The 72,089-nt window shown below is 42.9% G+C and overlaps 2 protein-coding genes across 2 annotated transcripts in view; both read right to left on the reverse strand.

The window, feature by feature from the left end:
- Nucleotides 1-786: 786 nt before the first annotated feature.
- EDNRB (endothelin receptor type B) lies at nt 787-28,459 on the reverse strand. Its single transcript, XM_073347298.1, has 8 exons — nt 28,268-28,459; nt 27,021-27,517; nt 12,087-12,199; nt 11,693-11,897; nt 11,175-11,324; nt 9,146-9,279; nt 6,376-6,484; nt 787-4,740 (listed from the first exon to the last, which is right to left on the reverse strand). Exons 2-8 carry the CDS (start codon nt 27,471-27,473, stop codon nt 4,609-4,611), a joined length of 1,296 nt encoding a protein of 431 aa, XP_073203399.1. The 5' UTR covers nt 27,474-27,517; nt 28,268-28,459; the 3' UTR covers nt 787-4,608.
- Nucleotides 28,460-67,942: 39,483 nt separating this feature from the next.
- The window catches only part of LOC140907190 (zinc finger and SCAN domain-containing protein 32-like), a 9,032-nt gene continuing 4,885 nt past the window's right edge, over nt 67,943-72,089 (reverse strand). The window contains exon 3 of the mRNA XM_073332546.1: nt 67,943-68,010. Within this exon, the coding sequence (XP_073188647.1) occupies nt 67,943-68,010 (68 nt within the window). The remainder of the gene's footprint in view (nt 68,011-72,089) is intronic.

Consider the following 72,089-nt stretch of genomic DNA (forward strand, 5'->3'; position numbering starts at 1 on the left):
CATAGTACTACAGTAAATGAAACAACAAATTCACACGACTATGGCTCTTTTGGGTAATGTTGATCTCTAATTTGGATCCCGAACCACTGCCATCTGATGATCACTGCCGTGGACAGTTTAAGTTCAAGGAGTCTCTAAAATAGCCTCTGGAAGTGCTCTCTGTTCCATGCATAGGGGAAATGAAAGTCCTGGGAACGTGGAGAAGGGAGGACCTATATTAATGGAATAGGCAGCCCTTTAAACACAGGGGAACCAAACTGTTTGCATAAAAATAAAAAAAGAATAGATTTGGGGAGTATAGGAGTGGTGAGCATAGGAATTTATAAACATGAGTAAACCCGTGGAACATCTAAAACTATGAAAAATATTATACCACCATCGTATAAATGCATGCTATGTTTCCACCTTGAATGCTGCACCATTGAGGATAACGAAGTAAAACTTTCCTTCTTTTATAGTTTCAACCTATGTTCCTAACACAGGACAAGTTTATTACTATGTATGGGTGTGTGGGAAGAGATTGCAATTGACATTTTTGAGCAAAAACCACTTGTTGCCTCCAAAGCCTGGGGTCCTCTGGCCGCCATGAGTGAATTTTTTCTGGCGAACCCCTGGTAACAGGGGTTCATGAACCCCAGTTTGGGAACCACTGATTTAGTGGAATAACCTCACCCTTCCTTAGAGATCACTGATTTTTAACTCTGAAATGCTTGATTCTTTTGACATCAATTTCATTGTAAGCCAGCTTGATAAATGAGTGTTTGTAGAGAAAGAAAGATCAAAGAATGTCAGTGAAGCAATTAAAATATTTTTATTGGTAATTCAGATTGTTTACACTGTAGCAACCACAAAAGTTGCTATTTTAGTGACCATAAAAAGCAAAATATATAATTATTTTACATGGTTAAACATGACAATAAAGAAAAAAAAATGATTTTACATTTTCATGCAGGTACACACAACATTCCACTGCGAACCATCTGTGTCTTGGTATAGCCAGTACATGTCTATTAAAAGCTGTTTGGGATAGTGAAATACCAACAACATACAATGGAGACTATGTACTAACACTGTATTTGCATTTGATTTTTCCTGAATGCAGTACCAGTGTATCAGTGCAATTGACCCAGCATGAAACCCACTTCACTCACATAAGGCACTATGTGGATGGAGCGCAGAGAAGATGAGGAGGTGAAATCCAACCGCTAACTCATGGCCAAAGCACAAAGCTCCTGCGTAGCTCCCATGGGTGGTTGGTATCAAAGGCCAGGGCAGGCTAAGCTTCCCCATCCCCAGGCCATGGCCCTACCCATGTTCTGCCATGAGGCCCTGCCTTTCTCCCCCTCTCCCCTGAAGCCGGTGACAGTTCAGCTCTAGCTGGCGGCCTGGAGCTTGGGCCTGCCAGTGGCCGGTGCTCAGGCCACTGGCTTGGCCCAGCGCTGGGGCTGGCCAGTGGCCTGGGGTGGCTGGGGTAGGGCTCCTCCAGTCACTTGGGGTGGGAGGGCTTCGGGTCTCTAGCTGTAGGGAGGGGGTGCTGCAGGCAGAAGGGGTAGGGCTGGTGGCTTAGCCTCCCTGAAGCGGGGTTCACCTGCCACCCATGAGGCTGTTAATCTAGCCTAGGGATTGAAATAGAGTTTTAAGTCCCTCTGTGGACATTGCACAGGATACCAGGGCTGAGGGATCTGGGATCCTTTCTCTGGCTCCCCATCATGTTGGCCTGCTATGCCAGGCTGTGCCAGGATAGTGCACAGACCTTTTCCATGGTACCTAATGGTGTACAGGTGCCCATATGGCTGATAGAGGATACATGAGATTTCTGCCAGCCTAGAGGTTTACACCAGAGCTAATTTCACTTCCTTTCACCTCATCACTAATATAGATAACTCTTCATGCTTGAAAACAAAATTTACATTTACTATTTATTCAAGGATGATAGGACAGGTAGCAAATTGCTGTTGGATACTTTAAAAGCTCCAAGTGGTGGCCTAACTGCTCTTACCGAAGCCAATAGTTAAACTTCCATTAACTTGCCAACACTGAGCACTAGTGAAAATCCCATCCTTTGTATTTTGGTTTCTAGCTAGAACAGATTCTCTTGTGTTTTCCCTTGTATTTTTTTTAACCCATGTAAGCAGCAGGTTTTGTTATTACAGGGAAAATATAGTTGCTGGAAAAAATACTGCTTTGTAAATACTGGAAGTTACAAAAAGTTTTCTATTAAGTATATATTATTTTCTGAAAAGTAGGCAGTGCACATGCCCTTTGTCTACAATACCTAAACGTCTGGGCCTATGAGGATTCAATTTAACTAGGAACTAGTCCAGGAAAAACAAAAAAAAACCATGTTACACAGTTGTAGAATACAACAGCTACATTTCACACAGAAATAAAAATAATATACATGTACAATATTGTAATGATATAACTTTATGAAAATAACACTGACCAGTATCAAATTTAGGATTTAGTTGGTTACCCATTTTTAATATATGAAATGCATTTCACAGAAATAATTGTTTTTCATTTGCATTAATTCACGTCTCAATGTGAAAACTGATAAAATAAACAGTGTGTTGAACATTCATAATATTTACATGGTATACTAGTCAAATTATTGACTTCTTGTGCACAAGAAAAGGAATTATTTTTACTTTAAAAAACCTATTTTTCTACTTTAGGAATTGGCAGAACACATCTTGAATGACTTCTGTTTCTGTTTAAAGAAATAACCCCCCATGTAGTTCATTCCATTAAGTTTATGGTAGTTGGGTTTATGGGCAAAGGGTGATGAAAACAGCTACCTAATGATGGAAAACACACCCCACCCACTCACCCCCCAGATCCTCAGCTGGTGTAAATAGGCATAACTCCAGTAGTTTCCAGTGGAGCAACACCAGCTTACACAGGTTGAAGATCTGATCCAAACTGTTTTTATCTTGAGAAGATTTAAGGCACTTTGTGGACAAGGTGTACAAGGAATTCTTACACTTGAAGGTAGGAAAATTCCTGAGTTTGACAAATACTCTATTATAATAAAGTATGGTGTGTGCTGAAAACATTTCTCACTTTCAAAATGCTTTCTATTGATATTTGTAGGAAACGCTCATGATTTGCTGCTTGAAATGTGTTAATAAGTTTTTTTGGGGAATCTGTGACAAATCAATTGGAGATGCAAAGCCAAAGAGTAATGCTTTTACTAAGCCTAATATTGGTAACTTGTACTAGCAAAAGATTTAACGCATGAGTTGCTTGGATTAAAATATTTTAAAAGACAAGCATTAGTCTGCTATGCATACACAAAATGTGAACTGCTCCTGGCAATACACATCTTGTTTACCACAGGCATCTTTCTCTCTATATTCTTGTAGGGTCCTGCCCATATTTTAATATTTTACATTTAATTATACTTCACTAAAATATATTTACAGATGTAGAAACTAATCACACATGTTATTAACACATGGAAAGAAAAATCATTTCATAACAATGTCAAGAATTACTGTATGATGTAGTACTAGCCTTTTAAGTACAGTTTGTGACTATTTTCTTAAAGACCTAGCAGAACTAAGTACAATTAGAACCCAAAATGCTCTGTCTACCTCTGCTACATTTTGTACTATCTGCTATATTAAGGGTTCTTTTTCCCAACCATCATTTAGATAGCTTCTGATTTTTCCCATGACAAATGAATTTCATTTGTAATCTCTAGAAAAGTAAACTTGGCTAAACTACAGTCAGTTACTCAAAGGCCCATTATTTAAAAGGGGTGCTGTAAACTTGAGATCTAATCAATTTAAAAAATCATTAATTTCAGCTACTATGCAGAATTTCTGTGGTTCTGCAATCTTATTTTCCTCCATTTAAAGATGTTTTTCTCCTCTAGTATGTGAAACACTATATCAGATAACTGGGCAAACAGTGAAATGGACTATTAAAAGTGCTGCCACAAATTCAAGATATAAGCAAACTGATAAGGGAGAACAAGATTTGTCGTAACCTTAAATGTTACTTGTGACAGTAGTAGGTAAAAATATTTAGACATAAGTGCGATTTTTAACTTGACTGTATCCCATTAGTATTGTTCTCAGCTAGTAGCATAACATTCCTGATAAAAGTACTTTTTTCTTTTTTGTTTGAACTGTGCTATGAAGTAGTTTGGATTTGAATTTTTTAAAAAACAATTTAGACACTCAATCTGCTTTACACAGATAATACACTGAGTTATATACAATATTGGCTTTGATCCAACAAAAGATATGGTTTGCTATTTACTAAGAATTGTGACTCCAGTTCCTAAGGAGTTTATAATGAACACAAATGACTGATATACTGGAATTGAGGATAGTCTCGAATTGCTGACTCCACAGAATTTAAGTGCTTTAAGACTTAGTTGTTGTTTCTGCTGCTGTTCTTCGTGTTTTGCAAGTGGCTAATGATACCATGCATAATTATGAATGTTATGTAACTGTGGGGAATCAATTTTTTATTTACTTTTTGTGCAAACAGAAAACTAGATTTTTCAAAAGTTCTACTATCTTAATCTATAACAGCAATTGTCACTCAGAGTCAAATAAAGGCACTGAAATTAATTTCACAGGATACACTTTTTTATGATGAACTGTACTTATTACTGGAGCGGAAATGATCATATCCATGATCATCAGCTTTGAACTTAAAGCAGGATTGTTTTTCCTCCAGGGACAGCATGTCTTTGGATTGGCACCAGCAACACAAACATGACTGTTTTAAACAAAAAGAATCATCATTTTACATCTTTCTGTTATGCACATTTTTGCACAATGCATTAAATATTGCTATTACCCAGCCTCGACTGAGAATTTAGGGGCCATTATAACTGTTGTACAGTAGAAAGAACAATATGCAGCACCCTAAAAGCCTGGGTTGAATGTGGCCGGCAATTTTTAATGTATCTGGAAATGGAATGAGAGATTTTGTATTTTCATTCTTCCTGTAATCCTTCTTTTAGTTTTATACCTACGGGTGTTATAAGACCTGAGTGCACCTCTCACACTTGATTGTGATTTTTACCAAAAATTGTGTGCTTTCCCCCTTTCTATTTCAATCTAAAGCTAGGAAAGAGAAATTATTCCATTCAATCCTTCTGCCAATGCAGGATTGGTCTGTGGGAGTTGGGGACAACTTGTAAACCGTGAAGAATTCCCTACCTCATGGAATTTTTCTCTCCCACTGTCCAGCAGTTTCCAAACCTAGGACCTGATCCTACAAGTCTGTTCTGATGCTGCATGCTCCTAATTTCAATGGGTGGTCCATTTGTGGGGAGAGCTTTCAGAACTGGGCCATCATTACAGATAGGACCACAAGACAGTTGGAGTCAGTCACTAAAATCTCATTAAGACGTAATGACAGTTAATCATAGAATATCAGGGTTGGAAGGGACCTCAGGAGGTCATCTAGTCCAACCCCCTGCTCAAAGCAGGACCAAATCTCCAATTTTTGCTCCAGATCCCTAAATGGCCCCCTCAAGGCTTGAACTCACAACCCTGGATTTAGCAGGCCAATGCTCAAACCACTGAGTATCTGACATTATATTCTCTTGAATCAGAGGAGGTAAATGAGACAAGAGTGGGTTGCAATTTGTTTGACCAAATGAAATTTCATCAAACTAAAATGTTATGAACAAGGTTTTTTGGTCTGAGAGGGGCAAGGGGAAGAAAACAGGGAAAGAACTAGAGACCATGTAAGAATAGCCAGGTGACGAGGGCACTCACATGGGATGTGGGAAACCCAGTAGCTTGGTAATTAGAGTGCTCACTTGCAGAACAGGGATTGAACCGAGGTTGCCCACATTCCAGGTGAGATGCCCTAACCATGTGGCTATTCTGAGGTGGGTTGATCTCTTTCACACACAGTTTTTGAAAGGCTCTGTTTTGTTCCCCAAATGACTAAAAACCTTGACATTTTTCGAAACCTTGAAACTTTTCATGTAACAGAATTGTTTTCTGACCAGCCCTAATAATTTGTCTTTGGACTCGTGAAGTTTTAAGGCTCATTCTGTATGACAGGAATAATGACCAAAACATACACTCCTGAACTGCCCTAACCATGCATGAAACCCACATCAAACTATTGAGTGAGTTCTTGTTCCAGTTCAAAAAGGGCAAATAGACCATAATTTATAGTTCACAAAGGGTGAAATGCAGCACGTGAACCAGGTGCATCTTGCAGGATCAGGTCCTATGCAGAACGCCTGTACTAGGCCTGTGCAACTTTTAAAGTTCTGTTTGAATCTGAAGGGGTAAGTCCTGGCACATGTCCCTCTGCATGGAATGAATTTCATGCAGAAAGAACATGTTTTTCTAATGTGATGAAAAGCAGCCTTAGATGGCCTCTTACCTTAAAGCAGTTTTTGAATCTTTTGCTCACCAAATACAGGGCTATTGGGTTAATGCAGGAATTCAGCGAAGCCATGTTAATACCAATGTAGTCCAATACAAGAAAAAAGCTGTGTGAAAATTAAAGTAAATGTGATTCATACACTACTTCCTGATCATGCTTATTGAAGGGTCACAGTTGTAAACATCATGCTCAACCCTGGCATGATTTACTACTAAGTATGGTAACAGTAATGCTGGCTAACTATGTGAATGAGTTATTCAGAGGAAAATACTGTGCCTCATAGTTTTGGATAGGAGGACTCAGTCTTTGTTATGGTTTGATTACATGTATGATTACAAAGGGCCTGATCACCTCAACCCGTCAGAGGGAGATGTGGAGGAGAAAATCTTCATGAGGTTTTCTTCATGGAGATTTATTCCCAGTTGTTCTAATGGGAAGAGAAGGGGAGGCAGGGATTTTGCCTTGCAGAATCAGTAATAAGGCCCACAAATCCTACAGTATAGATTCCACTGGTTAGGGCCATCTGTGTAGAGGCCCTGTGTCCTTGGCGTACCTCACCACGACCTTAATACACAACTGTAGTGAAGCTGTCCTGTGGGAACTTCTGCAAAAAGTGGACTCCTCTTTGAGGACTCCCCTTAAAGGGGGAATTGCACTGCTTTCTGCCTTGGACTGCACTAGTTCACCCTCCAGTAGCTCAGGGCAGCAATGAGGGGATGATATGCGTCTCCCTGATCCCAAACCCAGCCTACCCTGTCCCTCTGCATGGATCTCTGGACTGACAGAATGCCCGTTGCAGGTTCCTGGGGAAGCAGGCTGGGGAGTGCTGCCACTGAGGCAGACAGACCCCTTCACATATGGATCCTGAGAATGACAGGGTCAATCTCTAACTATGAAGTAAAGGATTATATTTATCATCAGATCACTGGAGCATTTCTTCTCCTCCCTCCCCCAGAGCCTGCCTGTCTAATGCCGCTGGCCAGGCTGCTTAGTAACAGTACACTGCACAGTCACGGACAGTGTTCCCTCTAATTTTGCAGAATGAATTTTGTTATGTGCACCAATATGGAGGTGATATGTCACACATCATCTCCATATTGGTGCACATAACAAAATTAATGTGGCAGGGGTGGGGCTGATGGGTTCGGAGTGTAGAAGGGTTAGGTCTCCAGCTGGGGGTGCGGGCTCCGGGGTGGGGCCGGGGATGAGGGGCTCAGGGCTGGGGCAGAGGGTTGGGGTGCAGGGGGGAGGGGTGAAGGCTCCAGTTGGGGATGTGGGCTCTGGGGTGGGGCCAGGGATGAAGGGTTTGGGGTGCAGGCTGCCCCGGGGCTACAGCGGGGAGAGGATTCCCCCCAGCTCTCTGTCCCTGCAGCATCACTTGGGCTCAGGGGGAGAGGCACCTCTCCCTCAGCCACAGTAGCTCCGAGGCTGAAGGAGCGTGTCTCTCCCCGCTGTGGCAGCTCCAGGGTTGGGGCCACGGGAGAGGTGCCTCCCCCTGGCAGGTCTGGGCCAGGGCTGGTTTAGGGATGCATGAGAGGCACCTCTCCCCTGCCTACAGCAGGTCTGGGGCTAGACTGGGGCCGGCGGGGCGTGGCAGGTCTGGCCTGGCCTGGGTTGGGGCTGGGGGAAGGTGCCTCGTCCCCGGCAGGCCCAGGGCTGGGCTGGGGCTGGTGGGGAGAGATGCCTCTCCCGCTGCAGCAGGTCCAGGGCTGGGGGAGAGGCATCTCTTCCCGCCGCAGCCCTGAGCACCTGCACAGCGCTTAATAGGCTGCTCCACGGCCACACAGCTTAGAGGGAACTTAGGTCATGGGAAAGACCTAGGCTATGTCTACACAAGCACTTTTGCTGTTAAAACGTTTGTTGGTCAGGGATGTGAAAAAAACACGGCTCTGACTGACATAAGGTACACCAAGAGAAGCGTTGGTGTGGACAGCGCTATGTCAGTGGGAGATGCTCTCCTGCCAACAGAGCTACTGCCATTTGTTGGGGTGGTTTAATTATGCCGGCAGGAGAGCTGTCTCCCATCAGCATAGAGCAGCTGTAGGGGAGATCTTGCAGCTGCAGCAGTACAGCTATGCTGCTGTAAGGTCTCTAGTGTAGCCATAGCCCTAGGTTCAAATCCTGGGCCTAGTCTTTTGTTACCCTGAGGGAGGAGGGATTGCTTCATGTTGCTCATGAGTGACTCCTCTGGCTTTATTAGAGAAATGAGTAAGGCCTCTCAAGGAAGCTCACTGTTGACAACTCATGATTTTATTGTGAGTCTGATGATATTTGGCTCTTGTCTTAGAACCCTGGCTTCAGGAGTCATGTGAATATATAAGAATCTTGGCTTTCATTTTTTTTTTTTTTGAAGGGAAGTTTCTAGTCTTCAGGGTTGTGGAGAAAAGCTTGAATAAGTGAGTCAAGCGTGCCTCAAAGGTTCAAAAACCAGAACACAAATCAACAGAACTGGAAATGTCATGTGTTTATAAAATCCCCTTATTTCTAAAACAGTCATGACTTTGAAGGGCCTGGCTCATGATATGTGAACCCTTGGGGGTCAGCAATACTAAAGCTCCCTCCAGTCTTTATAAGCCAGGAAAAAATAGTAATGTCAAAATGTCCAGCGCGTAGGGTGTAAAGCAGAGGGATCTTCAGCCACTGAGAGAAAATCCTTTCATCAGGAAAACCAAATACAAAAGCATGCTTAGGGAGAATATATAAAGTTAATACTGGGTGGGTATTTTCCTTACAAGCCTGTTATCTTATTCAGCCATAACAGTCTTACCTCAAAAGTTCACATCTATTGGGGTCTCTTTGATCATATATAGTGAGCTTCAAAATCCTACTTAGGTGAAGGGGGAGCCAACACAGGGCAAAGACAACCACCAGACAGAACACATTTTTGGCCACCTCGCGTCTCTGGAAACAAAATTGAAAGGAACTGGGTTAAAGTGTCTCTCTTGATCTTTTATTATTCGCTTCTAAAACCAAAATATATGATACCATAGAAGTGCAAAAATAAATATCAATGTGGTACATAGGTGAAGTTCAGTGTTCCCTCTAATTTTGTACATCCATGGGCGGAATGAATTTTGTTATGTGCACCAATATGGAGGTGATGTGTGACACATCACCTTCATATTGGTGCACATAACAAAATTCATGTGGTGGGGGTGGGGCCGAGTGGTTCGGAGTGTGGGAGGGGGCTCAGGGCTGGAGCAGAGGGTTGGGGGTGTGGAGGGATAAGGGCTCTGGGTGCAGGCTCTGGTGTGGGGCTGGGGATGAGGAGTTTGGGGTGTAGGATGGGGCTCAGGACTGGGGCAGAGGGTTGGGGGTGCAGGGGGTGTGGGCTCTGGGGTGCGGACAGGGATGAGGGATTTGGGGTGCAGGCTGCTCCGGGGTTGCGGTGTGGAGAGAGGAGCCCTTCCCCCCCAGTCATCTCACCGCAGGAGCTCGAGGCTGGGGGAAAGGACCCTCTCCCCAGCCACAGCAGCTCTGGTGGGGCTGGCCTAGGCTGCGGGAGAAGCTCCTCTCCCCAACAGCTCTGGCGGGACTGGAAGGGGGCTCCTTTCTCTGGCACCTTTGGTGGGCCTGGGCTAGGTGAGGGGCTCCTCTCCTCTGCCTGTGGCAAGTCCGGGGCAGGTCCGTGCTGGGGCAGGTGGAGTGGGGCGCCTCTCCCTGCTGCTGCAGGTCTGCGCTGGGGCAGGTGGGGAGGGGTGCCTCTCTGTGTCGCTGCAGGTACGTCCTGGGGGAGCCACACCCCTCCCCACTGGGGTAGGTCCGTGCTGGGGGAGAGGCACCTCTCCCCACCACAGCCCTAAGCCCCTCTGGGGGGGCTTAATAGGCAGCTGCGAGGCTGCACAGCTTAGAGGGAATTTAGTGACATTTAGAACATTGTAATTTTTTAAAATTTTAATTAATTTTGAGATCTTTAACCATTGTAGCTGCTGTTCACAAATTAATCATACCTATAACATATCTGATCATGTTCATGGATCAACTGTGAAAATTCAAGGGGTCAATACATACACTCACTTAAGTTACAGGTGGAAAAGAGGTTAGTTATCCAGTCCATCCCCCTTCAAAGTACAGATTTTTTTCACTTGTATATTATCTAGTGCTTTTCTCTCTGGTCTGTTTTTAAAGATCTCAAGAGACATAAATTACAAATATATTCATATAGGTGAACCTTTCTTATTTACACTAATGACATTGCAAATTAGTGTACAAGCTAACAAACAATGAAGAAAGCAAAAATTTCAAATATATTTTATTTTAAAAATGTAGTTTAGGTTTAGTTACTTATAATTCTTCATAGTATGCTAGTAAACATTCTGTAATGTATTTTGGAATGGAGGTTTTTGCTAATATGATACCTGACTACAGCACTGCAATGTTGCCAACTCACAGTTTTATCATGAGTCCCACAATACTTGGTTGTCTTTCTTAAATCCCAAGTTCTGGAGTCATGTGAACGCATCGCAATCTCAGCTTTCATATAAAAAGGGTTTTAGCCCTCACGGTTGCAGAAAAAAGCTTAAAAATGTGAACCCTACAGACCCTAACTACAAAAGACAAAAACAACTCAAAAGTGAGTAAAGTCTCAGGATTTTTAAGACAATCTCATAATTTTTGAGGCCTGATTTACAATTTTTGAACAGTTGGGGTTGGCAATATTACTCATAAACATCTCTTAAGAAGCAAGGTGAAGCCTGCAATTTCAGTGTGCACTAATTATGTGGTGCTTGAATTAGTGAAGCTTCTACTGTAATCTCATATAAAACTCAGCAGTGTTTTCATGTGCATATTTTTACCTGTTTTAAGTGGTCATTTAAAGCAATCTGCATTCCACTTTTCTTTCTTAACATCTCACAGGTCATCAGAGTATAAAAAAGTGCTGTGATGGCCAACGGCAAACAGAAATAAAAGCTAAACAGCCACCAATCTTTAGCTGTCTTGTAAAACTAGGGGGGAAACAATCAGAAGTGTTAGGCGTTCAGTTTGGGGTGTAGTAAAGAGAACATTTATACATAAACAATGTGCAGCATTTTGCAAGGCTGAATTAACCATCTGTTAATCCTTCTAACAGCACGAATGAGATATAAGTATTATTGTCTCTTTTTACAGATGAGGAAACAGAGAGATTAAGGAATTTGCCAAAAGCCACACAATAAGTCAGTGACAGAGTTTCTGTACACCCTGCTTCTAAACACTGAATTTAAAAATTAATAGAAGTAAAACTTAGTAAGTTTTGTACTTTTAGACCGTTGACCAAACTAGATACAGATATTGTTTAAGAGAAAGGACTTGTTTAAAAGAGAAAATATCTTACCTGCATAAAGGATGTTTTTTGTGTGGGATGAAGCATACAGATTCTAAGATGCTTTCCTTTATAGTCCATAACAATCATATCAAAACCTATAGCTTCAGGAACAGCTAAGACTACTGATATAACCCAGATCAATACAATTTCTACAGCAGTCCACTTTGGCACTCCAATTCCTTTGATGCGGCTCCAGGAAGCAACTGCTCGATACCTAAATATCAACAGTGGACACTTATTACATTAAGGGCTAAATTATGCCCTCTATTCAACTGATATAAACATGTCAATGCTGTCGTATCAGCTGAACAGAGAGCAGAAGTTGGTTGTATGGGTGTATTTCGTATTATCTAAATGCCTTTAAAAGAAAATATAGAGTTGGTAACAATGAAACAGGTCTCACCTATCAATACTGAGGGCACACAAACTTAACACAGTGATGCCCACTGATGCCTTTTGAATGAAGGGTACCAATTTGCACATTTCAACTCCAAAGGGCCAGTCCTTTGCAAGGAGCTGCGAAAAGAAAATACCAGGTATGATTAATGTAATTATAAACACTGAAATTGCTAATATAACATGAACATTTCTCTGGGATGATTTTCTCTTAGCCCTGGTCTACACTAGGACTTTAGGTCGAATTTAGCAGCATTAAATCGATGTAAACCTGCACCCGTCCACACGACGAAGCCCTTTATTTCAACTTAAAGGGCTCTTAAAATCGATTTCCTTACTCCACCCCGACAAGTGGATTAGTGCTTAAATCGGCCTTGCCGGGTCGAATTTGGGGTACTGTGGACACAATTCGATGGTATTGGCCTCCGGGAGCTATCCCAGAGTGCTCCATTGTGACCGCTCTGGACAGCACTCTCAACTCAGATGCACTGGCCAGGTAGACAGGAAAAGAACCGCGAACTTTTAAATCTCATTTCCTGTTTGGCCAGCGTGGCAAGCTGCAGGTGACCATGCAGAGCTCATCAGCAGAGGTGACCATGCAGAGCTCATCAGCAGAGGTGACAATGATGGAGTCCCAGAATGGCAAAAGAGCTCCAGCATGGACTGAACGGGAGGTACGGGATCTGATCGCTGTATGGGGAGAGGAATCCGTGCTATCAGAACTCCGTTCCAGTTTTCGAAATGCCAAAACCTTTCTCAAAATCTCCCAGGACATGAAGGACAGAGGCCATAACAGGGACCCGAAGCAGTGCCGCGTGAAACTGAAGGAGCTGAGGCAAGCCTACCAGAAAACCAGACAGGCGAACGGCCGCTCCAGGTCAGAGCCCCAAACATGCCGCTTCTATGATGAGCTGCATGCCATTTTAGGGGGTTCAGCCACCACTACCCCAGCCATGTTGTTTGACTCCTTCAGTGGAGATGGAGGCAACAAGGAAGCGGGTTTTGGGGACGAAGAAGATGATGATGATGATGAGGTTGTAGATAGCTCACAGCAAGCAAGCGGAGAAACCAGTTTTCCCGACAGCCAGGAACTGTTTCTCACCCTGGACCTGGAGCCAGTACCCCCCCGAACCAACCCAAGGCTGCCTCCTGAACCCGGCAGGCGGAGAAGGGACCTCCGGTGAGTGTACCTTTTAAAATACTATACATGGTTTAAAAGCAAGCATGTGAAAAGATTAATTTGCCCTGGCATTCGTGGCTCTCCTGGATGTACTCCCAAAGCCTTTGCAAAAGGTTTCTGGGGAGGGCAGCCTTATTGCGTCCTCCATGGTAGGACACTTTACCACTCCAGGCCAGTAAAACGTACTCAGGAACCATTGTACCACAAAGCATTGCAGTGTATGTTTGCTGGCGTTCAAACAACATCCGTTCTTTATCTCTCTGTGTTATCCTCAGGAGAGTGAGATATCATTCATGGTCACCTGGTTGAAATAGGGTGCTTTTCTTCAGGGGACACTCAGAGGTGCCCGTTCCTGCTGGGCTGTTTGCCTGTGGCTGAACAGAAATGTTCCCCGCTGTTAGCCATGGGGAGGGGGGAGGGCTGAGGGGGTAGCCACGCGGTGGCGGGAGGCAAAATGCAACCTTGTAATGAAAGCACAGGTGCTATGTATGTAATGTTAACAGCAAGGTTTACCCTGAAAGAGTGTAGCGACTGTTTTATAAAATGTGTCTTTTTAAATACCGCTGTCCCTTTTTTTTTTCTCCACCAGCTGCATGTGTTTCAATGATCACAGGATCTTCTCCTTCCCAGAGGCTAGTGAAGATTAGAAAGAAAAAAAAAACGCACTCGTAATGAAATGTTCTCTGAGCTCATGCTGTCCTCCCACACTGACAGAGCACAGACGAATGCGTGGAGGCAAATAATGTCAGAGTGCAGGAAAGCACAAAATGACCGGGAGGAGAGGTGGCGGGCTGAAGAGAATAAGTGGCGGGCTGAAGAGAGGGCTGAAGCTCAGATGTGGCGGCAGCGTGATGAGAGGAGGCAGGATTCAATGCTGAGGCTGCTGGAGGACCAAGCCAGTATGCTCCAGTGTATGGTTGAGCTGCAGCAAAGGCAGCTGGAGCACAGACTGCCACTACAGCCCCTGTGTAACCAACCGCCTTCCTCCCCAAGTTCCATAGCCTCCACACCCAGACGCCCAAGAACACGGTGGGGGGGCCTCCGGCCAACCAGCCACTCCACCACAGAGGATTGCCCAAAAAAAAGAAGGCTGGCATTCAATAAATTTTAAAGTTGTAAACTTTTAAAGTGCTGTGTGGCATTTTCCTTCCCTCCTCCGCCACCCCTCCTGGGCTACCTTGGTAGTCATCCCCCTATTTGTGTGATGAATGAATAAAGAATGCATGAATGTGAAGCAACAATGACTTTATTGCCTCTGCAAGCGGTGATCGAAGGGAAGAGGGGAGGGTGGTTAGCTTACAGGGAAGTAGAGTGAACCAAGGAGCGGGGGGTTTCATCAAGGAGAAACAAACAGAACTTTCACACCGTAGCCTGGCCAGTCATGAAACTGGTTTTCAAAGCTTCTCTGATGCGTACCGCGCCCTCCTGTGCTCTTCTAACTGCCCTGGTGTCTGGCTGCGCGTAACCGGCAGCCAGGCGATTTGCCTCAACCTCCCACCCCACCACAAACGTCTCCCCCCTTACTCTCACAGATATTGTGGAGCACACAGCAAGCAGTAATAACAGTGGGAATATTGGTTTTGCTGAGGTCTAAGCGAGTCAGTAAACTGCGCCAGCGCGCCTTTAAATGTCCAAATGCACATTCTACCGCTATTTTGCACTTGCTCAGCCTGTAGTTGAACAGCTCCTGACTACTGTCCAGGCTGCCTGTGTATGGCTTCATGAGCCATGGCATTAAGGGGTAGGGTGGGTCCCCAAGGATAACTATAGGCATTTCAACATCCCCAACAGTTATTTTCTGGTCTGGGAATAAAGTCCCTTCCTGCAGCTTTTGAAACAGACCAGAGTTCCTGAAGATGCAAGCGTCATGTACCTTTCCTGGCCATCCCACGTTGATGTTGGTGAAACGTCCCTTGTGATCCACCAGAGCTTGCAGCACTATTGAAAAGTACCCCTTGCGGTTTATGTACTCGCCGGCTTGGTCCTCCGGTGCCAAGATAGGGATATGGGTTCCGTCTATGGCCCCACAGTTAGGGAATCCCATTGCAGCAAAGCCATCCACTATGACCTGCACATTTCCCAGGGTCACTACCCTTGATATCAGCAGATCTTTGATTGCGTGGGCTACTTGCATCACAGCAGCCCCCACAGTAGATTTGCCCACTCCAAATTGATTCCCAACTGACCGGTAGCTGTCTGGCGTTGCAAGCTTCCACAGGGCTATCGCCACTCACTTCTCAACTGTGAGGGCTGCTCTCATCTTGGTATTCATGTGCTTCAGGGCAGGGGAAAGCAAGTCACAAAGTCCCATGAAAGTGCCCTTACGCATGCGAAAGTTTCGTAGCCACTGGGAATCGTCCCAGACCTGCAACACTATGAGGTCCCACCAGTCTGTGCTTGTTGCTTTCAGAGAAATCTGTGTCCATGTCCTGATCACTCACGTGACTGCGCTGACGTCGCCTCCTCGCCCGGTATCGCTCTGCCAGGTTCTGGTGCTGCATATACTGCTGGATAATGCGTGTGGTGTTTAATGTGCTCCTAATTGCCAAAGTGAGCTGAGTGGCCTCCATGCTTGCCTTGGTATGGCGTCTGCACAGAAAAAAGGCGCGGAACGATTGTCTGCCATTGCTCTGACGGAGGGAGGGGCGACTGACGACATGGCTTACAGGGTTGGCTTACAGGGAATTAAAATCAACAAAGGAGGTGGCTTTACATCAATGAGTATTTCAGGCAGGACTTCAAGGAGGGTTCCAATAAGAAATGGTGCACCTAAGTAATTGTTCTTATTGGAACAAGCAGGTTGGTCTGGCCTCTGATTGATACATGGCTAGATTTACCTCGCTGCACCTTCTCTGTGAGTGACTGCAGTGTGACCTAGAAGAATGAGTCCCCTAGACGGGGGAGGGGGGGAAGCAAATGAGTACAAAACAAATCTGGTCTATTTCTTGTTTTGATCCACTCCATCTATCTTTTACATCTTTGGCTGGCAGCAGACGGTGCAGAAGGACTGCATGCCATCCACATCTCATGGCTGCTCGGCAGAAGACGGTGCAGTAGGACTGCTAGCCATCCTCATCTCTTGCCTGCCTGGCAGAAGATGGTACAGTAGGACTGCTAGCAATGCGTATCGCCTGCCTGCTCACCATAAGATGGTTCAATAGGACTGACTGTAGGACTAAAGAGAATGACCTGCTCAAGTCACTCCAAATTTAGTCCCTGCGTACATGTCTGCCCAGGCGCTCCTGACAGATGTGGCCAGGAGCACCTCAGACATGATGATGACGGCTACCAGTACTGTCTGCTGCCACAAGGCAATGGGTTGATGCTGCTGTGTAGCAATGCAGTACTACGTCTGCCAGCACCCAGGAGACATACGGTGACGGTTACCTGAGAGGGCTCCATGCTTGCCGTGGTATGGCGTCTGCACAGGTAACTCAGGAAAAAAGGCGCAAAATGATTGTCTGCTCTTGCTTTCACGGAGGGAGGGAGAGAGGAAGGGAGGGAATGGGGGCCTGACGAAATGTACCCAGAATCACCCGCGACAATATTTTAGCCCCATCAGGCATTGGGATCTCAACCCAGAATTCCAATGGGCAGCGGAGACTGCGGGAACTGTGGGATAGCTACCCACAGTGCAACGCTCCGGAAGTCGACTCTAGCCTCGGTACTGTGGAAGCACTCCGCCGAGTTAATGCACTTAGAACATTTTCTGTGGGGACACACACACTCGAATATATAAAACCGATTTCTAAAAAACCGACTTCTATAAATTCGACCTAATTTCGTAGGGTAGACATACCCTTAGTGTATTTAACATTCAATGAAGCCCTTTAGGAAAGGGAACTTATATATTTGGGAATCACTGCCTTAGAATATACCAGCAAGATTTGTATGATCATTATGCAACAGTTCTACCAGGCAATACAAAGGGTACATTCCCTTGGCAGTCTTGATAGGAGCTGTGCTTAGCTGGTCTCAACTGAGTGTCTCCTTCTTCTGTTTGAATTAGCATGAATCATCATTGGAGAATGGGATCACAGGTGCCGACTCTGTGGGTGCTCCAGGGCTGGAGCACCCATGGGGAAAAAATGGTGGGTGTTGAGCCCCCACCGGCAGCCAGCTCCCCCCGCACTCCCCAACATCTCCAGCCCACCAGTGGCCCCACCGATTAGCACCTCCCCAGCTCTCCCAGCACCTCTCACCTGCTGCGGAACAGCTCCACAGCATGGAGAAGATGCTGCGGGGAGTACGGAGGAGCAGGGAGGGGATGTGCACTCGCGGGAGGGCTGCCTCCTTCCCCAACAAATTAGAATGTTGGTGCTGCTGACTGGGATGTGCATTGAGGGCTCAGCCCTGACCTACTGGAGTCAGAAGGATAATGAGTTGGATCCTTCAGTTTTAACTTCTCCACCTTCATTTTTAATAGTAATCATCCTGCTGGTGGAGAAGGACCTTGGGATGTTGCTCCTTATTTGGCTTGAGTGTTCATTGCTTTCCCTCTTGCAAACGATCAGGACCAGTCCCTATTTGGTAGAAATGCAGGAAGTAATCTGAGATGAATCATAACTCAGAAAGTTCTATCACCAGATACAAGTGGTCTTTTGTTGAACATTTTTCCAGTGAGACTGTATATACCACACACCATCTCCAAGAGTACATTTAGAATAAGATAACACAGAGATGGTTTTTGATTTTTGTTTTGGTAGCTTTCCTGGGTCTCACACTTTGATATATTTTAAATTTCCTGCCAGGTCATATTAGAAAGGATTATTTATGTTACATACATCAGTCATAATAAATCTGAGGGGCACATTTAGGGTCATTGGGAAGAACAGGCCTACTACAGGAATAAATAGCTCATGGATTCAGAGAGCGTTTTCAACATAGCTGAAACTGATGAGCTATTTGCTGCAACTTTAGTTTAACATGACCCGATGTATCTACTATATCAGTGGTTTTCACCCTTTTTTTCATTTGCGGACCTCTAAAAAATGTCAAATGGAGGTGTGGGCTCCTTTGGAAATCTTACACATAGTCTGTGGACCCCCAGGAATCCATGGACCACAGGTTGAAAAACCACTGTTCTATGGTAATGACAAACTTTTGCGGATCCTTTTTTGTGGACCTGGGGTCTGGGGACCACAGATTGAAAACCATCATACTATGCTGTAAGCTGGACTGATGGTCCAGATTTATGTCATAGCATGAGCCAAATCTTTCAAATCCTCATTGAAGCAAGTCCATCCACAATAGAGGAAATACCAGAAAGGATAGTGACAGAGAGTGTACAGGAAAAGAGACTCTTTGAGATTGGGTAAGTAGTCATGTTATTGAATCCTTTCTGAACAGGTCTAATATTCATAACTATCTACAAATGTCTTGTGTGCCTCTTGTAGATTGTGATCTACAAGATACAGAAGCTCAGGAACACGAAGCAGTCACTGCCAACAAGGAATTACATCCCTCCGTTATTTTTTTCTCTCTCAACTGAGTTGCAGAGTTAGGGATGTTTCCTTCAGAATTAGGCTTATAACCAGGGAATAAATGAAGCATTCTAGTTTGTAAATTTTGTGGTAATAGGGGGATCAAATTATTCTTAACTCAAATCCAGAGTAAACATTATTCAGGAAAATAATGTTTGTACATAACAGTATTTATTCTTAGTAAAGTAGAGCCATATATGTACTTACTCCACTAGAAGTTTTATACTGTAATAAATAAAATGTTAATAAGATTCAAAATGGAATATTTACAAAAGAGAAGACTGTTTTCCTAAAGGAGATTTGGATATAGGAAGTATATTCCTGGGAATGGGAAAGAAACAGAAATACAGGTATTTAAATATTTTCATGAGCCAAACTGAAGTGAAAACAAAAATAATTCATTATATGCCAAAGTGGTCTCCACTAGCACTTTATATTCACCCAACTTATGTTGGTGATATTTTGATTGCCACATAGTTTTTAAAGAATAAATTAATACAAAAAAAAAAAGGAGAGGATGCATTACAGAATGATGTAAATCATACCTAAGAAACCTCGTTCTTTTAAACATGCCTTATTTGTATCTAAACCAGTCATAGTAAATACATATTCGGAAAGGGTTAGATTGTGTATTTAGGTACAGCACTGAGTAGGGGGGTAATGTGTAAACTGCACAACTCCAGGGAGAGTCCCAACAGGAACTGTGACTCAGCCCCGCTTGTGAGTTATAACTCCTCCCCCACATCCTCTTTGTTCTGTGTGGGAAGGAGGATGTTAGAAATTTGCTGCTGGTTACGATATCCCGTATGTTGGCTCAGGTGTGCTTGCCCGCAATTAGGGGGTTGGTGCCAAGGTTCCGTCTATTCCTGTCTTCTTTCTCTGGCAGGATGCTAAGCAGATATGTAGTGTCTGCTTGCTCCTATGTACCTAGACCCAAGCTCTGATGAGCCCATGCAGGACTGTATATAGCAGGAATTCTTATTCTCTTATACAGGTGGGTAGCCAAAGGTACAAACGAACAGTTATTTAGCACTTGCTTTTCAAAACTTCAAAAGCCCAGAGCTATGTGCAAAAAAGTGCATGCACCTGTGTGCCGAATTCATGAACAAAATTGCACCTCACAATCCATGTACATACATAAATCTGAAAAGGCTAATATGTTTCCACCTGATGTACTGAATACCAAGATAGACAATGAAGGCAAAGGATTTTTCAGTCTTTCATAGGAACAAGTGTTTCAAATTATAGATTTTGCCAATAAACTATTCTTAATGACTGAGATGAATTACACAATATTTAATTGAAGCATTTGTTTAATATTTTAAGTTTATTAAGATTTATTTAGCTGTTGGGAGCCAGGACTTGCTTTTTAGACATAGATGGGTTTCTTTTTCTCTAACCAAGATGAGGGTGTCTTATTTAGTCTAGTTGATGAGAAATGTACATCTAGTTATGTTCAGAAAATCATTTCTTTTGTTTTAATTTCATTTTCTCTCTGTTTATAATTCTTGTTTGTGTTAAGATTATTACTCTAAGGGTAATTACATGCAGACACCCCCAAAGAGAAAAGAACCCTATAAACTCTAAGGAGAGGTGTTGAAAGGTAAACAGTTGTGGAACCTACATTCCCCTGGCAGTCTTGGACAAGAAGCATGGATGGATGTGTCGGCTCTCATTGAATTGTGTTGCCATTAGGCACAAACACAAGAGGAGAAGCCAAAAGGATAAGCAGGAGATGAGAATTGGTGGTGGTCACAGGCATATATGTAATGAGTGAATCAGTGTACAGATAAGCTGACAAAAACTTTACACTGAATTTACAAAATCTAATGATATTTTACAAATATAAATGACCCAGATTAAGTTCCTTGGAAAATGGCATATACACTGCATGGAGAAATGTCCCAAATCTGATATGTTAGAGACATAGGACCCAATTTTGCATCCACAAATAGGCCTTTGCTACATGGGGAAATTGACCAGAATAATTACTGTGGAATAAATTATTCTGGAATAGCTGTCCAAGAACAGCTCTCCATGTGGCTGCACTGCTCCAGACTAAAGCCAGTCTTAGGGCTAATCTACAGTGCAGCTAATCTGTTGGAGCTAAACTGATGTAGCTGCGCTGGTGGAGCACATCCGGTGAAGTCATGCTATGCTGACATGAGAGCACCCTCCCATCAGCATAATTACTCCACCTCAGAAGCTATGTCAGTGGGAGAGAGTAACCTATGTCACGCCGAGGGGTGGCTTTTTCACACTCCTGAGGGACATAACTGACATTCACTTAAGTGGTAGTGTAAACAAGCCCTTACTCTGGGACAGAGTGTCCATATGGGGAATATTCCAGAATAGCTATTTCAAAATAATTTATTCCACCATAGCTGTTCTGGTCAATGTCCCCGCCTAGACCAGGCCACAGGTAAAACCTCCAATGAGCTCATAAAGAAGCCTGGGGCTGAGCAGCTACACTTCAAGCCCTTAATTTGCTCTTATGAAAATACCTATATTATAGAGAAAGCAGCATAAAACTGTAGTCTTTGGGGGCATAAGTTTTCCATGCTTGGTCTCTGTCTAGAGCTGAGGTTTGCAAAATCTCAACAGAATTGGTGCAGACATTGCAAAGAGTGAAAATACTGTACATTTCCCATTATAGAAAAAAATGACAACTTTTTCTACAGCTGAAATGACTGGGGGCTAATAGCTAAAATTTGGAATGGTAATAGTCCTCACTAACGAGAAGTACCTTGGCTTGGAGAAGTTAAGAAATGCCAAATTGATTATCGCCCAGGCAACCTTAATTTAGGCTCTTTGTGTACATGCATTATGATTTTTGACTACATGATCACATACTAGATTTTCCATATGACCCCTGTGTCTTTCCGTGAACAGACTGGATGAACATAGGGCCAAATTAAAGTTGCACGGCAACTATAAGCATGGTGTTTCCTAACTTTTGAGTGCTAAAATAATCACAGAAAAGAGGATTATCATATACCAGGCCAGACTGTGCCGTGGCTCACTGGTTTGTGTAGTAAACCTTGTGGCCCCTTAGCTTTGCTGCCCAGGAAGAGCCCCAGAATGTACTTGTGACTGAAGAGTGCCAATTGTTTTTCTACTCTTCCCCCACATTTGTTCTGGGGGGAAGTAATCTGTGACAGTCCCTTGCCAGGTGCAGATTTCCCCCCTGCCCCATGTTGGCTCAGTTTTGCCAGCCAGTGCATGACTGGGGAGGGCAGAGTCAAGGCTCCATCCCAACCCACCCACTTCTGATCTGGGAAAGTAGCAGTCGTGAAGAGTGAAGGTCCAGGAAGCTGCACAAGAGGCCCCTGTGCGGAAGACTAAATCAATAAAATCAAATGGAACATAATAATATTATGTAAGTATAAGAGAATGAATATTACAAACTACAACACATGTATTGAAAGTTGTAGAAGAAATTGTATGAGATTGTATTATGGTATTTGTGAAATGGTATCTATGTAATTAAACATCATAATGAATACACACAAGAGGTAGACTTAACGCTGTGCATCCAACTATAAGTATGGAATCTGTAGACTTTTGGGTGTTCCACTTTTCACTTAATGTTTCTTAGCATCTTTTAAAAAATTTTATCTAAGAGTGCTTATCTGATAGCTGTCATCATAGCCAGTGCTTGGGCCTGGCCTAGGAACCTCCGAAACTACACTCTTAGGCTGAAAGCTGTCAGACTCATCCTTTGTGGATTGAGCACAGAGGGGGACTTATAACACTCAATGACCCACACTTTAAATGGCCCTGTAATTCCCCAAACTTCTGTGTTTCTGTCATGCTCGTGGGCCATGCAGAAGGACATCTCCAGAGGGCTCCACCTGGCACTTTGGAAAATGGAAGAGATATGGTTGGCACACCATAGTTCCAAAAGGCCAAACTGCTGCATAGGGCAGTGGTAGCCTCCCTGTACTCTGCAGTAGTAGATCTGCAACCACAGCCTTACTGTTCCCCGGGTCCTGCAAATCCCCCGTCTGCATTTTTTGTGGATATTTTCTTGTTTGCTTGAGCTGTGCAATGTTTTCCACTTTTCATAATGCCCCACTTTAAAAACTTAGCCAATATTCTATTATCAAGTGCAATATATTAATAAGTGCTTTACCCATTACATGTTATTTTGTCTCATAGCTTAGCTGATATTTGATTATCTTTAGATAGCTTCAGGATAAGTGATTTGAATTTTCAAGACAGGCACAGGTGTCTGTGAACTTTTTGGCTTTTTAGGAACTTACTAGACAAGAATATCTCAACCTAACCACACCAAGCTCATCATCAGAAGTAAGCTCCCCAGAAACCAGGACACACCAATTCAAAGCGGCACCAGACCCTACCATAACAACCGATGCAAAACTTGCAGACATATCTCCACTGCTATGATGATCAACACTCCCCACAACACACCTTTTAAGATCCATTGGTCCTACGTCTGCCTATCGCAATATGTGGTGTACCTCATCCAGTGCACTAATGCCTCCATAACATCTATGTGGGTGAAATCAACCAATCACTCACTCTTGAATGAATTCACGCAGAGAAATGATAAAACACAAAATATCACCTCTGGGCAAACACTTTTCGCAAAATGTTCACTCCATTTCTGACCTCCCAATCCTCATCCTCAAAGGAAACCTGTGCAATACCTTCAAAAGATGAGCCTGGGAGATTAAATTTATAACTTTACTAGACACGAAAAATCATGCCCCTAATAAAGACTCTGGATTTATGGCATATTACAACAATCTCGTAATCCCCTAACCCCCCTTTTTGTCCTATGACCGGTGAGGTGTTAACAGGCCACTTCACCTTGAATGGTTCTTACAGTGTGTTCATGTATCGGATAAAGTGGGTTCTAGCTCACGAAAGCTGATGCCCAAATAAATGTGTTAGTCTCTAAGGTGCCACAAGGACTCCTCCTTGTCTTTGCTGATACAGACTAACACGGCTGCCCCTCTGAAACCTGTTAACTACTTATGTTAATCTCTTCTAACTTGTATTTAGTGAGTACCTTTCCCAGACCTGAAGAAGAGCTCTGTGTAGCTCCAAAGCTCAGCTCTTTCACCAACAGAAGTTGGTCCAATAAAAGATACTGAACTGAATCACAGAATCACCCACCTTGTCTTTCTCATATCCTGGGACCAACATAGCTACAGCAACACTGCAAACAGTATCTTGAATTCATCATGCTGAACAGCTCACACAAAATCTGTGCTTTGAGCAAACTCTGAAGTATCTATTGTGGATCTGTCTAGTTCTGCTAGGTACTTTTTTCATGCACTAGGGTGGTATTTCACTTTCACATTGGCTACTGTAAGCATTGTTAAGAAAGCTATTAGCAATGGTAGGTTTTTGAACACAGCAATTTCCTTCACATTATTTTCCAAATAGGTGCCCTCTCTGAATGTCACTCTAAAGGTCTGGGTCAGTGGTATTATAATTGCTCCAAATCATGAGTTAAAACTGATGAGTTTGCTGCCTTTACAAAAATGAACACTTTGTTAGCCTCTACTTTTCTCATTCCACTAAGTGACAGGAGATTTTGATTACAGGCCATTTCACTATAATCTGTCTCAAATGTTATAAGGCTTTTTGGGCTCATCTCTGCAACTGAATTAACAGGATTGTGAAGTTGGTAAATGGACACTGTCAACTCAGATTTGGCACATAATTTACATTATGTAAAATAAGCTTTTACCAAATCTCAGACTAATAGAAATGTATGTTTCCATTAGCATTCATTTTAAAATTCCATTGGATTCAGTTGTTTTTAAACAAACAAACAGTACACTGAGGTGTTTGCAAATGCTGTGGCCACAAGAATCTTAAAGGGAAACTAACTTCAGTGCCCAAGATGAAAGAGGACAGCAAAAAGCATTCAAACACACAAAATAGAGAAGAATAAACTGGATTTTTAAAAATTCTCCATAGGGGTTAATGCTCTAAAGTCATTAGTAATACAGGTAAATGTGTTTATAATATAATTTTAAATATTATCAATTAAATATCACTTCAGTTTGGGAGCTTGCTTACAAAACATGGAGTAAAAGGGTGAGCAGCTCTTGACAATAGTAGGACCTTTTTGAAATGGCAGGTCCTGAATGTGCAATGTGCTTGGTATAACTTAGTATGCTCTCTGACCCTTCTGTCCTCCTACATGATAATATATTTCATGAAAAATCTATCAAGATAAGAATAATATATTTTTGCTTGGGGGATGGGGGTGAGGTAAGCTGTGACAGCCCTTGCCAGGTGATTTTTCATTTCTGAAAATGTCAGTGTCACTAGAACATCAAATTCCTGTACCAAAAAGTCATGTTACTGACAGTTTTTCTTGGATTTATACAGGGTAGTTGTCATTTTGTCCGTTCATCGTTTTTACTTTTCAAAGCAGTTTTTTAAAAAAATTAAACACCTATTGTTTAACACTTACCACCTGCAGCCAGAAAACTACCACCCCCTTATGTAGAAAGGCCGATAAATATACAGTGCAGTGATGGTCTAAAACACTGAGTCAAATTCATCCCTGGTATAATTCTAATGAATTTGACTCTAAAGTCTACAACAGCCACTGAAAGAATACTCCAGTATGTCTAGAAAGCAGGGCCTATGAGGGAAGATTGAAAAATTTGGGTTTGTTTAGTCTCGAGAAGAGAAGACTGAGGGTGGACATGATAACAGTTTTCAAGTACATGAAAGATTGTTACAAGGCGGAGGGAGAAAAATTGGTCTCCTTAACTAACCTCTGAGGGCAGGACAAGAAGCAATGGTCTTAAACTGCAGCAAGGGTGGTTTAGGTTGGACATTAGGAAAACTTTAACTGTCAGGGTAGTTAAGCACTAGAATAAATTGCCCAGGGAGATTGTGGAATCTCCATCATTCGAGATTTTTAAGAGCAGGTTAGACCAACACCTGCCAGGGATAGTCTAGTCTAGATAATACTTAGTCCTGCCATGAGTGCAGGGGCTCTCTGAGTGTAGCTGACCTCTTGACTTCATTTCCAGTCCTACAGTTCTATGATTCTATGTTTAGAAGGGTTAAGATTATGGGATTCCCTTCAACAACCTCTCAGAGTGAGCACAAATCATACCAAGGACTAACTTAAAAGCCCATCTTTTCAACATAGCATTCCCAAATTAAAATAAGAACCAAGTCCAAAACTTCTAACTTGCTGGTGGGGAAAGGAGTGGAGAAAACATCTGCTTGTTTACTTTGAGTAACCTCTGTAAGGTGTTCAGATATTTAGACTACAGCAACTATCTTTTGTATATTCACTGTCCAGCACAATGTGCCCTGATCTTGACTAGAGACTCTGGATGGACCAGTAATATGAATTAATAATCATACACTACAGAGACCGGGGTAGAATAGAAAGATTTTTTTACACTCTCTGCTATTTTTATTACAGCTTTATGTAAAAGTCATAAGGATGGCAGCAGCACTTGACATTCAGGTAGAACAGTCCCACTCAGAACAAGCCTTTCACTCACTCCCTGCTCTGGGGCAGAGGTGGGAAAGAGAAAGCTGCAGAGGAGATCTCAGGCCAGGCCAGGCCACTGGGCTTTGGCACAGGGTAAGTTCTTTACAGGGCTAAGGGAGCACCATTCCCCCTCCAATTTGAGAACCAGGGCCCAGAGCCACATGCAGGTATTTAGGGGCAACTGCCATTGCTATGTGCCTAAGCCAGTTTTTCTTTGCCTCTTCTCTCCAGAAGGAAGCCAACCTTCAGCAAAGCACTTAACAGGTTGCTTAATTTTAAGCAGGTGAGTAAACCCATCCCTAATCAGCAAAGTAAGCCAATTAGATTATTCACCTGCTTAAAATTAAGCACCTGAAACCCCCCTCCCCCTCCCCCTTTCATCCGCGGCTGAAATTCACCCTGGTGCACAGGACCAACAGGCACATTTAAGGAATGCATGTTCTTTTTGCTACCCCTCTACGGAGGGGGGGGAACAAAATCAGCGGCCCCTTTCTTGATTGATTTGTATCAGATCTAGGGTGGTAGTTGTCCCTTTGAGACAGCCGGTGTTAATACACTTCCACCTTTATTTTTACTTTTTGTATGGTTGTAGGACAGCGTGCGGCCCAGAGGGGGTAACGCTGTTGCTGCCTAGCCTGGCACATTGTGGAACAACTTCTGCCAGCCTCGGCTGTCCGGGTGGGGGAGAGACACCTACCGGCCATTCAGCCGGGGAGCCGGTCTATCCGCCGGCTCGGGCGGGTGGAGCCAGGCCGGCGCAGGCCCCCTTACCTTGTACACGTTGACGGGGATGTCGATGGTGATGTGGAGCAGGTCCCCCAGGGCCAGGCTGGCGATCAGGATGTTGGGGCCGTTCCTCATGCACTTGTTCTTGTAGATGATGCGCAGCAGGGTGGCGTTGCCGATGATGCCCAGCACGAACACCAGGCCGGCCACCAGCGTGTTGATGTACTTGAACGTCTCCTTCACCTCCGTCTGCCCGGTGCACATGGGCGGAGACGGCGAGCGGCCTCGGCCGCCGCCGGGCACAGCCGAGCCGGACGCGTTGGAGCCCGAGCCCTTGAGCCCGGGCGTGCGGGCGGTGTGGGTCACCGCGGCCCCCGGGGAAAGGGGGCTGTGCTGCGGGGCGCCCCCCGGGCGCGGGGACCCCTTCTCCTCCCAGGCGGCGCAGCAGCTGAGCAGCAGCGCGGGAGCGAGGAGGCGCCAGAGGCCGGGTCGGTGCATGCCGCTGCCGGGAGCGGGGCAGAGCCGAGCGGCGCCGGGTCACCCTGCAACAGAGAGCCAGGAGACGGGGATCAGCCCGGCCGCGGGTGTCCGGGCGCAGCGCCAGCCCCGCCGCCACAGGCTGTCTACACGGCAAGCGAGACACCCGCGGCTGGCCCGGGCTGACTCCGGCTCGGGGGAAGAGGCTGGGGCTGTGCAGTGTAGACGTTCCGGTAGGACCCTCGCCGGGTCACGCGGGGGGGAGCCCTTCTCCCCGCACTGAGCAAGAGCCGGGAGAGGAACATTTAACGCGGCTCAGAAGGGGGTCCCTCCTGCCAAACCGGGGGGAGGCTTTAAAAGGAGAGGCGCCAGCCCACCCCCCCCCCCCTTTGCAAAACGCACCGAGCCCCGCGGAAACCCCACTTCCTTCCCTGTCCCGGCCAATGCCCCTTTCAGAGAGGGAGCAAGCCGCGATCTCCCTCCCGCAGCCCGAGGCGGGCGCGCTCGAGGTCTGGAAACGGCGAAATACAGGCGGTGAAGTGCCGATTGGCACCGACCTTCGCGGAAACGTCAATCGCAACTAGCGAGAGGAAAACCCGAGAAACAATCGGAACGGAGATTCCCACCGCATCGCCCCGCCGCCTTAGCTGCCCAGGCTTGCAGCCCTCACCGCCGTCCCTCGGGAGGGGGTTCCTCTGAGCCCCCTCCGCATCCTTTATCAGTTCAAAGAGAAGCCCCAAGGTTTCTTTTCTCCCCCCGGGAAGAAAACGCGTGTCCAGTGGCTCGTCCTCAGCTTGCTATAAACATCTATTTACCTTTCAAATCCTCCCAGCACAAAGCAGCTGCCAAGGGCTGGTTCCTGCTTCCCAGCGCTTGCCTGCGATTCAGCACCCGCGCTCTGAAGGACGCTGCCTGGCTAGCAGCAGCTTGGCGCTGCCGCCGCAGGAGGGACTGGCTCTTGCGAAACGAGTAAGTGGCTGTCGGTAGCAAAGCAGCCTCTCCTTGCTCTTGGTGTGCGCCTAAATCCAGTAAATTAGGCGAATCGTTTTTTTTTGTTGTTGTTTTTTTTTTTTAAATTCAGTCACATCTTTCCCATCAATCACTGCCAGACTCCACCCGGAGTCCCTCCTACAGAGCAACAAACTTTCGTCCTGTCCCTTTGCCAGACTCTGGCTCCCCCAGATGCCTGGAGAGCATCAACAGAAAGTTTCCTGCTAGCAAAGGCACGTAAGGGTCAACTGTGGCCAAATCTGCCAGCTAAATGGGCCGGTTAAGTGGTTGATTTCGTATTGGGTTAGGGAGTTTTAAAATGATCTGGCCACATACAAATAAAATAAAAAAAGTTAATTCAATTCTTCTAGGTTCCTAGAGCAGAGGTTCTTACAACACATTTTTTTGGTGGCCAACTCTTGCTGGTGGCCAGTCTGATAATTTTTCCTAAAATACTTAACTTTAGGAAAAACAAATAAATATGCACATATACATGCCCAAATCATTGTAATTTATTTATGTAGGATTTTTTTTTTTGCAAACTCAACAATAAAAATAATATACAGTTTTCTCTATTCTTTACTGACCCTAAATAGAATAGAAACACAAATAAGGTGCTTTGCATTTTCTTGTCTTTTTTTTCTTGTTTCTTTTGCCTTTTTGGTTGCTTATTTCTTTAAGACTTGCTAGCTACTAAGTCTGCTGTGAAAAGTGATATTAACAAACATACAAATATCACTTTTCACAGCAGACTTACACAGTCCTGGCAAGCCCAGGGACAAATTAAGCCCAGGATGGGGAGGTGGGTACAGAGCAGCTGGGGCCAGGGACAATGGGGTCCTAGGGGAGGCAGCAGTAGCCACCCTGCAGCCAGGGAATGGAGCCCAGGGGATGGAGCCTGAAGCACTGTGGCTGGAGCCTGCCACCCACTGCTCCTGTGAAGGTGGGGAACTCACTGGCTACCTGTTTCTCCAGCTTGTGTATCTCCGGGGGGGCCCAATCACTGCTGGTGGCCCTGAGGGAGGGGCCACTGCGTTCCCCCTCTCTCCCATCACCACCCAGGAGGCTGTTGCTGCATTTGCTAAACACTGTTGGTGAAACCAAACAGGTTGTGTTTTTGCAACTGGGTTCTAACATAACCATACTGACAACCTGTCTTAAATATGCATATTTAATATTAAAGGATTAAATACAGTAACAACTAGTCTACCAGATTATGGGGCAAAATAATCAAATGACTCCTTGTTCTGGGCCTTTGAATGTATCTTTCTTGGTCTGTCTTCCTATCTGAGTCTTGGAATGACCTGAGCATGTTGTCAGCCCAATAATAATTTTTTTATGAGATTCTTTATTACTAAAAACCATCTCGTACCTTTAACTAGTGAAAAGGGGTCATGTTACCGCTAGACTCCAGCTTTGCCCAGATTCTAGTTTGAGTTTCTGCTGATATTCACTCTGCCTTTTCAGTTGAATATTTTAGCCTTTACTTTTGGTTCTAAATTGCTGTGTAGTATTGTGTGCTACAATAGCTGTCACATGCCCCACATCCAACACCCCTTGCCTCAGCAGTATTTACTGGTAAGAGTAAGAGCCTAAAGTGATGGGAGGTTTGCCTGAGAGAGAGGAGTGCAGGGCTAGTACCGTAGGTTTTTAAAGCGCTTTGTGGGATGACGGGTGTTATGTATGATGTTCTTATTAAAAGCAATTTTCTTATGATTTACACTAAGTTACAGCCAGCTAATCTGATTAGCTCTTTGCCAGTTTAGGCAGCGTTAGAGACTGTTCTCAAATAGGGGCTGGAGTCACGGGGCTCATTATTAGAGCTTAGGAGGCATATAGATTTACGCAATGTTTTCTTCCAAAAGTCACAAACAATCTCTGAAAGTTAGAAGGAATATTGTGTTTGGTTAAAGAGACTTCAATTTAAAAACCTTTTCTAACATCAGTACTTATTTATCTAGGATCTCAGTTAAATCACACTGAAGGCCAAATTCTGTTGTCATCAGCATGTGTGTGGAAACACTGTAATTTATGTAAGTGGCTCATGGCTTTCACATAAATTGTGATGTGTCAGGGAAACACTGTATAAACTGAGTTTTTTTAAAGTCTCTCCATAGTCTGGCTTCAGACTGATTGCTCAGCCCCTCTTTTATATCAGTTGTAAAATAAAGTCTCAGGAATCAGTTCTGATTTGTACCAGTGTAAATGAGAGCAGCATATGGCCCAGCTGGACGGGATTCACTAAAGTAATGGTTTTCAGGATCAAATCACAATTTTGTATTTTGCAGTTATAACACCACAGGCCAAATTCCACTCTCATTGACACCAGTGTAAATTTGTATTAACTCTACAGAAGCTTTGAAATCAATGGAGTTACACCACATCTTTCACTGGACAGTCCTGTACCCTGCAAGTTAACTGTATTGTGCAAGTTAACAAACTTCATTATTTGTGCCTCAAATTTGTGGAGTTCAACAAGTTACCAACCTATCTGCTAGTGCAGCCAGGATTCCAGACAGTTGCTGGTACTTTAAGCACCAGGTGGTCTGTCCTGCTCAGAGGAGGTTTACATCATTACATGGCATAGCACTTAAAATGCTATCGGCCGCCAGCACCTTGCCTACAGTAGGTTTCCTCTGTTATCACTAGTGGAGCTCAATCGACAATGTTGGGAAATGTTCGGTGAAAAAAATCCTAGGATAGACATAGCAAGAGTTGTTAAATGGACAATCCTCCCTGCTCCTCTTCCTGGCTATTTTTACAGGGGATAGAAAACTTGGGAAATAAAAAGAAAAATATGAAAGACATAATGTTGCCCCAAAGTCTTAGGTAGCCAATGAATAGGTAAAGAGAAGAAACGTTCTAAATGAACTGGGTGTGGGCATAAAAATAATACTTTGTCTCTGCATGTAACGTCATATGATTATGTAGTACAGGAATCAGCAACCTGTGGCATGCGGCCCAGGCCGGTCTGTTTACCTGCCGCATCCACAGGTTCGGCTGATTGCAGCTCCCACTGGCCGCGGCTCGCTGCTCCAGGCCAATGGGGGCTGCGGGAAGTGGCAGCCAGCACATCCCGCATGCCAAAGGTTGCCAATCCCTGTCCTAGGGGAACAATCCCCCCTCAATATATCATTACAACGTTTATTTTTCTTTTCCCCCTGATATTTAAAATCAATGCAGCCAGCACACTTTTATACATTTTAATTTTAAGTTGTCTTGTTTGAAATGTTGCATTTACAACATGGATGAAGATGTACACACTTAAATCTTTGATGGAAAGTAATTGAAAAACCTGAAATGCAATCTGTTTTTGTTTCAGAAATGAAGGTGACCGTGTTTACTTTTGAATTCCAGATGCAGCATAAGATTGGATCTTCTTCTTCCTGGAAGCCTAGATAAGGTCAGTCATAAAGAACCATTGGGAATGTATCTGTGACTGAGAAAAGTATGAGCTGGCTCAAGGGATGTGATAGCCAACCATCTATTGTTTATTTTACTACCTACAAATTACTTTAGGAGAGCCTACCAAGTAATGGTGAAATCTAGCAGACATCCTATGTCTGAGCTACCATGATTCACTTATTCCTGCTTTTCTCAAGCATTGTAGAAAGCTTATTCTAACATGAACAGAACTGTCACATAGATGAAAGCATAGATGTGAGTGTATAAAGCTGAAATGATTCTCCTGAAAAATTCCACCCCAGTGAAATCAGATAGTTAAGGACAAACAAAACCTGGAATGCAGCACAAATCCCAAGTAGCCAGACTATTTGCTAGGGATGTCTGTTGGGGATGAATGGGGAATATCCTCCTCTTCTCAAGACTCAGGGCTGCAATCCTACTCATGGCTGGTGCCTTTCCTCTCCATGAAGGAGAATTAATGATCGATCAGCATAATTAATGGGATTACTTACCCAAGTAAATTAGCAGGATTTAACCTTAAGTGAAAAGGATTGCACAGGATACCTTAATGTAGAGGTGAGCAAACTACGGCCCGCGGGCCATATCCAACCTGCGGGACCCTACGGCCCGGCCCCTGAGCTCCTGGCTGTCCCCCCTCCCACACAGCCTCAGCTCACTGCGCCGCTGGCTCAATGCTCTGGGTGGGGGGGCTGCAAGCTTCTGGGGCAGCGCAGCTGCAGAGCCCGGCCTGACCTGGTGCTCTGTAGCACCGCCAGCCATCTGTGCTCCAGGCAGTATGGTAAGGGGGCGGGGGCGGGTTGGATAGAGGGCAGGGGAGTTCGAGGGGGTGATCAGGGGCTGGGCGTATGGACAGGGGTCGGGGCGGTCAGAGGGCGGGAAACAGGGGGTTTGAATGGGAGCAGGTGTCCCAGGAGGGTAGTCAGGAATGAGAGGAGGGGGTGGATGGGACAGTGGGGGGCAGTCAGAGGCGGGGGGGCGTGTTTGGGGACAGTCAGGGGACAGGGAGCAGGAGGTGGTGGATGGGATAGGAGTCCTGGAGGGGCTGTCAAGGGGCGAGAAGCAGGGGGGTTGGATAGGGGTCAGAGGCCGGGCCACACCTGGCTGTTTGGGGAGGCACAGCTTCCCCTAACCAGCCCTCCATACAATTTTGGAAACCCGATGTGGCCCTCAGGCCAAAAAGTTTGCCCGCCCCTGCCCCAATGGCTATTACCCACTATGTACTTTAACAGTTTACAATGCTACCTAGATGGGTGTTCACAGTGTTGTTGTAGCTGTATAGGTCCCATGATATGAGAGAAACAGGATGGGTGAGGTAATCTTTTATTGGACCAATTTCTGTTGGAGGAAGAGACACGCTCTCCAGCTTCACAGAGCTCTGCTTCAGGTCTGGAAAAGGTAACCAGAGTGTCAGAGCAAAATAACAATCTGTCCCACCTTGTATTTAGCTGTGACACTCTGGTTACCTTTTCCAGACCCAAAGAAGAGCTCTATGTGAAGCCTGAAAGCTTGTCTCATCTACCAACAGAAGTTGGTCCAATAACCTCACCCACCATGTTTTTACTCACATAGATTATTAGAATCCATCCATTGGTTCACAAAACCCCAGAAAGGGTAACAAACCTTCATGATGTCCCTGTGTGCTCAATTTTTTTTGTTAGGTCTCTAAAATATGTAAAAATTGCACGTGGGCAGTCAGGCATTAATCAGGCATCTGAGGAGGCTCCTCTGCAAAGTATATCCCAGCAGATATATTGCACTCAAAAATGCACTCCTGATATGTTAGTCTCAGTCAGGAGTATGTAGATAATTTGTGTGTAATGCTGCAACCGCGTCAGTTGTTGTTTTGGAGCTTACTAGCAATATACATGTATTCTGTATCTATCCTAATGCACTCTGTGGAAGGTGGCAGTATTCGGGGGAGGGGGGTGATAGTCTGTCACCTCTTTAGGAGCCATTCCCATGCAGTGCTGAGCACCTCCTGAGCTCCATTTCAGTGGGAGTTGAGGTTGCTCAGCACCTCTTAGGAGGACCCCAAATCTCTGCTGAATCAGGACCATCGACCCATCCCACTTTTTTGACGCTGTGTATGTGGAGGTCTAAGATCAGCACTGAGCCCTACCTTTTGTTCTTTGTCAAACTCGGCACATTTATTTAGATCCTTGTTGAGTGTTACTTGAACTAAAAAACCAACATCTCTTAAGATACTGCTAAAAGATCAGACTCTGAATGTTTGTACTTCTGCATAGACATTCTGGAGTTATTGTCACTGCAGATCCTCTAAAGAGCTCATCAGGGGCATGCAGTGACCAGTACTTAGTTCTTTCAAAATTATGTACTGTTTATTGGTGTTGGACAGGTTTATAACACAATGTGGTCTCCACCAATTTAAAAAAAAAAAGTGGTCATAGAGTAACACCTACTTCTCCCCTTATATGGTAAAGGCTCCAACTCCATGTGTGAATTGTACACACATCTATATTTAGTACCAGAGGAATACATACTATCAGCCAAAAAGAAACCAGAATTCTGTCTCCAGATGCTCTTTTTATAGAAAATGGCCTCTGGAGAGAGGCTCAAGATCATGACTTTGTTTTTGACAGTACTAAGATGTTTCTGGCTTCAAAATATTGAATTACATTATTTTCTAAAATTAGCTTGAGTTGCAAATACATAACACTTCTACCAGAATGTATTTTGTACAGACTAAATATTGTTTACTACTTGGTGGTTATGGCATGATAGGATTTTATCATATTTTAAAAAAAATGTTACTTTGTTCTCTCATCTATTATGATTGTCATTTATTTAGTAGGCACATGTTTTCCTTGTAATGTTAGAAGTGTGGGTCTATTCTGAAATGTGGTTTTAAGACTACATCAGGGGCAGAGGGATGTATATTGTGTCTCACTGTTTCCACTGCAAATGTTCTCAGTAGGCAAGTGAAAAGATGTTTTCTCTAATTATTAGCCCTGCAATCAACATACAGTCTGAAGAGCAGCTCCTTACTCTACTAGATCCCCTTTAAAGGCAGCTGGGAATTCCCCACTGTGTGTGGGGACTGCAGGGTGGTTTAAGACCAGTGCAGTTAGCTCTAAGCCTGGGGAGGCATGCTGAGGGCAAGTGAGGGTGTGAGCAAAGTCCAGCAGTAGGGGGCTATTATAGGCTAGCACAAGCTAGAGCAGCCCTGAGGATGCTATAACTTTTATCAGGGGCCAGAACTGGCCCCCAGCTGCAAACAGGATTGGGGGAGCACAAAGATAGGTCAAAGCCATCTTGGCTGATACTTTCTCCGCCACGTGTGCCCAACATTGCTTTGGCATGCCTGAAGATCTGATCCTACTGCCAAGCTGGGCACTTTCGCTGATGTGCATCAGTAAAAAAGGTTCTGCAGGCAAAAGTAGGCTTTAGTTACATCTGCGCAACACCATTACCTTCAAAGCAATTTGTACAAATGTGAGCCACTGGTTCTCTCACTGGCCCAGGAAGGTTCGGTAAAGAATTGCACAAGTTCTTCTCAGGCCCTAGGCTCAGGACACATGATGTTTAAACATCTACCTTTTCCCTTCAGTGCTTTCAGCCCTCCTTCCTTCCATCTCTCTGAAGGATGATCTCTCTTCTGGCCATCTATCTGGGAGTCGCATGTGAACTGCATTCTCTCCATTTTAACCATAGGACTATATAAAATGATTTGGCGCTCTGGCTAAATCTCCATTGGGGTAATCAAAATCCAAAGGAAGGTACCAATCTTCAGTCCTGGACTCATGCCATATTTAGGCTTTAATAGTCCTCAGTGACATGCTCTGCATCAGGAATGTCTAATTGTGAGAGTGCAGAGGGAGGGAGGGAGCTGCCTGTAGGAGACTTGAAGCCTGGAGCAGGCTTGCTAAAGGAGCCAAGCAGCTGGCTCCCTATAAGAGAGCTGAAGCAGTTCTTGGAGGGAGCTGACTCTGGGAAGTCTGCAAAGGAGCCAGCTTTGAGCAGGTCAGCTGCAAGCGGAACCCCAGAATTGGGCGCCTCCTAAGAACTGATAAAAAGACCCTGTGAAGGAACGCTTTTGCTCCTCCAGGCTCTGAGGTAAGAGCCAGGCCCTGGGACAGACTTCTGGGACTTTGTTTTACTGTTCAGTTCATTTTGTTTGAATCAACCCTGTGATGAGTTCCCCCCAAGTGCCACCTGGAATTGGGATACCACTGAGCTCCCTAACCCACCAGCTTGGGCTCCCTCTCATACTGTACTGCTGTGACAAGCTGCAAAGCCTTCCAGCCTGCACTTTAACCAGCATTCATACAGGTAGGGACAAACCAAGCTGCAGTTACACACAAGGTTTCTAACCACCAGGCTCCCAGCCTGGGACCCCCAGAGCAGTACTGTCCTGCCCTGGTCAAAACTGGCCAGTATATGGGTTTAATACCCAGTTCGCCTCTCCCTCACCGTGAAGAGAACAAGGCACACTTGTGGTAACCAAGCAGAGATTTTCCCAAAGCACTCCAGTCAAAGCTCACTGGTTTAGATTAAAATAAAAACAAGTTTATTAACTACAAAAGATAGATTTTAAGTGATTATAAGGGATAACAAAAGATCAAAGCAGATTACCTAGCAAATAAATAAAAAAATACAAACTAAGCTTATTATACTAGATCGACTGGATATGAATTAGCAGATTCTCACCTTAAGAGATGATACAAGCAGGCTGCAGATTCTTAAGGTGTCTCACACAGGTGTCTCACACAGGCTAGAGATCCCTTTAGCCTGGGTCCAGCACTTCCCTCGGTTCAGTCTTGGTTCCTCAGATGTTTCCAGGAGCCTTCTTGTATGGCGAATGAAGAGCACCAGATGATGTCATTCCCTCCTTTATATAGCTTTTTCATATGGCGGGAACCTTTTGTTCCAAAGCTTGGTACCCAGACCAGTTTGTGGAAAAATATTGACATCTCAAAATGGAGTCTAGTATCATGTGGCCTAGTCACATGTCCTTGTAGAGTCATAGCAGCCATCACTCACAGGCTGTCTGTAACGTTCTCAGGAAGGCCCACCAGGTGGGAGATAAGCTTCTCCTAAGGCCTATTGTTCTTTCTAATGACCCATTGTCCTGAATAGACCCTTCCCCACCAGCTCTCTAGACTGAAAGCATCTTGTCTAGTGGGCATTACCCAGGTGTAACTACATTTGAAATACAGACACATAGTCAATATTCGTAACTTCAGATACAAAAATGATACATGCATACAAATAGGACAGTCATATTCAGCAAATCATAACTTTTCCAATGAAACCTCACATGACTTATCTTGCATAAAATGGATCAAAATTATGCTATAACCATCTCGTATTAATATCACTATGAAGAATATGGGGTGTAGTGTTAAAAAAAACCCTTCTCTGTAAGGGTGGTATGGAGTCTGTGTGAAAAGGGTCCAGAAGAGGGAGAATAAAGAGCAGGGCAGTGCAGAAGCATCTCAGGCACGAGGCATCGGGATGGCCAATTCATTTACACTACAGTCATCAAGACTGGGTTTTCACCAGAATGAAATTAGTGCAGTGCTATCTCTTTTGCCTGCAGCCTTTGAGGTATAGGATATCCCTTATAAGGTCCGTTTCATTGCCTGGATTCCTCCAACACTAAGACTCACAGCCCCATCCTTGCAATTTCCATTGTAGCCTGTAACAAACCCCACTTCTGTTCCTCTTCTACCCATGCAACTTCCTGAATAATTATTCTGAGCCAGCCCCCATCCTTGGGCAGACCCATTTTTCTTTCTGTACATCTCTGTCTTAAATGTGTCCTAGATGGGCTTTGCCTTGTAGCCTCCCCACTCCTGCTTACAGATGGGGCCCTTGCTTCTTCCCTTCACAACTCTTCTGTGCATCATCCTGGGCTTCTCTATTAGGCACACAATGGTTCTTCTGTTTGGTTGGTCATTCTGCTTATCACCACAGGCCCTGTCTTCTGAAGTACCTCAGTGCTCAGTTGTTTTTCTTAAGATAGCTGCCTCATCCTCAAGGCTCTCCAACTTCGCATTCTTTTCTGTAAAGAGCTCAAGAGGATTTCAGAAAGGCACCTAATCAGCTCATCTGCCTGCAGCAACTTCAGAGTAAAGGCTTTCTCTTTACTCTGAAGCAGGACAGTTCTTACTCTGTCTGCATGGCTTGTGCCAAAACCTAATCCCTTGAGGAGTGTGTTTCTTCCAGCTCTTGGAAGCACTGTGTCAACTGACTCTGTAAATTGTTAAGTTATGAGGGATTTCAGCCCAGTTTCTGTAGGCATTGGCAACCTTGTCTTCTAGATCAACCAAGTGAAGAACTGGAGAGGTTAGTTGGGTGGCTGCAGGGGCTACTGTCATCACTCTTACATCTACCACGCATACATCTGTGTTTGTTTTGTCTGATAACCACTCCATTGGTGGCCTTCCAGTTTTTTGAACATCTACACAGTGACCCAGTTGGTCTCTAGGTACTTCTGACCCCAATCTCAGAATTGCTCTTGTCTTGATTTCACAACCTTATTGCACAGCTCCACAGATGCTTCTGTGCTCTGTTCGCATACCTTTTCTCAGTTCTGGGCCAGAATTCTCGGCACTGGGGCCTTCAGATGCCCCTAGTTGCCATCTATTAGTTTTCACTGCCAGGCTGTGCGACCTTGCTGTCTCTCTAATGAATCTCTGGAGCCTGCTGGCCTCAGCCTCCAATTTCCCTTTTATCTCTGCTACCTGCTGCTCCAAATACACTTGATTTATCCAACTCAGAAATATACTCCCAAACCAGGCTTCTGGGTCTGACAGGGATCTGTAACCAGGCTATACAAGTCCCTCGCATTCATGGGTTCCTAGGATGACAGCAGATTTGGGATTTCTACTCTAGCCAAATGGGAGTTCAAACTTTGCTGCTATCCGCCCACTTTTAATTCTAGACCACAGGGACTGCTTCCTGATTTGCTTATTGCTGGGACCCTAGACTTCCCCTTGTTCATTTTTCCCCAGAGTCCAGGCTCTTCCTAGGTAGTGATTTTTAATGTGTTCTGTTTTCCCACCACCCCCCAAAACCCCAACTCCGTACTTGTCCTTCCTTGCCCCTGTCTTTCCCTTTGCTTTATGCCAGGCCTCTTTTGAGTTCCCTGTCAAATGTGGGGGTCTCCCTAGAGCTTTGCTTGGGTTCAGTCACTGTACACAGGATAGGCTGTACTTCTGTAGCCAAGGGTGCTGTCCTGGGTGAGGCCTGTGTCTTTAATTTCAGAGACGGAACTTCCAGCTTCTGAAAGACCCTGAAAATCAAACAGAATCCTAAACTCTGGGTCCAGTCCAGTTGAGTTCCTTGTGCCACAAACTCTCTGTTCAGGGAATTAATTTCCCCAGGACTTTCCACATAAAGGTACCTAGAGTTTCCCATGTTCTTAAAGGAGCAGGTCATCTTACAGGACCCAGAAACTCTGCAAGTAGAAAAGACCTTTAGTTTAGACCTTTAGGGTTCCCCTGTCTTACATCACTTCTGTCACTCCCAGTCTGTGTCCACTGCTGGGCATCCAGCTTCCATTCCCCAATTTGCCAATCTTCCTGCAGTCTCAAAAAACTGGGTGGGGTGTGCCTCAATTTACCAGCAGCTCCAGTTTCTTCTGCACTCTTTGCAACAGAGAAAGCTGTAAAGTCACATTTCTATGTCTGCAGTGTAGTTGAAATAATAAAGTGTTCCCAGAGCCAAGAATATGAACTTAGCCAATATGAATAGCCAATATGAACTCAGGCTGACACCAGATGTTGCTGATTGGAGCTTAGTAATCAGTTCTGGAGAAACAAGGTGTGTGAGGTAATATCTTTTACTGGACAAACTTCTGGTGGTGATAGAGACTAGCTTTCGAGCTCCACAGAGCTCTTGTTCAGACGTGTCTCTCTTACCAACAGAAGCTGCACCAATACAATATATTACCTCACCCACCTTTTCTCTCTAATATCCCGAGACTGACATGGCTACAACTACACTGCATACAATTCTGGGAAAGATGAACAGGAATGGGAAGGAATAGAATCCAATTCACTTTCTGTCAGCTAAATTGGCTCTGCCATGCTCACATAAGTAAAAAGCAGTACAACCTTGTTTTTGTCCCTGAGTCCAGCAGGTATGATTCAGAATACACACAGGGAGCAGATCTGCTGGAGAGTATGTGCCAGTGTTACACAGTCACTTTTCAAAGTAAAATCACATTAATAAAGTTGTGTTCATTTTGGGTAAGCAACCAAAGCTTAGGAAACTTTTCTGAAACATCTTGAACCCATTGGAAACGTAGAAGCTCATGAAAATTAGCTGCTGTCTTGTTAAATTTCCAGTACTCTGCTTTTGGCCAGGATAGAAATGCCACAATAGTAGCCTTTGATCACTTCTTTTTGGAAACAGTACAGAAAAATAATAATAATTAATAAAAAAATTAAAATCAAAAGATTCCATGTGGATTTGGTTCAAATAGAGGTGAAGAGTCAGAGAGGATCTCATTTTATCTGAGACACTTTCTCCATTCATACAGATTAATCTGTATGTACTGACTGGTCACTAATATGTTAAAAATAAAGTGAAAGAATGATAACCCATTAACCCATGTTCTCTTCCTATGAATTAGTTTGTTTGACTTCTGTAATGACGTGAGCGTGTATTGCTGCTTCCTCTTTCTTGGCTACAGAATGGAAACAAAATGCTTTTTTTCAATGGGAATTTCCTGGATAAACATTTTAAATAAATTAATAAAATGAAGGAGTTTGCAAGTTATATCCTTTCTGACACAATTTCTGGTGTCTTCAGATTGATGTGACCCTTCCTGTGAATATCTTGAATGCAGTCTGGGATGTGCATATCTTTCATACTTGTATTATGCCAAAGGGCATAAAAGCCATGAGAATTAGGCCAAAGAAGATAAGAGATGACCCCGTAATATTTAAGAGTGTAGTTCTAAGTTTCTCTGCTGTGATTGTGTAATAACAGCTAATTTGCCCAAATATCTCCGGGTCGATGTATGCCTAAGGACATGGGGCCCAATTCTTATCACCAGTTTTATGGTGTCAGACATTTGTAGGGCCAGAGTCATCAGTGCATTCCAAGTGGTGCAGAGCAGTGAAAATGGGTTTATGGCTGCTCAGTGTCACCAGAATACACCGATGAATCTGGCCCCATTAACTTCAGTGAGGTTATTCCTAAATTTTTGCCAGCGTAATTGGGCCTAATTCTGATCTCAGCATTTTATTCCAGTGCTTGCTTTTACTCTTAAGAAAAAGAGTCTAGTTTTTTAATGCCATTCCTTACCCGGTGGCTAGTCCAAGAACTATGATGCTTTCATCTCGTCTCGGATTTTGGACTTGCAAATGCAATTATCCAAACGTAAAACCAACACACACATTTTTTGCCTTTAGAACAGACGGGAACAGTGCAGCTAGGAAACCAGATTCCCTCTCTAACTTTTTCAGTAGGAGCATAAATGTCTGGTTTCCATCACGTACCTATTGTTGAGTACAGTTATGTTTTCTTAAGAAGATTTCATGTAGGTGGGGTTAAGCATAATTTTTATGTTCTATTCCCCTCCTCCCCCGTGACAGGTGGTGATTTTCAATAGCATGGAAGGAAACTAAGCACCATGCACACCTACATCTCTAAATAATGCTACTGTGCAGATGCAAGATGTTGTAAGCAACAAAATTATGTTTGCAAGATTGCTATGTGTTCCTTATTCAGTGCAAAACTGGTGAAATTCACCTCTCTTCAGAGGGTCAACACAACTTCTATGTACCTCTTGAGTTCCACTTAAGCCTTGAGAATAGGGTTTCAGTAGTGCATAGGCTTTGTGCTCACCCTCTGCACAGGGTTGAATTTCCCTAAATTAGAGTAGCTTACCACTGTGGGAGTCAATTCAACCTGTTCTGCAGCTCTCATCAACTTCATTAGGAGTTGCATCTGCTTATGCCACGTCATGAACTTCTACATTCCCAGTGGGTTCAAGGTGTCTCAGGAAAGTACCCTGATCTTTGGTTGGTTCTCCAAAATGAACACCACTTGCTGTATCTCTGTCCATGTGCCAGACACATTTACAGTGTGGTTTTTCTCTGAAGAGTGACTGTGTAACGATGGCACATATTCACCAGCAGATCTGCTCCCTGTGTGTATTTTGAGTCATAGCTGCTTGACTCAGTGATAAAAACAAGTTTGTACTGTTTTTTACCCCTTATATAGAGGAAACTCATGGGAGAGGGCCAGATGGACAAGAACCTTGAGGAATTTCCTGTATGTTGCCTTCTCAAGTAGGAGAGATTCAGGGACTGTGGAGTGGGGAAGAAACAAGGTGCCTGCACGCTCTAGATCTTGGGGACCTTCTCAGATTCACAAGGGTTCCAAATGGGTGGTTGTCTCGCTGCTGTTCCAATGACCCTTCTCCCTCTGGCAGCCTGAGTCTATAGGAGCTCCTATAGTACCCATGCTGCCAATGATTGGGTGTCCATGTACCTAGTGGGACCCAGCACACATTAGTATAGCTCTGAGTAGGAGAGGTGTCCATTCTCAGGCTACAGTCCCTCGTTTCTGGCTCTGCTGCCAGAACTCTGCGGAGCTCCTTGGTCGTGGAACACCTGCTGGAGGACATCTGTGCGGTGCTGGGGAGGGGCTGCCTCGGCAGCCCCTGCACACATGAAGGGGACTCTCTGTGACTGAATTTACCCTTAAAAGTGTTTGGGACAGTGCATGCATAAGTTTAAAGAGGGAGCAGCTTTTTTTTTACACTTGCTAGCTGCTTTTCCTGATACTCCCCAGCTTCTTCTGTCCCCTTGGCATGTAAATTGCACTAATCTTGCATACCCATGGGATGCCAGATACATCCAAGTTACACTATTTTATCACTTTCATCCACCTACATCTGCCATCTAATCAACACCCCGTGTGTATCTTGCACCACTGTTCAAGCCACCAGTGAATTCAGATCACTGACTCCAGACCATGGCTGCTTGTCTGCCTTCAACATCCAAATTCTGGTTCCATCTCCTGAATCAGATGCAGAATATAACAGATATTTTTATTCAAATGGGTTAATATTCCCAGTTCATGACCAAGAGGAAACACTTCTCTGATCTCCGTTGTGTGTGTGTGTGTGTGTGGTAACAACCGACTCTTTCTTGGCTTTGATTTCAGGTTATTTAGAGCCCAATTCTGCTCCCCCGGAAGTCAATGGGAACATCACATTGACTTCCTGACGAATGGAATAGGGTCCTTAATCATGAAATGGCTTTGCCAAGTTCCATTCTCTTACAGTTAAAAACAGTGACGCTAAAAGAAATAAATCAGTGTAGGATACATAACTTCTGGAGAAAAGCCAGATATAATAAATAACTCATAAGTAAAGGATTCTCTAGATTAAGGAAACAAACTTTGATGTTTTGCCAGACATTAATACTTAAAAAAAATTGTAATGTTATCTTTTGCTAGACTGTGGTTGTTTAAGTAATGCTGAAGACATCAGTTGCATTTTGAACACCCACAAAAAAATAACTCTCCGCCCGCAAAGATTGAGAAATGTAAAAATATTGAAACTAAGTCGAACATCTGATATTTTTGTTTGTTTGCAAAGCAGTTACAAATTTAAAAATGCACTTTGACCCAAAGGAAGCTTGATTGACTTGAATGGGACTTTGGGGAAGTTTTTCCCTTCTTTTGTTTTCATATGTGTAGCACTTGCCCTTGTGTTTTAATAGCCGTGTTTCTTTATAATACATCAAAAAGCCAAAATATAATTTTAGCTATTTGGTACAATTATGGGATAATATATAATTAGAGATGGGCTTAAGACACAAATTTGGATCCAGATTTGGACTTTTCCAAAGGCTGGAAACATTTGGGCCCAACGTTTGGTGGATAGGCTTGTGTCGAGTAACAAATGTATGAGGTATTTATAATTATAAGCATGGGGGAAAGTTCCACCCACAGTTTCACCTGTGCTACCCTACCACCATCACTAAATCCAGACAAGTTCTGGCTCTGGCACGGAAGGGAGGTGGAATGAATTTGACGACCTTTATTAAACTGCCTTCACTGGGAATGCACAAATGGCATTGAGGGCAGGATTTGACCTAAGAACTTTTAAATTCATGTGAGTAAGGCTAGATTGAACCTATAGGCTCAGCCCTGAGTATGGGGCAGTGCGTAGGCATGCTATCCTGGGTGGATCAACAGGAGGCAGTGTCATTCAGAGCTACCCTGCTATACCTAGTGTCGCCTGGTCCCTTGTTGCACTGGAAGAGTGTATTTTGCAACCAGTATGTTTTCAGTATGTAGCTTGGTCTTCCACTGCATGGCCAACTAGTTCTGCTGGTCAGCTTGTCGGGAGTGGGATGGAGCCATTGTGTAGCCTACTTTTGACCACCCCCCCACCCCAGTGCTCCCTAGAGGGAGCATTTGGAGCACTGCATCCCACACATGGCGCTAAACTGTGGGTCTAACGTGGCTGTGTGTGGCAGGAAGGGGAATCCTTACTACTTCCTATTCCCTTGTACAGCTGCCTTAGAGTGGCTAGTCACAGTTTGGCCCATAGTTAATGATATAAGACGTGACAATTTACATCAGTTTTGGGGGCAATTGGCCAAATTCTGCCCTCAGATGCACTGGTGAAATCCCTTTGAAAGCACTGGGGTTACACCAGTGTACAAAAGTGAAAAATTTGGGCCAATCAGGCTGCTGAGAGAAATCTAGCTCATTCTGAATGAGGTGAAGTTTATTATTTTATGCAGGACAGATTCATAGAGGAAAGGTGCTGAGCTCCCTTCAACCACAAAATCCATCTTCATTTGCATTGATCTCCCTCTTGAGAGCAGCTGTTCAGTAACTTCTTTCTTTCTTTTTCCTTTTTTAAGGCAGGTATTTAATAGTCTGTACAGGTTTGTTCATTGTTGTGACTCTGGTATGCCAGGGAGAGTAATCCCAGCACAGGGAGCAGACTTTACTCCCTGAGGAATTATCTATAGTCTCTGCTGGCCCTGTGATCAAAGAATGCAAGTTTTGACTCAAACTTGCTGACATAGTGAATTGGAAATATAAACAGTGCCGTTGCCAGTGTTGAATGAAGTTTCAGATCTGGTTCATGAACTTCTCATTGATCTTCATTTCAGTGTCAGTGTTGGAACTTTTTTCAGTTTCATTTGTATTTGCTTTTTCTCTTATCCAGGCTAATTGTAATACTGGCCAAAATTCAACCCTTGTGTACGTATATGCAATTCCCATTGGCTTCAACTTACGCCTGTGGTTGAGTTGTTCTCTCGGCCACAAATTAGATAATTAGATGTGGTGGGCCAAATCCTTACTTCGCTTAACCCCATTGGCTTCACTGCAGTTACCCAGGAATGGCTATGTCAAGTAATGGCGATGTCTACACTTGCACAGGTTTTTCGCTGTAAGTTTCACCGGTGATAGGGAACTGGTGAAAGTAGAGCGCTGGTTTGTGTACTCACTTAACTCCTCAGGCATCAGAGACTCTTTACATTAGCAGCACTTCCATCGCGGATGAGAGCAGTGCTCTAGGGCAGCTATCCCACAGTGCAGCTCTCTCCAGTTTTACAATGGGTCTTGTGGGAAGTGGAGGAGGCGTGATCGCGGGGCATCCTGGGTCCCTGCACAGCCTCCTCTCCCCAAACACTGATCAGCTCCAGTAGCTCAGCATTGCTCCAAGCAGGGGATTGTTTGCTCCATGGAGCAGGCATTGTCACCTGGCCAAATAAGTGAGCACTTGTCAAGAAAACAGGAAGGGGAGTTTCAAAGTTCCCGGGGCTTTACAGGGGGAGGGATGGATGTCTGTTTACCTGGCAACAGAGCAGCAAAGCTGCTGGATAGAGTGGTCACTTAGGCACTGCGGGATATCCTCCAGAGGCTAAAAGCTGGGTAAACAGGAAGAACGTGTCTTCACTTGTGCATCACCGCAAAAGCATCACTGGTAAGAGCTGTATGTCTCTCATGGAGGTGGTTTTCTTTTTGTTTCACTGGAAAAGTCATTGGCGATTGTAGACGCTCCCATGGTTTTTGCTCAAGAAGGGGACTTCTTTCTGCTTTAAATGGCAAGGATAGACCTGCCCTAAGTTATATAGGGGCTAGGTGGCCCTGAATTATTTAGCTGCAACCAGCTTCCTACCTTCTCACCCACAAGAGAGATCGGCGAATCAAGGCCATTGTTTCTTAAATAAGTGTTCTGATTTTTCAGAGTTAGTGTTCGCAATTCCCTTTGATTGTAGAAGGAGCTGTGAGGGCTCAACACCTGTAAAACTCAGCTCGCTTTTATTCTGGTGCCTAAATATGGGTTAGGCAGTTGTGGTAGAAGGTTTCTGGATAAATGTTTGAGGGCTAGCTAGTGAAATGGGTACATCTGATAAATTCTGGAAAGCTAAGCTGTGACCTGGATTAAGTCCCAAATGAAATTCCTTGTTGGCACCGATTTAGAGTGTACTGGACATTTGTCAAGATAACAAATCCACATTACAGTTTGGATGAACTTAGCTTAAGGGGCATTCTTGGTTTAGAAGTGCAGTGTGAAATAGCAGGGGTGTGTGTAGGACAGGATTGAGATGCGTAAACACAAGTGAGAACTAATTGCTCTCCTACTGATGAACGAATTTCCAGGATTTGGTTTGGGGTAGCATCTGTACCTCTCTTGGCTACAATTTAAATTACAAATCTGGTATATGAACACGTTCTGTGGTGAAATTTCCATTTCCTGGATCTGGTTGGGCAAGAAAATATGGGGTCCCAGCTAAGTTTACAGGGTCCAGAAAAAAGATGGTGCAGCAGGGCCATTTTTTTGTTGCTTTCCTCTGGACTCTCCAATTTAGGATAGATGTGGACAAATTGGAGACAGTATGGACAACAACACAAGTGATAAAAGGTTTTAAAAGCCTGACCTGTGAGGAAAGATTTTTTTTAAAAAAAACCTGGATATGTTTAGTCTTGAGGAAAAAAAGACTGAGGGGGGACCCAATAACAGTTTTCAAATATGTTAAGGGCTTTTATAAAGAGGATGGTGATCAATTGTTCTCCAAGTCCATTGAAAATGGGCCAAGAAGTAATCAGCTTAATCTGCTGGTTGGATATTAGGAAAATTTTTCTATCTATTAGGGTAGTTGAGTTCTGGAATAGGCTTCCATAGGAGGGAGTCCTTTGATTGCCTTGTGCTTGTTGCTACTCCTACCCAGTATTTATTTCCCTTCTACAGTCGAACATTCCTCCTCCACCAGATGTGTACTCCATATGCCCACTGGCTCCTACACATGCGCCCAGAGAGTAAGCCATGTGGGGTAACTGTTGGCAGGTACCCATATGTGCTTTCCACTTCCTCTTGACTATGAGCCAGAGGAGGCTGAGGGCTGCTGTGGTCTGGCGGGGCCTGAGGAGTGACGGTAGAGAAGCCTGTCCTCTTTTTAGACATAGGGTGAGGGGCACAGGATAGGGGGTCCCAGGGCCAAGAATAATTGCTCCTTTGTATGGGTCCGTCCAAAAGGGAATATAGAGCTGCTTATTATAGCAGCTTATATTACCTTTTTTTAATCTAAGACTGTAACTCATTTGTGTATGTATGTTTCCTGTTTTAACCTTGTAAATAAATTTCTTTGCTTAGTTAATAAAACCTTCGGTAATTTATTGCAGGATTGTCTTTGGTTTGAGATCTGAGTACAATTGACCCGGGGTAAGTGACTGGTCTTTTGCCTGACTCCTTTGGGACTGGGAGTAACCTGAATATTCTTGTGATTTTTGGTGTAAAGTGTCCATCTATGAAATAGTCCAGCTTGTCTGGTGGCAAGATAGATTGGAATGCCACAATATCACTAAACCTTTGGTATTAATTGGCCAGACCAATAATTGGCCAGACCTGCTTCTTGGTTTGTGGGGCAACCCAACCCTGAGTAGCTTCTACTTTTAAAGGGTGAGGGTGAGCAAATCCACTGCCCATGCTATGTCCTAGATAAGATGCCTCTGCAGCCCCCATCTTGCACATGGGCACCTGACAGTGAGGTTGGCTTCTCTAAGCCTCTGTAACACAATTCCCATGTGGTTTAAGTGGTCTTGCCAGGAGTCAGAAAGGTAGCCAAGTCATCTACATAAGCCCTGGCAAAGGTATGTAATCCCTGCAACACTTCATTGACAGGCCTCTGAAAAGTAGCCCCTGAATTAATTAATCTGAAAAGGCATATTCTTAACCTTGTATGGGCCAGATTCCACTACAAATGCTGATTTTTCCTGGACATCAGTATATAAGAGAATTTGCCAACACACTTGAGTCAAATCCAGGGTGCTTATGAATTTTGCACCCCCTAATATATTCAGCAAGTCATCGATTTAGGGTGTGGCGTATGAGTCAGGTTGATTGATAGCATTTAACTTCCTAAAGTCTACACAAAACCTCATGGTTTTATCCCTTTTAGATACCATCATAATAGGAGATGCCCGGGGGCTTTTTGGTTTAGTAATCACCCCCATATCCAGCATGCTTTCTACTTCCTTGTGAATTTGTTTCTGCATTTCTCCTATAGTATGATATGCTTTGCTAGGAGTAGGGAGGGGCTCTGTAGTTTCAATGGAATGTACAGTCTTGTCAGTTAAATTTGGTTGGTTGGAAAACCTGCCCGTGATTCTGCAAAAGGGCTAACATCTGCTTTTGAGTGGGGTTTAAACCCTCTCACGTCTCAATGCTCTCCAGAGAAATTTCTTCCTTACTCTCACTGACCAAATCAGTTAAGGGGACAGTACAAGTTCCCTCATCAGCACAACAAATCATATTCACTCCCATCTCTCTTTCATGGTAAGCTTTCAATCGGTTGACATGTGCCGTTTGCAGAGCTCCCCAACCATGGAGCTTCCTTACATCATATGTGACCTCATTCGCTCTTTCTATCATCTCTAAAGGTCCTTCCCACCAATCTTGCATTTTGTTCTTTCGCACTGGAATAAACTCTAACATCAAATCACCTATGTCAAAAGATCTTTCTTCAGCATACCTGTCATACCAAATCTTTTGGGTCACCTCACTCCTTTCATTGTTTTGCAGTACTAAATCCATCAAAGCCTTTAAATTTTCTTTTAAATGAGTTTCATACTTGCCTAGATGCTGTCTTGTCTCCTCTGTATTACCCTCCCACGAGCCTCCAGTCAAATGTAGGGGTCCCCTCACATGTCTCCCATAAAGAAGATCAAAGGGGGAGCGAAGCCAGTAGATTCTTGGGGAACCCTGCTATTTGTGAATAACAAATAAGGGAGCAACACATCCCAGTCATTCTCTCACCTGGTAACATATATCTTCAGCATAGCTTTCAATGTACCATTTAATCTTCCCACCACATCATTAGTTTCTGGATGATAGGGGCAGCCTTTACATGTCTCACTCCACACAACTCCCATAACTTTTTGAAAACTACAGGCATGAAATTTGCACCACGGTCCAACAAGATTTCCCTGGGAAAAACCTACTCTGCTAAAAGTGGTGAATAGGGCAGTAGCCACAGTCTCAGCTTCTATATGAGAGAGAGCTTTGGCTTCAGGGTACCTGCTAGCAGAATCCACCACAAGTATATATTTCTTTCCATTCCTGGAAGGTCCAGTGAGGGTTTCTACATATCTATAGGCTGCAACCCTCTCTTGATCAGCCTGTTGACCCTCAATAAACTCCTTCTGAGTCCCACTTAAGTTGAAAGCAGGCTCTCGCAAATCAGTGAAATATTCATATTCCTCATTTAAGCAGAAACTGCTACTCTCAGCTTAGAAAGGACTGCAGTCATTCTCCCCATCCTGCAGCCCTCCCTGCTCTCCACAAACAAAGCAGGTGAGTTAGAGCCATACTCTTTCTGGCTGTGGGTAATGCCATTAACCTGCTTAGACATGGTTAAAGTATTATTACCTATTAAAATATCAACAGGGAGCAGGTTTCAGATGCCCACAATGGCATCTCCCTTAAAATCCTACAGTTGGAGGTGGACCTTAGCCAGAGGTACAGTTACAGAGAATTCAACCAAAGGTAATATATTTAAACTCTTACCAAGCAGTTTGTCTTCCTCCCTTACCAAACTTTCCTTGACCAAAGTGACTTGGGATGCTGTGTCCCTCTAGCCCTTACAATCTATGCCACTTATCTTAGCATCCTTAATAAATTCTTCACTTCTTTCCTAAGACTCAGTCCTATAATAGCTTACTGGGTCCTTCACATCCCCTTCTGCTATCTCAGGGTCCAGGGTAGCAGCATTCCCATTGAGGGTTGTGTGTGTGGATTAGGATGTGACCTTAAGTTTTGGACAATTTGGTTTTATATAGCTGGGAGGCTCACAGTGATGGCAGACTACCTGCCTTAACTTGGGAATTGGATTTTAAAACCTGGGCTTCCTTGGGTGTTTTTATTAAAGTTGGGGGTAGGTTTATTGCCAGACCCCTCCTCCCACTTACCCTGTGGGCCAGAGGCATTTCTCTTTCCCTGGGATTTACGCCCACCACAAGCCCTTGACTCAACATATTCATCAGCAATTTTTGCCTCAAAAACTTTGGAAGGTTTTTTTGTCACAGATGGCTGCCTTACAGTCACCTCATCTGTAACTACCCATGACAATTTCTCCTTGGGCCATCAGATCAAATAGTTTTTCATAATCATCTTCAGCCCCTACCCCATTATCCATCTTCTCATAAAATTACACATTTTAGGCACATATTCAAGATGAGTGATACTGTCAAACATTTTAAGATTTCTAAACTTCAATTGATAGGACTAAGGGGTGATCTTAAACCTTTTCAGTACACTTTCTTTAAATTTCTTATATACCATGGCATCACCCTCTTCCATATCATTTAAAACTTGTCTTGCCTTCTTAGTTAATCTGGTCAAGATGATGGGCAGCCCACTTATCCTCTGGGACCTTGTGGATCCCACAGAGCCTCTCAAAGGTGGACAGGAACTCTTCTACACAGTCAGTCTCTATAAATTAGGCAGCCTTTTCCCCACTCCCTGGTGCTTCTATAATAAGCAGCTCTATATGTTTAGGGCTGACCTGGATGGGGTTCTCCTGCTTATGTTTAGGTATCTTTGCCCCTCAGAGGCCTGACAGCATAAAAGATACAGTTCTCCTTGTCAGGGATTTTTATCCCCCTCATCCCAAAATCACAGCTGATGGGACGAGAACTCCTGCATGTAACCTCTTCCTCGGTGGGTAGGGGAGCTAGCGACAAAGTCTTTGCTTGGCGCATTTGGATTCAATAGTTCTTCCTGATGAGCAGGAGATAACACCTCATGGGGTAAACTAATATTTCATGCTTGGTAATGTTTCTCCCCTGACTGGGGGGAATTTAGCCTTAAACATTTTTATACCTATGGAGCAAACATTTGAACATTACCTTATATCATGGGATACAGATATTATAAGTCAAGTATCAGGGGGTAGCCGTGTTAGTCTGTATCCACAAAAACAACAAGGGGTCCGGTGGCACCTTAAAGACTAACAGATTTATTTGAGCATAAGCTTTCCTGGGTAAAAACCCCACTTCTTCAGATGCATGAAGTGAAAATTACCTATATTATAAGGAGGACTAATACATGTACACCTTACAAGCATTCCATAAAGTCTAAACACATTGTTATAACTCTAATATCTATTCTGATAATACTACCATGCAGGTAAGCAAGACTGGTTTCCAGTTGTGCGGTTGTAAGTGTTTAGTGAGGCCTAGGGCCCTTGGCATAAGCTGGCACCTGGTCTGCCAGCATCACAGCTTGTTTGTGCATGTTTGCTAGAATGTTTTGAATGACAATCATGAGGAAGAAACAGTCCCTGCTTGAGACAACTTTGGAATTCCAGAAAGGATTCATAAAGATTGTTTGGCTGTGTTGTGACGTTATTTTGTCTGAACTGATTTGCCCATCCCTTGTTTACTCACAGAGTGTCTAAGTGTTGGTAGCGCTTTCAATCATAGACTTTCATGGGCAACAAAAATCCACCTGACCAAAAAAAATCTATGTCGCCTTCTCTTAACAAAAATAGGTATTTGCAGAATAAGGGGCAAGCTAGAAGGAAAAATATCAGAATGATCCCAATAATATATCTGTGTCTATAAAGAGACACTTTTTAGCAAATGCTAAGACTTAAACACCCACTGGTCTTAGCTAGACTGGAAGTTTAGTGTATATGTTTGTTGGTTTTGCTCTCATCAGCTTTTTTTTTTTTTTACAAAAAATAGGTGAGTGGGGAAGAGGGAAGGAAATGATAGCGCTGGAACTATTGTAAAGCTTGACATGTCGTCACTTTGGATTAGTTGAGAAACTTAAGAAAACAATTACAATTATCCAAGGGCAGTGAAATTGTTATATTTAATACAAATTCCTGTGGGAATTCTCTCCCATTCTGCCACCACTCAGTGTGCTGTTCACTCTGATCTATGACAAAACTCTTGGGGAAAAAATCCACTTATTTCAGCTATACATCAGTGCTTGTGAATGCCCCCAAAGATGATAACCTCGGGCATATGTAGTAGGTTTTAGTCTAGAGCAATTGATGCCCAAAGTACAATGACAGGAATTCAAGTTAGTAAGTAACAGGGCCTTTATTTCCCCAGAGATTCTAGTGTGGAAGTCAAGGGAAATACAGTGACGTTGTTAACGTTGTATTTATAACTGTTAATAGTCCCACCCTCAGCTGCATTGTCTGAAGCACTGCTGTTGTTTTCATAAAGAGCATAGCAGGCAGTTTCTGTTTTATACAAATGACATGTTCTACACATGGGGGGAAACATTTTTATTGGCAGCTTCTGGTCTACTAAAATAATCATCATACTACTTAGTACTTTGAAATTAGTTTAGACAAACTAGTCAATATTTGCATAGTCTTTCAAAGATATAAAGTGCTCAATATTACTTTCCATTTTACAAATTGCTACTTAACTCTAACATTGCCGCGGTGGTGAAAGTTGGTATGATCATCTCTTCCTCTTTTTAAGGATGGATACTAAGGCAGAGATGTTAATAAATTAGAGTGGAGATTACAGCTCAAACTACTGAATCCTAGTGCTCAGACCTCTCTGTTCTGCCCTTCTTGTGTGTCTTTGTCTTTTCCCTTCTCATTCCTTTCTCTTCATCCCCCTTCTACCTCTTTTTTTCTTGATATGTTTATCTATGATATGCAGAAAGATGTAAGTTCAATGTAACAATAGTATAAATTCTTTTGAACGCATACCCTTGCATGAAGCACCTGTATTCTTGGTTCCCAGCTGCTTTTTAGATTCACCTCCTTATAGACTTCTTTATTATATAACTAAGCGATGGGATCATATGAGAACCAACCAGAATCTTGACTTAAAACTCACATGGAAGTGAGTTCAAACCTTTTCTAAGGTTAAGCAAACAAATCTGCTTATTTGTTTTAAAAATTGGTTACAGGCCATTGCTTTCAGCTGGGACTAGAAATTGCTATTCTTACAATATTTTTGCACTGGCCAAACCCAGGAAGTTCTTGAGAGAGACTAATGTGACAAAGTTGTCAAGCACAAAGAGCTTTGGACAAGTTCAGCCTTGGATAATCATTCAAACTTCTGGTAGTTTGTCTGAACTTTTTGAGATTTGCCAAGTACTTGCTGTGAAAACACTTCTCTAAATATTCAGCAGGGTTGACTCCCATGTTTGAGGTTAGAGTGTTTAATGTGACTGGCAAGTCTATTGCAGGTCATTGTAACATGAAATTTTAAATATCTAACCAACTAACAATAAACCAATTTCTAGCAATGTGTCTGTGTTGCAACAGTTGTCATTTGGTCAAATAAATTCTGATTTGGGACTCTATCAGAGTGTGTGGTGCTTTAAGGCCCGCCCCAGATCCAGCAGCACATTCCTGTTACTGGACTGTTCCCAGATTAGAGGGATTCTAGTGGCTGTAGTCCAGAGGGACCCTGGGCACTGTAGTTACAGCAAGGAATTATGGGAAGGTTGCCAAGGGGATATAAAAGGTAGCCTTGCCTCAGAACAGTGAGAAATCTGATGTGTTGTTGAATCTCTCTTCTCCTCCACAGGAAGGGGTTTGGAAGAGCTTAGGAAGAGGCCTAGAAGAACAGCCAAAGGGCTGAAGAAAGTACCACAAGAATGGTGTTTTGGGCAAGAAAGACAGAGACTTGGGAGAAAACCTGGAGAGAACAGGAGCTGCTCATACATCTCCTCCAAAGGACCATGAAAGAAGCCCAGCAATAAAAACTTCTTGTTGGTCCTGGACCAAAAGAGTGAGCCCTTCTCTGAGAGGAAGGCTTTATATTTTTGTTGAACTCTGTTTTGAAACTTTATTTACCTGGGAAGGGGAAGGAGTAACTTTGATTTAGGCAGAAGCCTAAGCTACCCTCGCAAGAAGAGGGAAACTGAGACAGCAGCTGTACCTGACAGTGAGAGGTGAAATTTTGAGTTTCAGGAGAAAAACTAGGATAGGAAATAAAGCAAAACTATTTTAGATTACATAACTCAGCTTGAGCCAGTTGTATTGTGTTAGGCAAGCAATGGTGTAACAGATATATTTTTATACTTATTGTATTTCAGTTTGATTTCTTTGTTTCAAGGGTTATTCCCTTTAAGAGGCTAGATTATTGTTTTCTTTCTATGTAGATATTGTCCTGGTTTCCAAGCGGTCAAGAAGGATTTGGATTTCTGGCATGGGCTATTTCACTGACAGGAGACAAATAAGGACACAGATACAGCGTATTCTTTCTTAGTCCATTTTTATTAAGAATAGTACAAATCATGAGGCCTTTACTCAGTTTTTACACAAAACTCAAACAAAGATCCTAGGAAAAGTTGATGGAATTGTTCTGCATAAGGATTGAGGAAAAACGGTGTTAAGATTTTCATGTTTTAGCCTAGTGCACGTATCGCTCATTACCCTACTGAGTAAAGATGTATTAACAGTGCAAGCAGCAACAAAGTTCACCAAATATCCACTCACTTCTAAAGTCGGAGCTAAAGAGAGCATTTTTTGTTAAACAGCATACAAAGTGCTCTTCTAGCTGCTCCTTTTCCCAGAGACTGCATCCAACTGACAAGTTTGTGCTGTAATCCCACTCCCAAAACAGTAAAGTCCTGTTGTAAGTACACAGACTTGGCATGTCACTCAGAAATCATTATCCTCTCATCATCCTGAACATGTGTTTCTACATGTAGCACAAGTGAGTCCATGTCTTTTATCTTGCTTAGCTAGTCTCAGTCCATCTGCAGTTGTCTTGCAATCGGAGTGGGAGCTCCCTTGAAACTATTACATTTGAAACTATAGATGATGCAATGGGCCTGATTCTCCACAGCCTTGTAGAAGGTCAATTACATACTGATTTGGTGACTATTTAAACACACACACACGTGTGGATGTGACTTTACACAGGTATGAATGACTAGCAAAGATGCAAAGCAGTGGTGAATCAGGCCCAATGTGGTATTTAAGTGGCCAGTTCATGATTGCCATGGGTACTGGGACACTTTATGCTAGCTATGTTGGTGCAAAGTGGGCACAAAGCATCCATGTGGCCTACCTGGAAAATACTCCCAGCATAGAGGGCTTTCCAGCATCTGGTTCCTTTGCCTAGCTATCTGGGAACACGAAGGGATGTCTTACACTGCAGTTACACATCCGTGGCTGGTCTGTGCCAGCTGACTCAGGCTTGCAGAACTTGGGCTAGCGAGCTGTTTAACTGCAGTGTAGACTTTTGGACTCCGGCTGGAGCCTGGGGTCTAGGATCCTGTGAGATGCAGCCTGAACCGGTAAGTCTACACTGCAGTTAAACAGCCTGGCAGCCCGAGCCCTGTGAGTCCAAGTCAGCCGACACAGGCCCACTGCGGGTGTCTAATTGCAGTGTAGACAAACCCTAAGTTGCAATCTATCATTCTGTTGCCTAGGATGGGCAGGAGCAAGGGCAGGAATCAGTCCTTTACATATTCTTCTCCACTAGTGCATCCACATAGCAGATGAGTGGATTTGCCCATTCAGAGTACTGTTTTACTTGGATGCAGTTAAGCTGACACAACATGCACCAAGGATTAGTGTTTTTACTTCCAGTTTGTTCCAGGCGGTTGCCTCCAGCTGCATTCTGTTGTGTATCTTGGAGTGCACCCTATAAATGAACAAAAGTGGAATCTGCAGGCAAGATCCCAGCATGTGCTTTCATAGTCTAAGGGCAAGAGAGAACACAGTAGACAAAGCAGAGTGCACCCAGCTGCCAAATAGTGCACACCCCCAGAGTACAGTATCACTCTGTAATAACATGTGGGTTTTAAACACCACTGTCTTGTCAAGTTCATAACAACATTGTTTTTAATAAACATAACTTGGTTTGAAGCTTGTGAAGTATAGGAGTGAATTTTAAGTATTTGATAAGAAATTGTAATAAGTCTATCAAAAGAATTAACTTAAGGTGATTAGAAGTTTTTTTAATATAACTAACAAGTTAGGGAGATCCTAAATAACAAGGGGAAAGATATTTGGTACCTATCAAAATTGATTGTGACTTTTTTTTCATTTTAAATCTCCAGTCACATATTGCCAGTTCCTGCTCCAGGACATGTCATGCCATATATTATTCTGATGACCTTAGAGCCACTACAGAATGCCGACAGGGCCAGAGGTAAGTGGCTTTTCCTTGCAGCATGTTGCAACTTTACTATCTCTGTTTTAAAATATTCTTTACTGTACAAAAATCATGTGGATGTTTTGTCTTCATGAAGTGAGCTGGCCCGTGTAGCAAGGGGAATAACAAGAAGGAGAGAGATGAGATCTGCAGGAAGGGAGGATAATGACGTGCCATATGGGTTGCCATGTGAGACAAGTGCAATCATGGTGGTAAGCTCTGAAGAGAGATGTGGCTGATAATTTAACTCTTTTGCCAACCCTTCCTTGTCAAAGGTACCAAAGCTCTTGCTGCAAACCCTTCCGCATGTTGGCCAGGAGAAGTGGTAGAGGGAGTCCTTCACCCTGCAATGGTGAACCCTACATGGTTTTATTTAAAATAGACATATTGAACTTTTTAGAAAAAGAGCACCCTGGACCAACTTCTGTTCTCTGCTGTGCAAACAGATTGGGTTGTGCATGAAGTTTGCACTATGTAATGATTAACATGTAATTGCATGGGTAATATGCTTGTAGGTGCACATTTTGAAAAAAAAATCCTTTGCAAATAACATGGTGATTTATTGAGCTACAGTGAAAATTCAGATATTGGATAAAAGATTTCCTCTACATGTCTTATTTTTCAGGCAGGTTTATTTTCAAGCCTCCTGTCAGGGACACATCAACTTCAAGTAGCAACTGAGACACTGTTGTGCCTGTTCCAAGTTATACTTTCTGTTAAAAAAAGAAAACTTTGGAAGACATGAGGAAGAGCAGTACCAGAGGAAATTTGCTGCACAGTAGTTGTCCACTTTCTGTGGCCAAAACCCCTTCAAGGGATGTGAAATTGCCTCTGAATTACTACCAGACTATGTTTTAAACTGGAATCCATCATCTATCTTTGTCCTCATGGGCCTGATCATGAGCACTGCCTAAGCCATATGAATGCTTAACATCCAGGATCAGACCCATAATGTTTAGGAATTCTTCTTATAGGACAGACTGCTTGTCTAATCAAGGGACACTTATGGTGTTATAGACTCAGACCCTGAAACTGCGAAGATTTATGCCTGTGCTTAACTTTATGTACGCAAATAGTCCTTGTAAAGGATTGGGGCCTAAGTTACATCACCCTCTTCTGGCTGGACCCAGGCTTGTGCCTGTGGAGCCAGTTCCCGCCCTGGGAAAATCCTGTCTGGGCCCTTCTCATAGAATCCAGGGAGAGTAGATTCCAGTCAGATTAATTGCTGTGTATTTTATTTCAAGCCTTCTTAATGTAAACAAGGACCAGTGCTTCACAGCCTCTCCCCATAAAGTCTGTACAGGTTAAGTCCGTTTCCCTCGAGTCTGTCCCTCACCCCACGAATTCACCACTCCAAAAGTTCCAGGCTTATACGTCAGAGCCTTTTTTGTGATATTACAGGATTTTCCCCAGTCTCCCTTCTGTCCATCTGTTTCTTGGAGCTGCTCTTCACAGCAGTTGCTCCAGCCTCTGGCAGATAGTGCACACACCCTGCTCCTCTTTTTCTGAGGATCAGCCAGTTAAGTTGCTGGTATTTTCCCAGGTGCAGTGGGTGGGGCTAATTAGCCAGCCAGCTGCAGGCCTCTGACCCCAGAGGAATACTATCCCTTATACCTTCCCAGTCTTATTAAAATCAATCAATGAAACTACTTTACTAGCATAAAATTAAACATGTTCTTAGGTCTTTGTAAGATCAGGGCCTTAAATTGTAATCCCACCCACTCCCACCTTCAGCACTGATGTTTATTGCTTTCCCCCTCATACTTGTCTGTGGAAAAGTCTCATGCCATTAAGTTAACACTATGATGATGCAATTAATACAATTCCTAAGAAATAACAGCAACAGAACATGCTAAAGCATTAGACAGTGGCTACTCTCTGTGTAGTCTTAAGCTTTACTAGCCAAGAAAAAGAACAAAAGTGAAACCTTGCATCCTCAGGGTCAGTCACCGCTAGAGAAAGATGGACCTCTATACAGAACAATTCTAGTTCTTATCAAGTGTCTCAAGAAATTTTGTCAAGTAGCGCACTGTCATGATTTCCTTTGGGAACACATTGAAACACGAAAGAAAACAAGCTTCTTACAACAGCAACATTCTTATCAAATACAATTAATGAGCAACTGCCACTTCATTTAAGTTTGGCTGCAGAGGCAAAGCATAATCACCCAGGAATGTGCTCTCAAAGTGACATTATATAAACAAGTACTGCTATGTTCCCCTGTTTGCATGGGACAGTTGCTAAAGATGTGTATTTCATTAGCCAATATTCACATCTTACGCACATCTGTTTTCCTGCTCTGCTCTTAACTTTTAACTTATCATTTTAATTAGCACCATGAAAATGCTATGCCTTATCTTCTTGGCTATTCCTTGTTTATTTCTGCTCTGCTTTTCCTGTAAAACAGTAGAATAAAGATACATTGTAATGCACAATGAAAAAGAAAATATGACCCTATTACAAAGGACCCAAGACATTTGACCAATTATACCCTATTGCAAGCATGATTTGATGTAATTCCTGTAAGTGCCATTAATAAAACCAGAGTTACAGGTGCTGAATTTCATTCTAGAAGCAGTATTTTCCAGAGGAAGTCGTTTCAGAAGTAACTTTAAAAACAGTGGATACATTTGATCATATTCACCAGTATATTCCAGCTTGTACGCACTGCTTTGGCAATTTAAAACAGCAACCCAGTTTAACCGATCACCTGAGCTCAGTTTATGCTGCTTTGCCTTGTTGGAACAGTGCAAAACAGCTAGAAAGCACTGGTGGATCTGGCCCTCTATATACTCAAAAAGCAATAAAAGCTATGTAAAATCTTCCCCATGTGTGTTATTGCTTGCTTGTGTAAGGAAATGGTCACCTTAAAATTTCAAATGCTATTTGGGACTAGATTCCCTGGTACGTCTGGCCGCTTTATGCTGCTCTGGTGATGTGAAAGAGCAGTAAACTGGCTGACTAACTAAATGAAATGTATGGCTGCTTTGCATATCTTGAATGGTCCAAACAGTCAGAGTATACTGGTGCATGTGCCCCCCTTTTCTTCTTGTTTACTAATTGCTGTTTTGGCAATTCTGATGGGACCACAGGAAGTGAACAAATACTGCTGCCTGCTAATAGAATTCCTATGGCTATGAAATTAAACGGCAATCCCAAATTTTAGTTCTCTAATGGTCATCTGGCACTGATTAAAAAACAAGTTCCTCTACTAATTTTGCATTGATACTGGGGACACTGGCAACACATGGTTGTTTGCTATCATCTGCTATACTAAATGTACATTCGTCTTGAATGGTAGCCGGGGTGCAAGAAATATATGAAAGCTTTTATAAACAGAGGCTAGATATGGCACAGTGAAATCCACTGAGCACCACGTTCTCAGCTACCCGCTCACATAGCCTTAGTAAATCCAACACTACCTCAACGGAGGTCTGGTGTTAGAAGGAAAGAATGTCATCAATATCATGCTCCACAGATTACTTACGTATATCTGACATATGATATAAAAGGTTTCACTGAGCCACAGCATTGGGAATTGGATGATGTGGGGTCATTGTCATCTCAGTTTGATAATGCCTTCGATATTCATGTGGCTTTGACATCTTTGAGAAGATATGTGTGCACAAATCTTTTACCCCACACCAATTATTTTAGAAAATGAAGTATGTATGTATGATCCAATGAGTTTCTAATTGCTAGATTGTGTGTAAGTGCATACACATCAACAGATGCTGTCAACCCCCCCCCATTAAGATAATCCTTCAAGCGTTTTGAGTAGCATGTGTTACAGAAATGCCACTGCTAACTGAATATCATAGCTCCATATATCAAAAGTATCTTTATACTCTGTAGAATGTTTTGAAGTATATCTTATTTCTACTACTTGAAGCAATATCAGGGGCAGGGACAGATTGGTCCTGCAGGGAGCCAAGCTCAAGTTGAAATTTGTTTTGTTTCCTGCATTAACAACACAGGAAACCCCAGGAAGGGGTAAGATTGTACCATATCTAGTCTATGTGAACTGTGATAGGAATAGGGTGGGAATACCTCCTGATTACATGCTCATTTCTGTTCACCTGGATCATGCAGTTCCATTCATGTGCTGCCAAACACATATATTTATGGCTTACATTGGTACTAGTCCATACATTATTAGTAATATTTGCTTTGTTCTATTTACTTTGGCCAGTATTTTCTCCTTTGCTGCCCTATGTGGAACAATAGTAAGGCTCAAAGTGAGCCAGAGAAAATGGCTGAACGCTGAAAGCTGAGGCCACAGAGATGTAAGAAAGCATCCACAAGGCTTAATGGGACCTTTGCACTCCCCTAGAATTCAGCAAGACTCCTTACTTGAGTAAGGACTACTTGTATGAGTCAGTCTTGCAGGATCAGGCCCAGACTAAGTTACAGTTCTTTTGCTTGATGTCGCCTCTTGATCCTAAATCTTGGCGCTGAACTATGGTATTTAATGAAATACTTTATTTGTTTGCTTTCACTTTGTGTGACACTTTATAAGTAGATATGATTAAATACTGGAAAAGTTAATTGTCAGACTATTTCATAAAAACAGGCAAAAGTACTTGAAATTCGTATTTGACAAATATTCAACCAGCTCTACTTGTAAGGAAAAATGTATGTTGTTTTTCTCTCTTCACTTCCTATAAAGAATACCGAAGCAACTGTTCAAAACCAGATTCCTTGTTAAATAGTAACATTGTTTGAAATATACAACCTCCCAGAGCTTTTTTACCCTGTATTCCTAGATCTTTGGAAATGAGCAGATATCTTCACTGACCCTTTAGAATATTTCAGAGTGGTGTAGCAGTGGGCTTAATCAGAACTGATTCCTGTAACCGATACATGAAACATCATTCTGCTAGAAAGCCATTCAGAGATAAAACTTACATAGCCCAGATCCAGATGTGAAAATAAATGGCCACCCAGCTCAGCCTGACCACCAACCAAGCATGGCTGCTCTCGAGAATGCTCTGCTGAAAAACAGCGGAAATGAAATAAATTCCTAATCCTTCTCTTTGTATGTATGAGAAACTTTCAGGATCAGATCTCCTACAGCGAATGCTGCTCTTGCACAATTTTTAAAGGCAGTGTGACATCTGCTCATGGGGACAATTTCTTCAGCTCCCCCACCCCTTCCTGCCTCCTGCCTTCACCTCCCATCCCTTGATAAAGTTTCTATCAGCCTTACACCATCCATCTACTTCCTGTGTAACAGATAAAGAGTCACTTTATTACCACCATCCCCAATCCCAGTACTTTGGCTCCATATGCAGCTGAAACCCAGATCAAGGAGTGACGTATGTGACAGTACTCTCTGCATGTCCCCCTGACCAGCTCTGTCTGTGGTATTTGTTGATTTCTGTGCTTTCATGTGAGAGATATCGCATTGCTTAGAAGAATTTGTATTTAGGCCAAATGTGTCAACCAGCTATAAACAAAACGGGGAACACAGAAACACAGAACTGGATGGGACATCCTGGCACACTGTGTCCAGTCCACTGCTATCACAGGCAACCCTGTCATATAATCCCAACAGGAGTAGTGGAAGCAAATGGCTGAACTGTTTTTAAGATGGAGCTTTATAAGGGAACGTAGAGCCACCTTCGATTACAGCCAGCTCAGATCTGTTCTGCCTTTTGATGACAATGGGAGATAATTATTTTTCTATAAATGTATCTCTTTCGGTTTTCTGGTGGGAATAAAATATTTAATTTGTAACAGGGAGGCAGAGGGTAAATTGCTGTCTAGCCTGTCATAGAAAGAGCTCTGCCAGCTGAACTACTGAGAGTCAAGTAGGTTATGAAAAATGGTTAATCTCTGTTCCTGAGAAAGCTGGGTGGAGCAGTGCTGAGTACAAGTGAAGTAAGTGTAAACAGGATTTGTAATTATTGCTGCCGTGAGCTTATTATGTAGCCATTGGGTCAAATTCAGAGATGGATGTGCAAAAAGGTGAACATTAAACACACAGAACAATGATTTTCCCAGGTGTAAATCCAAAATGGGCTTCAGAATTTGCACAGTAAAGGACCAGTCCCACAAATCTCTGTTTGCATGGATAATCCTATGGATATCAGTGCAACTGCTCGTGTGTGTGAAGATTATTCAGATGAGTAAAGGTTAGTCGGATCAAGCCCCAAGAATGGTGCAAGTCCCAGGAGAGATGGTGGGCACAACGAGGTTTCTGTGCTTGCCAGGTATGCTGCAAGACACTGTTTACGGGGGCCAAACCCAGCATTGCCAACCCCAAGCATTCAAAAAATGATGAGCCACCCCCTCCCGCAACATGAGACTTGACATTAAAGATCTCATGATTTTCAAAATAGTAAAATGTGGTTCTTTTTAATTTTCTTTAGGTGTTTGAATCTTTAGGGTTACACTAGGGTCACATTTTCAAGCTTTTCTCTTCAATCATGGGGTCTAGAAACTTACCTTATTTTTGGAATAAAAACTGACATTCCCCAGAAAATCACTTGACTCTACTAGGTGGGGCTTTAAGAAAAATTCCACATTTTGTGAGACTCCTGACAAAACTGCGCTTGTTGGCAACACTTTAAACCAGTGCCTCTTTGTGTGTGGACAGTCTTACATTGGTTTAAACCCTATATATATTGGCACAGCCTGACCCAATTGGTTTAGCTTAATTGGATTAATATCATACCTTAATTAAATTAGTGCAACTCTGTCTCTGTGGCAGCAGACTCAGTCCCCACAGTAAATAACCCTCGCATTCTAACAATGCGGGGCAAATTATGCATTTGGGTACGTGTGCACAATTCCACTGATCTCAGCTGAGAGCAGAATTTGGCTGTCGGGCTTAATCTTGCCTGCAGCTCTGTGGATTTCCCTTGCTAAGTACTGTACTTACATGCGAAGGTGCAGTAACTGTTTTGCAACATATGCACAAGAATTTGAAGGTGGAATACAATCCTGAATAGTGTGTGTTTTGTTTAGGCTCACAAAACATGGTCCTTACTTGGGTGTGCAGTGAGGTGGGGATGCTCCAGGGGCACCCAATGCTTCCAAAGAGAAGAGGAGTGGGCAAGATCATTGCCCTAGTCCCCGTTGCATTAGTGTAGGGAGCAGGAGTGGAAATGGCACACAGTATTTTGTAGTATGTAGCAGTGGGAGCTCTCTTAGTGGACACCAGGTCACTCTGGGGGTCTTTTTGCTTCTCTGAACTTCCCAGTGCTTTGCCTGGGGCAGTACAGCTCTACACTACCCCCATGCAGGGCACAGTTGAGCCCACAGAGAAAGACAACACAGGAAACCTTTATTTTTCTACAGGACTGACACAGTGCAGGCAAGCTTTGTACAATAATGTTCCAATTACTGGCCCTATCCAGTTAGATACCTCCTCCTGACCTTGTGGTCGTTTATCTGCATGGTAGCTCTGAGTTCTGAGGCAACCTTAAGAGACTAACAATTATTCATTGTCTTCCCACTATTCATCATGTTGCTGGGATATAAACCTCTATCGTTTTTTTTGGGGGGGGGGTTTTGAGAGAGAGAGGGAGTGTGATTGTCCGTCTGCCCTCTCACTCACAATTGCAGAGACCAGCTCTCCTCCCATCTGTAACTCTATAAAGTCCCTGTGGCTATTATATGATTTTAGGCAAGTATTTAGTGGGCTTTTTGCTGTCTTGTAATGCTGGAATTACTGGAATCAAGGAGAAGGACCTAGCACTTTATGAACAGCCAACTCCCTGCAGACCACCAGCAAGGGGTAGCTACACTGTACAGTCTCTGCTAGAGTACAGATGATTATACCCAAACCTGACCTCACAGCTAGAAAACCTGTTTCTCATAGTAGGTCTCTCACTCCTGGTAAAAAAGATAATGGGCTAAATTCATCTTTGGTTTATGTAGCCTGCACTGTAGGAGCTGGGCCTCTGGTAGGAGAAACCCCTGCTGGGGCTCGTTGTGCCACAAGTGAAAAACCTGGTTGGTGAGGGGACATGGTTGGAGTATGTGTGGGACATGCTGACTCATAGCAGCTTTGTAGCATCTTTCACTAAATGGGATTCCCCAGGAGATTTTAAAACTGTCTTCCCATGAGGGGAAGCAGGAGGTACAACGCCTGCCCTCCCTTGTCCTCTGCTGTGGGCTTTCAACAAAAGAGATTGATCTGACCCATACTCATTAGGAAATTATATAGAGAGCTCAAGAGCCCAGGTTTAAAGCCAGAAGAGGCCACCAAATCATCGAATCTGACCTCTTGTGTATCATGGGTCACCTACACAGCCCAGTACCCGCTCACTAAACCCAACAACTGAAATTAAGCTAAAATACTGCAGCGCACAGGAAAGTAGACTACTATGTGCCACAGGCAGAGACTAGGAGGGGCAGTGTTCCTGCATTCTAAACTATTGTGTGCAGACAGAACATTATCTGGACAAGATGTACGTTGTGCATTATCAGAAATTTTTGATGATTTGTTCTGGCAGTTTTTAATTATTAACAACATCAAAAGGCATTTACTGACCCAGACATTTTTCAGCTAGGTCATTCACCTGCTAGAGACCAGAACAGTTATATCTGTAAGGATAAAAAACACAGAACATCCTGTGAAGTAAACTGTCTACAAACTTACGACTGTTTGGCTCATGCATTAAATTGGAGTATTTTCTATTCATGTACAATCTTCCCTTTTCAAGCAATGCCTCAAGGATGATAGGTCTATCAGTGGCTATTAGCCATGATAGTCAGAGATGCAAACCCATGATCTTGGTCTCTGACTGTGAGATGCTGGGACTGGATAACAGGGGATGGATTATGCAATAATTGCCTGTTTTGTTCATTCCCTTTGAATCATTTGGCATTGGCCACTGTCAGAAGACAGGATACTGGGCTAGTTGGACCAGTGGGCTGAGCCAGTATGACCATTCTTATGTTCTCAGAACAAGCCCTTGTGCCAGTCAGTGAGTATTTTCCAGGAAATAACGGCCACAGTCTAAAGCATGACATACTGTACCTGGGGCTCATTTAAATGAAAGATGATGATTATTTCAATTCTATTTGAGTTTGCTTTTCTCAGAAAAGTGCACTTGCTTCAGCTGGCGGATGAGGGCATTTCAAAGCATTCCACTGAGTTGTGGACAAAGGTAAGGAGTTTCTCTTGTACCTTTCTGTAGCCAGATGATACAGCCCTTCTCTGAAGTTCGGTGAAGGAGAAACAGCTTCTTAATAAGAGTGGGTGGCTAGGTGCTCAATCCAGAAGGGTGCTGAATGCTCTCGCCCCGATCCAGTAAAGTGCTTAACTTTAAGTGTCTGAATAGTCACTGAATATCCTGCTAGTAACATAAGCACTTTTCCAGAATGGGATGAGCACCTTGCTGGACCAAGCCTCACATTCTCTGCTGGTAACTTTAATGGATATACACTGATTTATGCCTGCTGAGGATCTGGCCCTGGATGCATTTGCATTTACCTTTGATCAGGAATGTCCCTTTTCTAGGACTGGCATGGAAACTGATCCTGATCATCCTGTTTTAAAAGTAATTCTCCTAGAGATGCATGTTACACAACTATAATAAGGTCCATTCAAGCATAAATATAGTGGACTTGATTAATCTCTCATCTTTCTTTAAAACTGGAGTTTCTTTTCTGTTTTGATCTGATTGTCAGCCAGAAACATGCTTGAGGATTCGACAAATTGTATAACAGGAAGCACTGCTCACTCTGAGGTGTTCTAGAGAAGGAGAAAAAAGATGTACATATTTACATAATGTGGTTTATGACACTTCTGCGTAAGGCTGAAGAACGAGTTTTTATTTAATCTTAAGTCACCGCAAATCTTGAGCCAAATTCTGTTCTCTGATATACATGTGCAGCTCCAAAGAAAGACATTGGGAGCTGTAGGTGCATCTCTGAAGGCCAGTTGTGGCCCCTTTGCTTTTAACAACAGTCATGGCAATTTGGCTCTATCTGATCAGCACCATCAACTTTGGCCTCTCCTTTTAGTTCTGTTTTGCACCTGATTTGTGATCATTCTGTTTGATTTTTATCACCGCGGAAGGGATCCTCTCGGAGCATAATTTAGAAGTCCACAAATATATTTTCCTAAACTCTTCCGTGATAATGAATTAATATAAACAGAGTAATGTAAAGCAAAAAACAGATAATACACTTTGCCTCCCAGACTAAAAGCAGAGGTAGAACAACCCCTATTTGGTTATGAAATCAGTTCTTCACAGTGTATGAACTAAGACTGCTACTAACATTCTGTACAGAGAATCTTCATTAAAGATGAAAAACTGTTTCAAACAGTGTTTCAGTTGGCATCTAAAGTAAGGTTTCAGAGTAACAGCTGTGTTGGTCTGTATTCACAAAAAGAAAAGGAGTACTTGTGGCACCTTAGAGACTAACCAATTTATTTGAGCATAAGCTTTCATGAGCTACAGCTCACTTCATCGGATGCATACTGTGGAAAGTACAGAAGATCTTTTTATACACACAAACCATGAAAAAATGGGTGTTTACCACTACAAAAGGTTTTCTCTCCCCCCACCCCACTCTCCTGCTAGTAATAGCTTATCTAAAGTGAGAGTGGTGTGGGGGGAGAGAAAACCTTTTGTAGTGGTAAACACCCATTTTTTCATGGTTTATATGTATAAGAACATCTTCTGTATTTTCCACAGTATGCATCCGATGAAGTGAGCTGTAGCTTACGAAAGCTTATGCTCAAATAAATTGGTTAGTCTCTAAGGTGCCACATCTAAAGTAAGTAACTGGAGGATTGGAACATGGTAAACATTCTTTGTGAATTTTCTGACTTTCCCCAAAGCATAGTGAATTTAGCCTATTGTGATTTGCAATTGTTTCAGAGAAGAAAGAATGTGCATTGGGAGTAAACTATAAATTCTCAATATCCAGTGACCTCCCCACTCATCTCCATTGTGGGCCCTGTAAATAGGCTGTGTGTGCTAGCTAGCTTCTCCTTTTTAATGAAATATGAACAGAAGAAAAAAAAATGTTTTCTTGTCTGGTTCAATTTCATAGTCTGTCAGATTAGCAGAATAGTAAATCACATTTCTCTTATTTGTTCCTGTATCTGCTGGAGCCAATACTGTAGTTAATTTGAGATTTTCTTTATTCTATTCAACAGTTCATAGTATGGGATTAATTTCTTATAATTAAGAATTTGTAAACTTTAAGGGATGTCAACTTCCATAGAAATTTCTATCTTTGACGTTTCTCTTAACCAAATAAATATCAAGTTTCCTTCTAATATAATCTTTGTCCAAAGCCTTTATTACTCAAGGGAGGATGTTTTTTATACATATTATGCCTGCTAAATACATGTTGTCGTGACTAACATCTGAGTTTTCAAATGGTTTCTCCTTTTGATTTGTGATGAGTAGAGAGTAGCTCTAAAATTTCTTACAAACAAGTATGCTTATATTTTTCATGCAATGTGCATTTGAACCTTTCATTATTCTATGGGGAAAATCTTAGTATTTATACCTTGTCTGAGCAGCAGAGTCTTGAGATCTTTTAGTATGTTTTTTCTTGTAGATTTCTAAATATGACAAGAAATATTAACTTAAGCACAATTGCAAGAATATGGAGTATAATACAAACAAAGATGATTTCATTATTAAGTTAATATACAGTATTGTGAGTATATTTAAAGTAGAATTCTACAGTATATCTGAAACCCATCTTTGAGCCTTCAGGTGTCACACCAACATAATACTGATGTAACAAAGTGGAGAACTAGCCCCCTTATCTTTACTATGGAGATTCTACCATGTGGTCAGTTGTTTCAAGCTCCAACTTGCACCAAGTGGAAGGCTTCAGAGATAGTTGGAACAATGCAGCTGGGTCATGTAGTTCCTTTGGCACTTCCTGTTCAAAATGAGCATACCTGTAGTCTGCTGTGTTTTAATATGCGGTACCTCTCACATTGACCTTATATAGTCTGCATTAGTTTATATGAGCATTTTCTCATCATACAGTCTTTTATACAAATACTAGTATGGTAAAGGAAATTGATTAAGGTTGGACTTTTTGGACCTCAGTAGGGATAGAACCCTCAGCCCCAAAGCATGGGTCTCCACCATTGTAACAAAAGGAATAACACGCTGTCATTAACTTTGGGGTTATTCCAAATATCTCCATAGACATAAGCTCTGGACCAGTTTTACATGACATTTCAGTCCTGATATGACTCAGCCTGAAACAGAGATAATATGTTGCCTCAGATCCATCAGGGGAACTAAAACATTTAAAACCAGATTCTCTGGATTCCTGAACTGCTATGGTAAAATGCTGATCTAAAACAGTGGTACCGTTTCCTGCATAATGTGTCTTCAAAATCTGTAGCAGAAGGATAAGGCTGAGCTTGTGTTTTCCCTCTAAACTGCTATACAATTTCAGTCCTGGGTTCTTGGCCCTGATTTACAGATTCCACAGTCGCAGTTTCTTTATAACTCTCTCATAAACTGGTCTTTATTTGGTGCTTAAGGGTACTAGCTTTGTCTTGACTAGGTTTTAAAAGTGTTGGAATATATTAACTAGCTGTTTCTAACACACATGTTCTAAAGCTCTAGTGTAAAGAAGGCAGTGTTTACTTTTAAATTGGTCAAGTTGAAGGTCAAGCTGAAGGCTGGAGGGGGAGATTAGACTTCAACTCAACATGTTCTAACAACACACCTTTTAATCCTAATTAAGACAAGTTTACAACAGCTGGATGAATCCCTTTGACCTGATTCTTCAAGCTGTCCAACAGTCTTGAGATTTTCAGTGAACACCCACTGAAGAATCTAGTCTGATGTGATCGGCTACCCATCTGATCAGCATAGTGACTTTGTTTTCCTCTTGCTACTCGTTACAGTTATTTGGCAATTTTATCTAGCGCTTCTGTTTTAAGCTCATAAAGGCATCACTCGATATCCAACTACAGGGTTTCCTGTTCCCCTGACATTATTATTTTGTTGTTTTATATAGACTTTTACAAGTGACTACCTCTCCCTTCTCCTATTAGATTAATAACTTCAGTGGGACTTCCAAGTTTGTAGGCTAGTATAAAAATTCTATAGAAAAGATGCCATTCTCTATTGCATTGTGTAAGCCTAATCCATCAGGATTGTGATGCCTTTTGTACAGCTTAATATTCTGAAACCTTTAATATAGATATACAGAGCTTGTGTGAAGTTGGGAGTTAATAAGGGGCTGATTTTTATTTTCTCTGAAAAAATAATTCAGTAAAACAGTGTGGCTGAATTTTTGCAATGCTGCTGAAAAGGGACAAAACAAAACAGCTAGTTTGTTTTGTACTTTTCACAATTGAAAAAAGGCAGGGTGTGGCAAAATAGAAGGTTATACAGAAAATAGCTTCTTTCCTGCTATCTTATCAAATGACAAAATATACTTAGTTATACAAAATGTACGTCTGCTGAACTATTGATGGTAAGATGTTTACTTATGAGCCTGGAAGCCACAAGACCTGTTTTGGGTAACTATAAAAAATAATTTTCACCTCCTGGGAAGAAAATAAGGGATGAAGACTCTGTACTAATTCATGACTATGTGAAGGGGAAAGAAATTTACAGGGGTAAATTCACCCTGGATTAAGCAGATGGAACTCTCATGGAAATGTCTTGGGCAAATTCAGCAGTGATGTAAACGTTTGTATAAATTATGCACCTAGGGTGAAAGCCTTACCCTATTGATACCAGTAGCAAAAGTCTCCCTGACTTGAATCAGCCAGGATTGCACCCCAGCTGTAAATTGGTCAGAAAACAGGTGTTGAAGTGATAAAGTAGAGTACCTTGCACTCATTTTGCATTCAGTGGGTGGGCAAAATGAGTGTAATTTACAAGTAGAAAAGATGGAAGGAAAAAGCTGACAAGACAGTGGAAGATAAGGTAGATACTTCCTGCCTACTTTATCATACATCCAGGAAGAAGATGGTTAGCTGCTTTTCCTCCCTTTAGAGAGTACCTTCGTGCAAGGGTTTTTGTTAAAGTGCCTCATGAGCATTAATCAAGGGAATTAGCTTTGCAATACCCCTGTAAGGTAAATATCACTTCCAATTGGGAAAATTGAGGCATAGTGAGATTAAGTGACTTGTCCAATATCTCTCGGGAAGTCGAGGTCAGAACCAAGAATAGAAGCTGGAAGTTGATTTCATACCTATGGTAGCATCATTGAGTCCATCAATGAATTTGTCCCCAGCTTTCCTGACTCTTAGTTCTGTGTCTTAACTGGAAGATTAGCTTTCTTCCCTGGTTCCTTTCTCCTTCCTCCCTTCCTTCCTTTTTCAGATTGTAAGAGAATCATTATGAAGAACCTGTTAAACTCCTCTCTTCTGAAGATGTTAATTTCCTCCTGCATACATGTAACAAAAAAGAAAATGGACCACCTCCTGAGGTAAACACAAAGGAAATCTAAGAGGGTGATTTAAAGGGAATGCCACAAGAACCACATGTCCGTGAGACAGCATCCCCTTTCTCTGCTAAATTTGAAGATTTGCAGTTTCCAACTAGAAGAATGCCAAGATAGTACATAACATTAAATTGGATTAAATTCATTATGGTTTTATGCAGAGACAAAGCAAAATAATACTTTAACTAAGTCCCAGGGTTCATATAACTTACCCTGTCTTTGCAGTATTTCAGGTTATGATAATAAAGTATTACAGAGAATATGCTTTTAAAAGATATTTGGTTTTTATTTCAAGGGAGGAAAGTGTTATGACTATTACATGCTTACCACCAAAAGCAATCTTTAGTGCTGTGATATTTTGTTCCTCTACAGCTGTTATATCCCATAGACTCATACTTATTCTGTACTTGTGAAGATACAAAGACCATATTCAATGAATCTGGAATCACTGTGATTGAATGGGCTCCTGTGTGTGTTTTCTAGTCTAAATAAGGTAAACACATGACACTGAGGCAATATCCAGAATTTAATGAGGCAAAGAGTTATGGCATAGACTGGGATCTATTGCATTGATGTATTTTTCACCAAATCTATAATCTCTTTACACTAGTTAGAGATTTTGCAAAGTTCCTGAGAACACTTGACATTTGATTAAAACATTGAACATTAGACATCCATGATGCAAATGGCCTAAATAATGTTTTTTATTTATTTTAATATTATTAGTGTGCCATTTTTTTTAAAAGAACCTCTGGAAGTTATTGATTTGTCGATGAAATCTTTTATATAGACGGACTTTTATCTTATATGTGTGGAGAAGCTTTAAAATTCCTTTAGAGAGATCTTTTAAGAATTCTCCTTTAGGTCAAAATTATTAGTCTGTAATATCAAATGTCTGTGAAGTTGGCAAATTGTTTAGAGAATATTAAACAATCATCATCCATTCAGTTTTCTTCATGTCTCATGCATTCATCTAAAAAGCCACTTTATCATGTGACTCTGTTCTCTGTCTTGAGTCTTAGATGGCATTTGATCAGACTGAATGGGATACTTGTTCTACACTCTAATGGTTTGACTTGCAGACCCAGTTTTATTTATTTTTTTTTCTATGGTGTATTATGGTCCTTCACAGGATTTGCATTAATGTCTTGTTCTCTCAATCCTTCCCGTAGGGGAGAGGGAAAATATAGGGCTGACATATATCAACTT

The sequence above is a fragment of the Lepidochelys kempii genome, chromosome 1, assembly GCF_965140265.1.
Source record: "Lepidochelys kempii isolate rLepKem1 chromosome 1, rLepKem1.hap2, whole genome shotgun sequence".
NCBI classification, from domain to species: domain Eukaryota; kingdom Metazoa; phylum Chordata; order Testudines; family Cheloniidae; genus Lepidochelys; species Lepidochelys kempii.

Bases quoted from the DNA above. Each gene is read 5' to 3' on its own strand.
- EDNRB (XM_073347298.1), bottom strand. From the start codon at position 27,473: ATGCACCGACCCGGCCTCTGGCGCCTCCTCGCTCCCGCGCTGCTGCTC. The intron at 11,898-12,086 runs GTGAGACCTGTT...GTTGATATTTAG, and splicing joins TGTGCCCTCAGTATTGATAG to GTATCGAGCAGTTGCTTCCT. The intron at 11,325-11,692 runs GTAAGATATTTT...TTTCCCCCCTAG, and splicing joins AAAAAACATCCTTTATGCAG to TTTTACAAGACAGCTAAAGA.